Source organism: Miniopterus natalensis, chromosome 5 (assembly GCF_054644295.1).
Source record: "Miniopterus natalensis isolate mMinNat1 chromosome 5, mMinNat1.hap1, whole genome shotgun sequence".
NCBI classification, from domain to species: Eukaryota; Metazoa; Chordata; class Mammalia; order Chiroptera; family Miniopteridae; genus Miniopterus; species Miniopterus natalensis.
Genome location: NC_142085.1, coordinates 49,147,403 through 49,219,491, shown reverse-complemented (window position 1 = coordinate 49,219,491; position 72,089 = coordinate 49,147,403). Strand labels below are relative to the sequence as shown.

General features: G+C 40.4%; 1 protein-coding gene across 1 annotated transcript; it reads left to right on the top strand.

Moving 5' to 3' along the window:
* The first annotated feature begins 45,970 nt into the window (after nt 1–45,970).
* NDUFAF4 (NADH:ubiquinone oxidoreductase complex assembly factor 4) lies at nt 45,971–51,915 on the top strand. The gene is made up of 3 exons (XM_087817153.1): nt 45,971–46,183; nt 46,692–46,795; nt 49,861–51,915. Exons 1-3 carry the CDS (start codon nt 46,048–46,050, stop codon nt 50,146–50,148), a joined length of 528 nt encoding a protein of 175 aa, XP_087673279.1. The 5' UTR covers nt 45,971–46,047; the 3' UTR covers nt 50,149–51,915.
* The last annotated feature ends 20,174 nt before the right edge of the window (nt 51,916–72,089 follow it).

The following is a 72,089-nucleotide window of genomic DNA, read 5'->3' as shown; positions in this document are numbered from 1 at the left end:
TGGCTGTCAAACCCATCATATTCCATGTTTCACAATGACTGACGTAGAATCCTGCCTTTATCAATCCTAGTTTTCCCAATGCACAAAATCTAGAATCACAAATGTTGGTGTTTCTTTTTTACTGTATTTTCTAATGAAGATATTATTGCCCTTTGGTGATATCTTATCTAGATAGGATATATAATATATAGTGGTATACACTATTAGTGAGCACAATTACTTTATTTCATGAAGAAAGCATGCCAGAATTGTATCCCATGCTTTCAATAATTGTGTATCACAGAAAAATAGACTTGCCCACCTATGTCACAAAATTTTTCTTTATATTTGAGGAACTATCTAATGTCTTAGCTGAATATTTTTTATCCACATACCATTAAAAAATACTTTTGGTTCCTCTGGAGAAATTTCCACGAATGAAAGTTACAGTAATCTACCAAGCAGAAGATATGAACCCAACCTTAAGTCTGAGGAACAAGGTGAAGTAACTTTCCCAAGTTCACGGAGATAATACCCGGGATTAGAACCCAGGCAGGTCTGACTAGGTCACACTCTCACCACAGACTATGTTGCCTCCAGCATTAGCAACAAACAATAGTTGGACACCAGAGATTTTCCAGAAAGTAAAATCTCTTTCATAACTGCTCAGTAATTTCCAAGATGTCAGCTATAACAGTTAATTCTCTGGAAAAGAGGATAACTATTTCTCTTGTGGACCCACAAAAGTCTAGCCTTAGGTTCCAGAAAGGCATTAAACATGCGGACAAGAGAGCAAGCGTGGTAGTCAAACTGCCTGCTAACACTCCCAGCCCACTAGCAGCATGACCTTGGGCAAGTACTGAACCCCTCTGTGCCTCAGCTTCCTTATTCTATAAATGGTGCTGATAACACTACCCACGGGACAACGTAGTCATAAGGGCTTAATGAGTCAGTACAAGTAGAGGGCAAAGAATGGTGTTAGGAACATAAAATCCGCACAGTGTTAGCTGTCACCACTATTATGCTAGACTAAAAAGCCGGCCGACTTCAACCCTTCCTCGCCTCCCCGCCTGCACTCCTGAATCACCGCACCCTCATACCCGAGGCACTAGCTGAGCGAAAGCCGCAGAGAAGGTGGTGCGACACTCCGTAACCACACCGCGAGACACTGCTCCTTACATTCACTGCCTGACGTCCTTCTCAATGAGAATCTTAAGAGGGATTTCTTTCTGGTCCTCGTAGAAAGAGATGAACTGTATTGATGATCCTGAGCGATCGGTTTTGTTTCATTCACAAATGCCTTATATCAAGTGACTAATCAAGCTTCACATTTTACCACGACTGCCGAGAACAATTCGGATGAAGCCTGTTCCTACTCAGAGAATATCTAGAACCTAAGAGTATGCACTTTTCCTATTATTGTTCATGGCTCATTTTACGGCCATTCCCTTTCTTTTTCCTTTGTCAGCCACTTCTCATTGAAGTTAAACCTAACCTCATTAGGACCTACTTCCAGGCCTGAGGGAGCAGGGGTGGAATCTGCTTTTGAGCTAAAAGCCTAGGAAAGACAAAAAAGATAACATGAAAATCACAAATTCGGAAGTAGCTGCCACTACCATGCCCTCCCCCATACTTAAATCCACCCAAAGATCAATATCATAAAAGAATTCTCCAGGACCCTATTGTTCCCTGTCTATTCTTCACAAAACAGGACAGGACAGGACAGGACAGGACAGGACAGGACAGGACAGGACAGGACAGAACAGAACAGAACAGAACAGGTATAACAATTCCAAGTTCATAGGCAGTGAAATGAAAGATTCTTGACTTAATAACCAGTAACTATTTGCTGCCTGCCCACCACATTACGGAAGTTCTTCTAGGACTTGGGATACACTGGTGAGCAGAACAGACAAAATGTCTGTGCCTTTGAGTTTACCGTCTACATGAGAAGACAGATAACAATTAACACGGCAAACAAGTAAATTTTATAGTGCACCAGGAGGAAATAAGTGCTATGAAAAAGTCGAGCAAGGTAAACGAGATCTGGGTGAAGAATTCATGTAAGAGATAATAATTTTTTTAACCAGGAACTGAAAATAAATATTATATATAACTATGAATGATTAGATTGGTTAGAATGGTAACCAACAGAGTTTTAAAAATATTTTTTGTCTTAAATAAACTCACATTTTTAAATGTCTGAAAGTTTACTAATTCTGTTGATATTTCTTTGGTAAAGTGAATATTTTTTTCATAAATCAAAATATGTTACACCCTATCTTTTCTAGCCACTTCAATAAAAACTGGGATCTGAGAAACTGTTCTAAAATATTCCTTTTCTGCCCTTGAACCCACACCCATAACTGTGGAAACTCTAACTACACGGGGAAGACAAGCTCATCAGTTTCAGGGTTTGTCTCTTGGGCCCTCAAAAGCATAATCATCCTTTAGCCCCTATATTCATACTTGTCCACTCTGTGCAGCAATGCTCACTGCTGAATCTACTGAAATATGTACCAAAGGGGCACAGGTTCATGACAAAATCACTGACAATGGCAGGAAAGCCTGGGACATTCCCAGATGCCACAAAGCCAATTATTGGAAGGAGTCACTGCTCAAAAGTACCCTTTCCCACAGTGACCAAAAATTCTAAGTGCCAGCGCTGTCCCATTCACCAATGCCACCATACACTCAGGATGCCATAGGGGTGTCAGTCAAACAATGCTTTTTTATCTTCCTTGCTCTTTGTAAAGAATCCCCCTCTTTCTAGAACTTGGGCTTGAGTCCAGGTGGACTTGGGAGATGGGACAATCTGGGTGGAATCTGTCTTAATAATCACTGTGCTATACTTGGAATCAAGCTTTAGCTCTGACACTGGCCCCTTGAGCTAAAACTAAGCTAGTAGACTTTTATTCTCTCCACAAGATCTGTGATCTCCAGAAGGGCATGCCCCACAAGTCCTCCAGACATGCCCCAATCTTAGGAAATAGTCTGGGATTTCTGATCTAAAGGAGTTGGATGTGCGCTTCCAGCTCTTTGGAAGGAAAGCACAGTTATGGGTTGCGTGGTATCATGGCGAATGCTGGAAAGTGTCGGAGTTAGCCCGGCTATGCACTGCCCACAACTAGCACAAAGAGCTGGCCCAGAAACGTGCTGGGAGGAAGGGGTGACGATTGAAAACAGCAACAAATTAAAATGAAGTCGAGAAGCTATATCAAATTCCTCAAGGAAATGCCTGCTTTTCAAATAAAAATAAAAATATTTAGGGTGGTTCATAACAAGAGATCTACAAATCCAGTACAGAAATATTGGAACTATCTAATATAGGGCAGAAGTCATATCCTATATGTGAAAATGTTATCAAAGGGGTGTTATCTTCTTAGAATTAAAATTTTAAGAGCAAAGATGCTCATTCTTCCAATGAAGAAAATTCTCTATTAAAAGCACTTTTTCTTTCCTGTAACTATTTACTGTTCTGATGAAGAGTAGATCCAGAAGATCCCACCAAAGAAAATGTCTTACGTTTGGGGGAAAATACAGGAAGCATAGCAAGAGTACAATATAGAGTTTTCTACTACCTCTCAGATTTGGAAAGGGTTACGAAATCATGAACAAATCTTATGTTATAACCCAACCTCATGACTTATAATTCATGTAACTTGGGCAAATCACTTAGCCTTTCTCAGCCAACATTTACTTCTACATCAGATGGGGGTAAAAGCTACCTCTTCTGTGAAACTTCTGCTGAGGCTAAATGAAATGATAAGTTTGAAAGTACTTTTTTTTTTTTTTTTTTTTAATATATCTTTATTGATTTCAGAGAGAGGAAAGGAGAGGGGGAGAGAGAGCTAGAAACATCAATGATGAGAGTCATTGATCCGCTGCAGCCCGCAACCCGGGCATGTGCCTTGACCGGGAATCGAACCCTGATCGCCTGGATCCTAGGTCGATGCTTAACCGCTGAGCCACGCCCGGCCGGGCTGAAAGTACTTTCTAAAGCATGAGGTGCAACGTAAGTACACAGCTTCATCAAATTCGTTCTACTACTGTGGCAGATGGGGTATTTCTCTCCTAATAACCTGAGAAATCTAAGAAAACTGACTTGTTCCACCAAAAGAGCATTCCTCCAAATCCTACTACACAATTCTATTTCATAAAGAAGCTAAAAAAAAAGACAACTGATTAAAATTGAGGAAGTTGATTATTTCTACAGAGCATTTTTAGCCAAAACAGTGGAATAAAATAAGAATGAATGCACTGAATATGCCTTTTATTCCGCCACCTTGATCTATGCTTGCCTCTTAGGTAACATTTTCAATTATTTAAGTTCCAGTTAATATTGTTGGTGTTGGCATGACCGTAATTACTGTCTTAATAATCACAGGCATCTGATTCCAGCTGCTCCCACCTTTGATATAACCGTGAGCAACAGCCTGGAGGACAGGAACTGACAGGGAAAGAATACAGCCGGGAGTCAAATTAATGCGGGTGCTACACAAGCGTTCAGCAAGCCGCAGGAGTAGAGACACATGCTGAAAAGTGAGACCACAGACTGAGGAAGAACGGACGTCCTGAGAGTTGTATACAAAATGAAATATTTTCCGAACATGAGAATGGCTTTTGAATCTAGATCTGAAGAACTGGCTAAATAAATCATACCTTCCACAACCTTCTTTTTGAGTAATTATAAAAAGAATGCATCTGCATACTCATTTCTCTGACAGATACGCCTTTTCCCTTCCCCAGATGGCTGGGGTGAGTAAGTGTCTGTACATATGGCAAGGGAAAAACAGCAGGAAGCTCAAAGAACTTGACTGTAAAAAGCAGCAAAGGCTTATGAAACGTGGACAGTATAAGACAGCACAGGGGCTGTGGATCCAAAGAGGCCCAGCCAACAAAGGTGAGGCCTTGGGAGACCTGCATGACAGTCCAGCTCTGCCAGTCACCCTTAGGTAACATTTTCCTTCTCTAGGCATCCGCTTTCTCATGTGGAAAGTAGAGAGATCCAGCTAAATCACTAGTTTTTGTACAATTCTTTACAGCCTTGCGGAGAGCAGCACAAACAGGTAAAGCAGGTGTCAGCCTGTGTGCAGGTGGGAAATCTCCTTGGCAGAGTATGAAGGTTTTCTCCTCCTTTGAAACAGAAGTGAAAATCACACTGCTGCATGGATCCTGTGTGAGCAAGAGACCCAGCCCTTTAAGAACTGGAGGAATATGGACTATGCATTTACCATAAACTGAATCTATTCTGAGAAAAAGATTAATGGGCCCATCATAGTCCCTACCCCAGGATGAGGGAATGAGAATGTGTGTGAGTGGGCATGTGTAGCTCTGTGTGTGTGTGTGTGTGTGTGTGTGTGTGTGTGTGTAGGGGGGCATGGATAATCCATCTCATGTCTCTCTTTTCCCTTTTGGCCTAGTGTCCCTCCTCTAAATCTCTGGAACTGGGTGCTTAATTTAATTTTTAACCATGCAGCCACCACCAGCTGTAAAGTAGGAGAATGCTGGAATATAACATGTGGCTCAGGATGCTCCTTCAGGTCATGGTGCCTAGGAAAGGCTGCAGCAGAAGGTTCTAACCTGGGACCCATGAACAGGCTTCAAGTGTGCCCAAAGCCCCTGCCATAATATGCCACACTTTTTCTGCATCTATAAGCATACATGCATTTTGCACAGGAAAGAAGATACACACCATTTATTAAATTTGCAAAAAAGTCTGTGACAACCACTTGCCTCACCCCATCCTTACACCCCCCCAACACAGGAAACCTGAAATTGGTAGAAAAAAGTGTTGCAAACTTTCCTTGGGGTCTTCTCATTGTGCAGGTGGGGCAAATTGATAAAAGGTAAAAAGAGAAAGAGCAGCTAAGTGATCCTTGTCTAGCAGTGAACCCCGCAGAGGCCCCAGAGGGGAAGACTGAGAAGGTACTTTCCTGGGTTCACTTTCTCTGGAGGTGTTTGTAAAAGGAGACTTCATTGATTATAAAAAGTTGGCTACAACACCACCTAATTTTCTCCACCTAATTGTTTTGCGATTCTCACCTGATATCAACCCTTTCCTGCTTAATAAAATCAGTGTTTCTCAGAGCTTTTGTTTCATTCGATGACAATGTATCTAAGTCATTCAAGAAACTAACTTAAGGAATTAAAGCAAATTAAGTACGGTTAATTCTTTTATTTATTTATTTTAAATATGTTTTTATTGACTTTGAGAGAGAGAGAGAGAGAGAGAGAGAGAGAGAGAGAGAGAGAGAGAGAGAGAGAGAAACACTGATGGAAGAGCAACATCGACTGGTTGCCTTGCTGCCTCCTGTATGCACCCTTATGGGAACCAACCCCCACACAACCTGAGTAAGTGCCCTGACCTGGAATCGAGCCTGTGACCTGTTGGTGCACAGGATGATGCCCAACCAAGCCACAGCAACCAGGGCAAGTATGGCTAATTCTTAATGTGGATACCAACAGGCTTCCCCCTCCCCCCAAAATACTGACTTTTTAACTACTTCAGTTAAACTTAGTTTGTTATTGGAACATGTGAATTATAAAAGCTGTACCTTGAAAAGCATCTTCAGAGAAATTTATTTTTTGAAATTTCAACCTGGTAAGCAAACCTTTGAAAAAGACTTGAAAATTTTGTTTGCAAAAGTACAAAGGAAGAAATGACACCTAAGAGAGACTAATGAGCTATTAGTGGCACTCTAAATCCTAAGGTGTTAATTATCTCAGATTTCCACAAGGCTTCCTACCCCAGTTATGCTCAACTTCTGACTGTGCATTTCATGTTTCTCTTTGTGATTGTGCATTCCACAGCATCTATTATGCTTTCACTTCTTTAAATTCCAACAATATATGCCTGTGTTCGGGATGCTTACATTAGGCCCAGATGACAGTGATAAATGTATTATAGTTATATCTTACCTCTGCTGCTCCATGAGTGTATTCAGGACATGGAGCACCTCTCACCTAACTTCCATATAAATTATACAATAAAATATGCTGAATAAATGAAAGTAGGTAAAACCTTACTGCAACTCTGGTGTGCAAGAAAATTAAAAGCTCCTCTCCCTGTTTTCTCTAGCTCTATTCTACCAGTTGGAAGTTCTGCCTTCTTGCAGGGTTATGGCATGGTTCTGGAATTAACGTGGCAAAGTGATGAGGGCTGGGTTGCTAAGTGCCTCTGGTCTCCAAGTCATCCATGCATTCCTTAGATTGACTCTCATTAAGTCCAGTTGTCATTTCAGTGATGACTTATTAGATATTGGCTGCATTCAACATCGATACATGGTCTCTCCTTCCTGAATCATGTTATTTCCTTGGCTTCTGTTACTCCATTTACTCTGGTTTTCCTCCTTCCTCTCCGGTTACACATTTTTTTTACTCCTTTGTGCTTTTCCCTCTCTATCTAATCATCAAGTGCTCCATGAGATTCAATTTAATGATCTATCCCTAGGCAACTCCAACCCCAACCCAAAACTGCATCACGCCTGGGGGTGGGGCAAATGTGGGCTGGAGGGTATCAAGGGGGCGGGGGGGAGGGACATCTGTAATGCTTTCAACAATAAAGATAAAATAAAAAATTTTTAAAAATTGTATCACAGGCCCAGAGTCCTCTATGATGTCCAAACATACAATAACCTCCTATTAACATCTTCATTTGAACATCTTAAAGACAGTTCAAATTTAATATTGCCATCACCACACTGGTAATTGCTTTCACTCATCCCATCCCTCCCCCAAATTGTTCCTCTTCCAGAATTCCTTTCTCCAAGAAAAGTACCAACATACACACAGTTGCAAAGAATGTCTCCACCAAGCAGTTGTATGGATTAGTGCAAATGGCACTTCCACCCACACAAATGTAGGAGTCGCTAGGTTTCTCTTTCCCTCACTCTCAGTACCCAATCCATCAACAAGATCTGAAAAATTTACCCCTTAACCCTCCCTTAAATAGTCTTCTCTCTTTCTCTATCCCCACTGCCCTAGGCCAAGCTACTAGCATCATCTCTGACCTGACCTAGAGCAATGGGCTCAGTGCCTTCCTATACTGATGAGTGCTCTCTCTTCCAATCAGAAGCCACTGTTAGCCTTCCAGGTCCTGATATTCTTGATTAAAATCTATCCCCAGTGGCTTCTCACTGTTCTTAGGAAAAAGACCAGTATCTGTGTAGGCCCTGGTGTGATCCTGTCCCACCCACCCTTCAGCATCCTCTCCCCCACACGCTCACTGGCTCTCTGCACCCAAATATACCTTGTTGACACCTCACAACAGTGCACTGGACCTCTGCACATGGTTTTCTCCTTTCCTTGAAGCATTCCCCACCCTCTTGTTTTCACCTCATTAAGTTGTCACCTCTTTCAGTCTCCCAGCCCCACTTTCTCAGGGAAGACTACATGCCACTCCATCCTCCCTCCCAGACAGGTCAAAACCCATTTTTTTAACACTTTGGTAACCTCACAAGCCTCTTCGTCGCAGCATTTATTTCTACTGTCATTTTACCCTTACTTGTGGGATCATTTGATGAATACCTGTCACTTCTACTAGAGTGTCAGCTCCAAGAAGACAAGGATCTGATCTGTTTCCTTCACCATCAGACCACCAGCACCTGGCCCAGTGCCTGACATTAACGGACGCCCAGTAACTGTGCCAAATAAGCATTCTTTACAGAAAACAATATTAATGAGAAAACCAGCAATGCTTTTTGAGCAAAAGCACCCATCACAGCATATTTAAGAAGCAACAGCAGCACAGAATACCTCATGGCTTTCATTCTGAAATGAGAGCCTGAGGGGAGGTCACACAAGCAGACCAGGTGTGGCGTGTGAGTCACAGCTGTTCATTAGCACTAGGGACTGAGTGCTGGAAAACACAGGTGGTAGTCAGAATGACACTGTCTACATTTTCATTACCACCATACCCAGGGTGAGATGATAATGGGAAGAAAGGCTTGCTCTCCCCTGTGATAGGGGAGCGACGAGTAGCTCCCAGGGCCCTCCTGCCTCCACTTAATATTCATAACAGCGGACAGTACAAATTTACTGACTACCTACTTTGCAACGGACAAGGAAACTTACGTACATTATTCTACTTGATCCACATGGTTCTACTGCAAAGTGGGTATAACTGTCCCCAGAGTACAAGTGAGGATACTTAGGTTCAAAGACACGAATAAGTTTCCTGAAACCAAACAAGTAGTAAATGAAAGAACCAGGGTTCTGCCTTCCGAGCCATTCCACTGATAGACCCCACTGTTGCTGCTGCACAAAGAAAGATAGGCAGCTATAAGCAGCCAAAGCCTCCTGGCTATGGAGGAGGTGAGTGGCAGGTGAAAGGTGGAGTCCAAAGACAGCTTTAACATCACTGGTCATCAGGGAGGCCAGAGCAGCCAGAAGCAGCAACAGCAGCAGGGAGAAAGTTGGATGTGGTATGTGTTGCACATGCAAAGCACAGGAGAGGCTGGATCCTGGAAGACAACATCTCTGTTGGGGAACCCAGCCCTACCCCAGGACCTTGGGCAGGGAACAACAGTGAACTGAACAGAACTGAGGTCTGGTCTTGATGCTGGAGGGCCTTAGCCAGACATGTGTTGTTTTATTTCCACTATGGAATTAGTCCCATAACTTTCCTTCACTACCTTGGTGGTCAGAGAAACCCTTGATAACAAACAAACAAAAACCCTTGGTATAAAGCAAATTTGGAAGTATGTTGTTTTAAGAATATCCAACTTGGGAAAATATAATAGAGATACATTACTGGATTCCTTTCAATAGCCAGCTCCTAGAGGCTTTAAGACTTTTGTTTTTGTTTTTTAATAAATGGTTTCTTTGCTTGACAAAGAAACATACGAATCAGACATACAGAGCACTAGAGATCATATGTAAATTGGTATCTCCTAAAGGCATATTTACAGAGCCGGGGACAGGGAGATGGCTCACACTGGGAAGAGTAGGAAGGCAAGTGGGGAAATGCTTTTTGAAACTAATTAAGCCACAGGTCTTACAGGAATCACTGGTAGTTTTTACACAGGAGAGTGAAATTATTGAGGCCAACTTTCTAACAATATTACTATGACAGTAGAAAGTGGCCCAGAGATCAGTAGAGAGTCTGCAGTGCCGAGCACCTAAGTCAGAAGAGCCGCCACGAGATGGGAAAGGGAGACAAGGACATGGAAGATATTGGGAAGGAAAAACTGAGAGGCCCTGATGACTGAATACTGAGATACATCCTAGTTATCTGCAAATAAGGTCAGAAGCACATGAAATATGGTAATATTTTAACTTTATACAAATATACAGCTCCTTTAACCCACATTTGCCGAGCACTGTTAAACACTGGTGGTACAAAGTCAGAGAAGACCAATATTCAACTGTCTAGAAAAGGCAAATTTACTGATACAGAGGCAGATCAGAGGCTACCTAGGATGGAGTGGGAGTGGGGGATAACTGAAAATGGGCACAAGGGAACTTTTAGGGGTGACAGAAGTGTTCTAAAAGTGGATTGTGGAGATGGCTATGAGACTCTATATACATTTACCAAAATTACTAAAACTGTACTTCGATATAGTGGGTTAAGTTTATGGTATATCAATACCCCCCAGGAAAAAGTGGTAAGAGCTGTGTAAAACAGTAATACAGGGTAAAATGAAGTGAGAGGGAAGGGCTGAGGTGAGATGAAGTGAGAGGGTAGGCTGCAATTTTGAATTAGGTTAATCACAGTGGGCCTCACTGAGAAGGAGACATTGAAGCAAAAACCTGATGGAGGTGAGGGAGTGAGCCTGGGGACAGCCAGGAGGAGGAGCATTCCAGGCCGAGGGAACCAGGAACTATGGGCACAGGTTCTCAAGCAGAAAAGGAGGCCAGTGAGACCAGACAGGCGTGGACAAGGAACGAGCAGAAGAAGGTGAGGACAGGCGTGAGGGAGGACAGATGGTGTCGGGAGTGTTGATCTTGGCATGGAAGCTACTGCAGTTTTGAAGAAAAGCATAAGATGACCTAACTGGGGTTGGTTGGTTTGTTTTTTTTTGTTGTTTTAAAAATATATCTTTATTGATTTCAGAGAGAAGAAGGGAGAAGGAGGGAGAGAGATAGAAACATCAATGATGAGAGGGTCACTGATCGGCTGCCTCCTGCACGCCAACTGGGGATCAAGCCCACAACCCAGCCATGTGCCCTGGCCGGGAATCGAACCATGATCCCTTGGATCCCAGGTCAATGCTCGACCACTTAGCCATGCCCGGCCATGCTAACTCAGGTTTTAAAAGGATCGTTCTGGCTGCTGTATTGAGAAGGATCTACGGGAGGCAAAGGAGACCAGGTGGGGACCTGCTGCATGAATTTAAACAAGAGGGGATGCTGACAGGGACCGTGGTGGCAGCAAGAGGTGGGGAGAAGGGTCACATTCTGAGTATACTTGGAAGGTACATAATCTCCTGGCTGCTTGGATGTGAACTGTGAGAGAAAAGAAACCTGGATGACTCCAAGGTTTGGGGCCTGAGCAACTAAAGATCGGGAAGCTCTGGATGAGGTAGGTTTGAAGAAGGAAAAATTGAAAGGGATGTATCAGGGACTTGCAACTAAGCCGTATTCTATATGCCAAAATCACTTCTCAAAATGCTGGTAACTTTCTTTTAAAGGTCAACTTCACTAAAAGGTACGTTTCCTTCCAATACAGTCATTAGAAATGAACTGACCATGCAAAGTGTAAAAATGTTTATTTTAAAATCCAAATTCTTGGCCTTTATATCATTGGGGCTATTCAATAGCTCATATTCTTGTAACTTCTTAATGATTCTTCTACAACATTAGACTTAACCGGCCTGGAGAATTCCTGCTGGTGGTCCAATGAAAAGTACAGTGACACCAAATGGCAGTCATTCATCCCTGAGTGGTTCTCCTTAAAGGGACCAGCTGAGCTGGGAAAAGATCCAGTCCAATTAATAGATGTTGGGATACATTAATGAACTCCACCTCCTATAAAAATATCAATATCAATGCGAAATGTCAAAGCATGAAGCATTATTACAGAGCAGTATCAAAATTCAAGGTCAATCTCTCTTGTGTATTATTACTCCTTAGGAGAAAGCTACTATAAGGACATGAAGGTAGAAAAGGTTAAATTTCTATCTGGAGATTTAAATAATACCTACTCTCATTTCACAATGTAAAAATACAGATTTTCTTTCTTACACTTCTAAATTTATACATGTGTGTTTGGTTCTCTGTTCTGCACACTTGGCCACCTGACTTCTCTATGCGATCATTACCGTTAATAGACAAGTTAGAAATACAGATTAAACTCAGCAGCTGTAACCAAGGCCATTACTTCCTAAAATTTGGCACAGATGGCCAAAAAGATGATTTTGGCAGACTGGCCAAGTGCTCACCATCTAATTGAGGCTGCAACCTCAAAACCAGCTGATCCAGTTTTATAAATATCTTCACCCTCCTCCTATCTTTCTCTCTACATCTCTACTTATCTCTCTCCTGTCCCTGACATAAAAGGCAGGAGAGTACACCCTAACTCTGATTTAGCGAAGTTCTAACCACAGCATTTCACCTGATTTTCTAAGGAGGAAAAGGTAACTCAATAAAACAATTCCAGTTCTGAAACAGTCATTCTTTAGGTCAAAAGATTTTTTCAACTCAAAAATATTCCTAAGTATTAAAATAACAAAAGGTCCTCCAGCAGCCAGATCTTTCCTGCAAGAGATCAAGCTGGTTTGTACCTGGCACATTATCAGAGAAACCATCACAATAGTCATAATAATGATTAAATTACCAAGGACAAATAAATGTAAGTATGAGGTCTGCACTTCTCTCACACACACCTCAAAACGACTTCTCTTAAAGTTTCATTAGGCAACATCCTTTCCATGCATAACTCTGATGACTTCCTACATGTCTAAAATTAATTTATAATTTCACAAGCAAGGTTTCTTTTTCTCCTTACCTATATATTGGTGCTTAACATTTTTATATCTCCTCAAAATGCCTGATATTCAAATGTTTTGATGCTTTAAGATCATGACAGTTAAGAAGCTCATAAAATTCCCCTCAGATATAGGAGATGCGCGCGCACACACACACACACACACACACACACATCACACTCTGTTTCAGCCCATCTCTAAGGACAGAATTTGAAATTTAAAAGTCTATTAAAAACCTGCAAAGCCCATTGTGAACCCTCCCAAAAATAAAGAGTAAACAACAATTCAAAACTGTACCTTCTCTGCTCCCCAAACCTTGCCACAAAGATCTATACTATTCTGTGGCAGTTCACTACCGACCTGTTAACCAATGACTCATAACATTTCACCCACAGTAGAAACAGCATTCTCCAGTTGGCTTATATAACACCATACAATCACCAACAATGCCCTAAATCAAAAAAGGTATAAAATAAAAAGCATCTGATTTTATCTGGGGCAGAAATGCACATTTTTTAATCAACATACTTCAGTGTTGGACAATGCAATGAAGAGAGGGCACTTATAAAGATGCTCTCTATAACAACCCACCTGACAGTTGTACAAAAATTTGAGTGGAAAATCCTAACTTCTGTCTCGACAGTGAAGGTGTTAATCACACATCACAGCTTCTATCCACACAGGGCACCTGGTTAGTGCAGAACTAACTGCAATGTTTAAATGTCCGCTTTGTGTCTAGAGAGCTGTGTGACCTCAGAACTGAATTGAATTGCTATTTTTTGTTAAGTGTACATGACAAGAAAGCTGAGGCCCAGATTCAGGTGGCAGAGCTTGTCCTTGGGAAGCAGGAATAAGGAGCAGAGCGTGAGCAGGTCACTGTGCCCTGGACCCGCGGCTCCCAAATTAGAAGTATCATCAGAATCCCTTTGGGAAGGTTTTTTAATGCACAGTGGCTCGGCATCGGTGCAGATTCCAACACGGTAATTATAGAGGCTTCGAGAATCTGTATTTTTAAAAACCACTCCAGAGCATTCTGAGGGCTAGCCTGGCTGCAAACCTCGGGGCTGGGCTTCTTTGCAGAAGAGTGATAATACATGATTTTCTAAAGCAAGGTCCCAGAATACACAATTTTCTAAAGCAAGGTTGCAGAATGGCCACACAAAAGCAGTAACAGAACACTTTGAATATAAAGAGCATTTTAAAAATATGTCTTATTCTGTTCTCATGATTCTTAACGTAATCCCAATTTATAGAGAAGGAGGCTTAAGCACAGAGTTCTGAAATCAAGACACCGCCACCCCACCCGCGGGGCAGAGCTGAAAACTCAAGAAATCTGACTCCAAGTGCTCCTGCTCTCCCAAACAGCCTCGCTGTGCCCGTCCCCAGTCTCAACTTACCCCAGAGAAATACTACCAAGGACGCTCATTGCTCTGTGACCCCAGCAACCACAGGTGGAGCAGCCTTAAGAAAAGGCCTTATCAACTCTGGCACTGCCCTTAGGAAGCTGGAGGTTGGCCAGGGAGGAAAAGTAGCTGGCTCCTGTGAGATAATCCTTTCCTGGATTAGATACTGTTGGGTGCTGTGCTACCACATAGAAAGGTCCTGTCCTGAAATTCTCAGTGTGTTCCCACCCATGAGGTTAACTATGAGACTCTAGATAACAAGAAGAGAGGCACCTGATCCTAAAAAAGCTCTTGAGTCAGTGAGACCTGGGTTTCCTAAATATCTTGGTCAACAGTTGGTCCAACCCCTTAAGTGGGCCCTTTTAATGCTGACATGCAAGAGATCCTCTTACATCCTTGCCTCTGTCTCCTCATCAAAGAAAAGAACAGAGCACCAACAGCTGCTGACTGAAGCATTGCAAGTCTGCACATGAGCAAAGAATGACGGCAACAAAATTCAGAAGCAATCACAGGATATCGTTTTCCAAAAAGAGGTCAATATGCAGGATGCAGAAGAATCCCACGAATAATGTGACCATAAAGAAAAATACAGTAATTAAGGCACATACTTAGAGGATCTGAGAATTTCACGCCCGACTGGGTCCAGGGATAAAGTATGTCCTCATTTTAAACGGCAATGTGTAGGGCTGATGCTACTACATAGTTAAGCCATGTTACTAACCCCTGCTGTCCCAAGTCCATGCTCACCAAACACTCAGCCACAAGGAAAGAATACGCTAGTCAAAGAATTTCAGCCACATCTTCAAACCTGTTGACATCTAATATATTTGTACTCTGTTTTAAAGCAATGAATAAAATGTTATATACATTAATATGTTACATACATTAATAAAATGTAATGGCAATAAACTAACTGCAGGCTTCTGGTGATAAATATTGATAGAACAACATGAAATACAGAAATAAAGAACTGTTAACTTTGTGAAAGATTACAAGGTCATAGAAGGAAGCTCATCATAAAACCCGACAGAAGACACTAAGATTCACAAATTAGAATTTCAGTAAAAAGGCAAGTTAAGTGCTGTGTAGAAAGGCTTTGAGGCTGTGCATGAGTTTCTCAAATGACATTTGACCAATTAGGAAGACCTACCTGTAGGTGATATTCAAGACCTTTAAAAATGATAAATAGCTTTGTGACCCGAAGCTAAAGAAGATAAGCTGTGCCCAAATTAAATCTGATTGTAGGTAATTAATGTTTTCACAGAAGAAAAATCCAAAACTTCATTCCATATTTCTTTAGGCTTTGAGTTCTCAAAACACAAGTCAGCCATATCAGCTCAAGGTCATCAGTCTGGGAGAGACTAGTGAATCTTCACAGCAAAGGTTATTGGATTTTATCTACACTACTGCCTATCACAAAAACAGCATTTTTAAATCATCTCCTTTCAGGAAATGTCAAACAGAATGTACGAGGAAGCAAGTCGAAAAGAAACTCTACCAAAATAAATCTCTTCTATTCAGATACCTACCTCAATTATGAACCTAAATTTCTAAAATAATAACCATTGCTGTCACTTAAGTGGTTGAAAATATGCTCATATTTAAAGTGGGCTTTTTTCCCTTAGTCATATGATTTTGTAACTTTGCTGGTCTGTAAACTGGATACAAACACAAGACATGGCACTGATGTCCCCCTAGCTATCATATTTTTCATCTTACACCTCACTAGAATTCATATCCACTGCATACTGAATCTTTTTTTCCTCATTTTCCTATATTCTCTTCTGGATTCATAGAGGGTAAAGGATATTCTGACTCTGACACAGAATTACAAATTTAGCATTATCAATTCCCTAAGCCTTTCTTATTTTAGATATCTAAACTAATGTCACTCATTAACTACTAAAACGAGTGCATCTGAATTATTAAATTGCAATGCATTTAAAGAAACATTGAAATAAATACATATACATAAATGCATACATATTATATATACATAAATACATACATACCACGGCACATTTAGCACACAAGTAGTAGTATTTCCTGTAAGGGTGTGCTTTGTAATTTTTATGATGAATTACATAAAAACAGAACTTAGTTTGGTACACAGGTTCCTAAAATCCATGGCTCAGGCTACCTTCCTATAAACATTCTTTGTCATCACCATCACCAAAGTCACTAGTATGGTGGGCTGCTAGCAGTTCCCGCTGCTGTCTGGATTAACCCAAGCCTGAGAAAAGGGAGGCTGACTTTGAAAAAAGTCAAAACACACTAACTTTATCTGTACTCCTTATCATCAGAGAACCACATGGTATTTAAAAAGCCCCCAAATCACTCTGCTGCTTATGAGGGCAAGGGGTTGCTTGGCAGGGGTGGAGGAAGACCGTGGTACAGAGAAAGACGAAAAACTAGATTTCACTAAAAAAGTATTCTCTTCGGGAAGACTTTAATCCTATCTGACTTAAAAGTGAATTTGAGGAGTTTTTCCTTTGAGCATCATGAGTTCTTGACCTTTTCATAAAATCTACATAATTCAGCGTGAAGGGAGACCCCTAATTATCAAGAAAGATGTAGACAACTCGAACCTGACCTCATAGAAATGCTAGGATGTCTGTAGCTGCCATGTACTTGGTGCTGCTTTTATTAATCCACAAGGGACACAGGGGCAGCTCTGGGCTTCATACAGATGGGGACCCCCGAAGAGATCCTGTAATAGAGCCCCAGTGAGCTGCCTAGGCCGGAGGAAATTGACCCTCCCCCCTTTTCCTTGTGGCCAGGCTGGGGCTCCAGGAGCTGCAAATAAGAGGGAGGAAAGGCTTGCCAGAGCGGTGACACCAATAGCCCCAATCTATGCATCCCTCTCCCCAGGAGAGCCCGCTCAAGCAGCCCACTGCCCACTCAAGCTCTACTAGAGGAACAGGATAGCTCCTCTCTAAAGCTCACAGGCCAGATTAAGACATTTTATATGGTGCGCAAAATTTAAGTAACTTCTACACTCATTTTGAGAAAGGTGAATGTAGGAGAGGCAAAAAGGAGTTAATATTGAGATTTTACTGTGCACCAGACAATTGTCCTAGATGTTTTCTATGTATATCTTATTAAATCTCAGAATAGCCCTATAATCTAGGTAATAGAATTCCCATATTACAGATGAGGAAAATGAGACCTAGAGGGGATATGTAACTAGATTGTAAATAACAGAGCCAAAAAGTGTCAGATTTACTATTCAAATCCGGGTCCCAAGGCTCATGTTCTTTGGCTGTGCCAAACTACCTTACACATACAAGCAGAGAACTAAGATTCACAAATAACAAGGCTTCTAAGTAATGATTTAAGATGAGGGCCCAGAACATGTGTCATAATAAATTGCAAAATGTCTCCTCCACTGGCTTGGTGTGTGTTCCATTAGCATTGACTGTGTTGCCACTGAAACCATCAGCCAGGATCAAAGTACTTATTCCACCAATATCCTATATGCCAAACCGGTTGTACTGTGGGAGGGTGGAGGGAAGCCCTGCTTCAAACTGGAACTGGCTCATCTGGCATGAAACGTAGAATATATTATGCCTCAAATAAACATGTAGGAGAAAGTCAAGAGTCTATGAAAACTGCCAAAGATTTTCCTTCTTCATTTAAAAACCATCTTATCAGGTTGGCAATTTCAATCCTGCAAAACTATTTTAGACAAATTTACAGCTTGCAGTGCTTTTGCCATATGCAGAACTAATCTGAATCCAAGTCAAGTTTGCAAAACTGTTATTTTTTTTATACATAGTTCTTTTAAAAATCTCACCAAAATGTATAGTGTCATATGTCTAAATCAAGTTAAATTAAATGCAGTAATGCACTGCAATGTGCCTATGAAGCAATGCAAGAACAAGATAGGAAGAAAGCTGAGGGGCTCCTCTGCTTCTAAGAGTAAAGATCTGGGCCAGAAAGGTAAGGGATGAAGGACTCCATTAAAAATTACAGGGCCAGGGAAAACAAAATGAATTCCATCTATTAATTCCCAGTAAGAGGGAATGTAAGATGTTCTAGGATAAATTCTCAAATTCTACTCTCCAAGCTGGCAGAAATTCTGAAATAATATGAACCAGTGATATAAGGACAAGAAAGGGGAAATAAGGCACGGCCTGATGTGAGACATCGCCAGGTCCATCTCCACTGTCACCGCATAGCCCTGTTTAATAAGGGGGGCTCCTTACAGCGATTTTCCTAATGTTTTCCATTAGCTGCCCAGTATACCTGTGAAGAGCAAATCATCACTCTGGCTTACGCAGTAGTACCCCTTTATCCACAGAGGATATGTCCAAGGCCCCAGCGGATGCCTGAAACCTCGGGTAGGACCCAACCCTATATATACGCTGTACCATGTTTTCTCCTATACAAGCATACCTATGATAAAGTTTAATTTCTAAATTAGGAACAGTAAGAGATTAACAACTAATAATAAAATAGAACAGTTACAACAATATATTGTAGTAAAAATTATGTGAATGTGGTCTCTCTCTCAAAATACCTTATTGTACCGTACTCACCTTTTCACTTAAAGGAAGCACTTTAGAGCTCCTCTTTGGCATGTCCCCGCCAGCATCGCTACTCTTATGTTTTGGGATCAATATTAAGTGAAATAAGGGTTACCTGAACACAAGCACTAGGATACCTTGAAAGCCAATCGGACGGCAAAAACGGCTGCTATGTGACTAATAGACAAGTCGTGTATGTAGTGTATATAGTCTGGATTCACCGAACAAAGGATGCTCCACGTCCCAGGCGGAATGGAGTGGTTAAGTGCAAAGTTTTATCACACTACTCAGAATGGCCCATAATGTAAAAGTTATGAATTATTTATTTATGGAATTATCAATTTAATATTTTCAAACTGTGGTTGACTGGGGGTAACTGAAACCATGGAAAATGAAACAATGGATAATGGGGGAACTACTGCATTGTACTAATGGGAATTAAGATCCCTCCAACTTTAAACCAAATTCCTGTCATACCAAATGTCCTCAGCACTAGACTCTAGCTAGCTGTGACATGTTGTCTCCTTTATTTCATCCTGTGACTTGTGCCCATCATCCTAACAGGTGGCTCTCCCAGCCAGTCCTTGCAGATCTAGTACTTGAGTACAAGTCTAACTTCCATTTGCTTGTCACGCTTTTTCATATTTCCATTCAGGTAACAAAAATGTTGGCCCAATCAGGATCAAGAACAGAGTCATTTACCTGTTACCAACGACTTGCCTCTGGGTTTAAGTATAGATTTTCAAATAGCTAACACACAGCTTACATTTCTCCTCACTTGTCCCACAGATATGAGACATCATCAACAGTGTATCCAATGTTAAAATCTCTATGTGAAAGAACCTCCCTAACCTCCAAGTCTAGGGCCCTACAAAAGAAAATGTTTACATTGATATGCCATTCCTTTTTCATCTGATTTGCAGAATCTCTTTCCCCATTTTTGAAAATCCAGATATTTGTCCACTCCAATTGAATTCATGTAAAATATATATGTAGGCTTCCTTTCCACAGAAAAGTGATATCAAAAGAGGAAATTACATGCCAGATGTTAGATGTTAAAAATACAGACATACCATAATAGTTCATGGGTATTCACTGTATATCAGACTCTGTATAGAGAACATAATGCTTGGTTTGTCCCTTGCTATTTATTTTCAGTCTTTTACAAGAATCGGTACTATACTCTCCTGATTTTCCTCTGTGTCTACAGCTCCCCTCCTAGTCTCCTTCACCAACTTCTCTTCTACCCCTCCCACACATCCCCAGTTCCATCTCTTGCTGCACCCTATCTTCTCCCAGCCTGGTCATCCCTTCAGCTACAATGATGAGCTCATCAATATCAGACATCGTATCGTATCGTCTCAACTCACATTTCCAGCTGATTGTCCTGCAGTGCTTCCCCTCCTCCCATAGTCAAAGGGATCATTTAATATCATCAGACTCAGCCATCCAATTCCAACACTAATCTTCCTCCCACACAGGACTTACCTGATCTCCACAATCAGGATATTTTTAAAATTTTTTTCCTGTACTGTGCTTTATGGAGTATTGGATCTGTATTGTATCATTTAACAGACACCTGCCTCGAAATCATAATTCTACACACCTATAACCTCCTCTAGGTAATGGGCAAGAAGGATGGATGTGAAGTGAGGGGAGCTGCTAAGGTTTAAAGTGTTCTCTCATTGATCTAGTTTAACTTCACATAGTCTTGGGTTCTTCATCTGTAAAATAGAAATAAGATGCCCAGTGATAGAGATGTTGTGAAAGTGATATGGAAAGTAGCTTGCATGGCGAAGGGGCTAGAAAAGTGGAAGCTGCCAGGAGCAATATGTGTGTTCACTCTGGATCCTTGAGGGCAGAGATTTTACCTCTAAGCACTCAGCCAGGACTTTGTTATATTATTATTGACCAACATCTGCAGAGCTCTTTACTAGCGGTGCAACACATTTCATGAACTGGAAACCGAAATGCATTTATTTATTATTAAATCATCCTTTAGAGGGTGATTTTAGAGTAAGAGAACTATTAGAAGTCCCTGTCCAAATCTTGGCTCCCCCCCCCCTCCTTTTTTTTTAATGACACCCCTTTGGATCCACAAGAGAAACAACATAAATAAAGTACACTCCTTTCTTATTTAAAATTTTAAAAAAATTAATTGTTGACAGTATTACAGATGTCCCCTATTTATCCCTCCTTTCCCCCCCTCCCCCCCAGCCCACCCCAGGCCTTCCCCACACTATTGTCTGTGTCCGTGGACTATGCATATATGCATACATGTTCTTTGGTTAATCTCTTCCTGTCCCCTCCCTCCTTTCAGATCACTAGGTTTGCTTCAGAGAAATCTACTGATATCTCTACAGCTTTAATAAAGATATGAGAAAGGGGTAGCTTCTCAAAAGGTATTCACTTCGTTGCAAGATTATTTAAGAAGTAAACAGAATTTTCTCTGCCAGGGTATGTAATGAATGTCCCTTTGAGTTCCCATTTATGTTTTTGCTCCTTTGGAATGATGTAGTATTCTTGGTGTCTTTTAACTACCTAAAACCTTAATAGGAACTTTTCGTTCATTCAGAGGTTCAGGATGCTCCTTTTTCTGACCAACTTTTTATTCCACCTCTTCCTTCAACTAACATTTTCTATTCTTTTTAGTCCTATGCCCAGAACAAAAATTAAGCCAGGGACATAAGAAGTTTTAAACTATAAATGATTTTGTTTCACTAGATTCAAAAATTTCTATTTTGGATCACCTCATGCTCTTTTATTTTCTCTGAAATATAAGACAGAGGACCTAGGAACCCCTCAAAAACAAACTTGGACCTGTTTACTGAAGAAAAAACCTGGAACATTTTTTAGAGATTTTAATAACAAAATCAGAAAACTCCTAATCACTCTTATAATGATGGATATATTTATTTACATCAATATATATTTTTAAGTATATCTTTATTGATTTCAGAGAGAGAGAGAGGAGGAGAGAGAAAGAGAGAGAGAAAGAGAGATAGAAACATCAATGATGAGAGAGTTGTCATTGATCGGCTGCCTCCTGCACACCCCCAACCTGGGATCAAGCCCACAACCTGGGCATGTGCCTTGACCGGGAATCGAACTGGGATCTCCTGGATCCTAGGCTGATGCTCAACCACTGAGCCACGCCCGACCGGGCCGCATCAATATTTTATTAGAGAAAAACAGCTCAGAAATGAATGAGACCTCAGTAGTTATGGATTGCAAACTAGGAGGCCACAGGACACGTGTGGTCCTTACAGCTTTTAAAATTAAGGATATGTCACATAAAAGAAATCTGGAAACTTCAGTTTTCCTTGAAAAAGAATTTTTAGAATTGTGGCAACAATCAGCTATAGTAGGAGCTGCCCCCTTCATAGTGGTTTCCGATTTCCAGAAGCCACACTCCACATCCCCCTCCCTCCCATGTGTCTGCCACCAAGATGCTCCACTCCTTCATCTCACCTGTTAGACCCTTGCACACAATGGAAATGCAGATACAGGACAATTTTAAAGGCATAGAGCCTGGATCCAAAAAGGGCTCCCCCATTCACTAGCTCTGTGTCCTTCAGCAGACTCTGAGTGTCAGGCCCTTCGGCAGGCTCTGAGTTCCAGGCCCTTCAGCTTTAAAATGAAGATAATTCCTTGACCTCACAAATGAAGATAATTCCTTGAAGATAATTCCTTTTTATGGGGATTAAAAAGGAAGTATACAAAAAGTACTGTGTAAACTGTAATATCATATGTTGATCATAGTTCTTCATTTCCCAGCCCCCTTTCAGCTGCATAAATACCCTCTACATACCTCAGTTATAACTGGCTTCCTTGATCCTCACATTATTACACTCTGTATGGCACAGTTTAAAGTCTAAATAAAAAGAATTTTATATATATCCTTATATCATTTAAGAAAAGGTAGAAAAGATAAACAAATCTCAAAGGAAAACAAAATGAATTGCTGAATGCCACTGGATCTTTTCTAGGTCATTTCTGTTTGTGAGGAAGGTATGAAATTAGTGCAAAGTATAATTACCAGATTGCTGACCCTTTCAAATGCTGTGTCATAAGTTCAGCTGAGGCACCTGAGGCCTAAAGGTAAACTGACAGTCCAGCGATTAGGGGATATTCCTCCTTGGGCCTCTCTCAGTGCTCTGGTAAAGGACTCAATCCATCAGATAAAACCCAACAGGATCTATAAAGCTTTCTCTGAGCGTCCTTCCTCTCTATGTTTTAACGTGAGCTCCAAAAACTTAGAATCTGGAGTATTAAGCCATGGCATACATTTTATATCTATATCTATCCATATATAGATATATGTCAAATAATTAATAAGAGACTGGAAAGAAAACAATCTCAGAAATGGGAAGAGGTGCCAAAAACTGCACTACAATAAGAATGCAGTGGATATAGAAATGTTAGCAAAGATGTATGTTATGAATGCTATCTCCTTACATTAGGAATTTCACGTACATATTCCTGTTCTGGTCAGTTTACAACAGATCATCTCTGTGTGAGGAACCACAATGAACTCATCTTCCTTTTTCAATGTTAACATAATCACGTCTGAATGAACTGCAAAATACAACATGGAAACAGAGAGGAAGAAGGGATTTTAATTGGAATCAGCTTTCTTTATCACCAAAATGGGAGTAATTTACGATTCAAGACACATCCGTTGAAAAATTCATCTGACGAATCATTTTTAAAGCATATCATATAGTGCAATTACCGCTTTTCTTAAAGTTGAGTGAAATCGTCGCCTGAATACAGATTAACGAATGCCAAATTACCACATGGTGCTCAGTGCATACTTTTCATAAAAAAAAACAAAATAAATAACAGCACCATTGAAGAAACCAGTTATTTCAACAGACGTCCCAAGGCTGATGTTTAAGGAAGTCTCCTTGGCAACACGGAGCAGAGTGCACCTCGGGCAGGGGGCAGGGGAGAAGGGGGCAGCAACTCCAGGGGTGGCGGAGTAAGTCCCCGGGAGTGGAACCGGCTCCGGCTAAACGACGCTGGAAGAGACAGCCTGCCCCCGACATGTCGATCCACGCCGTTTCCCCCACCGGCCACCCCGCTGCCGCACCGGCAGCCCCCACCCTCTCCCTCGGGTCTGCAGGCGCCGACCCGGGCGGGCTGCGAGGAGAGAGGCTGACTTACCCGACGGGGCCGGGCGCGCTCCGCAGGGCTCTGCCCCCGAGGCGGCGGCGCAGGCTCCGGGCTTCCCCGAGGCGCAGAGGCTCCGCTTCGCCCCCGAGGCTGAGGTTCGGGGGAGTCGCAGCGGCTTCGCTCTGCCTGCTTGGGGATGCGGTAGTGAGGACGGAGCGCGCTGCGCGGCTGTGTGTGCGCGCGCGCGCAAGCGTGTGTGTCAATGGGCGAGTGTGCGCGCCTCCCCGCGCGCTCCCGACCCTGCCGCGGGGAAACTGGGTTTCCTAGGGAAGCAGCGGCGCAGCCAGCGCCGCAGGTGGCCCGGCCGGCTCGCTCCGCCGTAGCAGGCAGCGCAGCTCAGAGACGCTGCTAGGCCGACCCCGGGCGGGCTCCGCCCCGTCCCGCCTCGGGCCGCTGGAACGCACGCACCCCCGCGCCTCCAGCCGCCGAGCCCGCGCGCACGCTCCCCGCGCCCGCGCCGGCATCCGGGGAGGCGCGCACGCCGCGCACCCCCAGCGGGCGGCGACGGCGAGCCGGGGCGCGCCGCCCTCTCCGGAAGTCCCCCGCCCCTGCGCGCCCGGCTCTCCCGCACCTGCCGCGGACTCGGCCACGCGCGCGGCCGCAGCTTCTGGCCGTCTCCGACGCGGAGAAGCCAGCCGCCGGCTCGCAGACCCCTTGCCCAGGGCGGCTGGCAGCCCGCGGGAACGGACGGGTGGGCGCACCTCGGTGTGCCTGGGAGCGCCCGCCCGTGTCCCGCTGCCCACCCAGCTAGCTTGTGAGGTTCAGAATGCCCCGGCCGCCTTGCGGGAGCTGCAGAGCGGCCCTCCTTGGGGTAGTCGACTTCACGGACCGTGGAGAGCCCGTCACAGCAACTCGAAGGAATGACGGGCTCGCCAGAGGGGGATGGAAGCCTTGAACCTGAGGAATGGGGGGGTGCGGTTACAGCTAATTCGGCGTTAAAACGGCAAACAAGCACGAACCCCAAAACACCACCATTAAGTTCTGGGGCCTGGCTCAGTCTTGGCCGCCCTTGGGTCTTGTAGATCATTCCTGGGTAAAATATGCTTAGAAATGACCCTTAAGCAAAGTGGATCGTTTTCGTTTTAATAGGTAAAAATATACCATCTTCCACTTTTGAAATGAAAACCTTGGTCCTACGTGGAGTTAAACCGCCAATAGATAAAACTCTAGAGTAGACAGTATTTTCTAGAAGTTCAGTGTTGAAATTACTGCAAAGGTGGAATTTCACAGAATGTTAAGTCCTCTGTCTTGGAGGTTGATGTCCCTCCACATTTGGGCCAGGAACGGAACCCAGATCGATTTTGCGATGCCCTTAACATTTTCATTAGTTTCAGATCAGCAATTTCCCCACTTTTAGATCTACAGGCTTTCTGGGGCTGTTTGCACCCCACGCTCACCCCTTGGGCCTGTCTGGCTTCCAGGGCTTCATTCACAGGGTCTCGATATTTGGACTTTAGGATTCTGGGGACCTACTTTATCTGGCAGTCCTGGGCACCAAGACAGGAGCAGAGAGAAGAATAACAAACTGACAGCAAACGTTAGGTACAGGGCCATTCTCTAGAATTTTTCATAAGCAGCTGGATACTTTTCATTGGTTGCTATGTTATACCAGAAGACCAAATGTTAAAGTATATTTGCACCCAAAATATTCACAATGACTGGTGTCAATAAAACACTCCTTCAAGATTCATAAAGTATTTGCCACCAAGGTGACTGTTCTTAAAATCTAAAACCCATCTTTATTGACTGGATTATCTATTTGTTTAGAATAAATAGAAGCTATTCATTATTACATACAATTAAATAGAAAGAGCAAAGATGTAACTGTATTTACACAGAAAAATAATCTTTATTCCACCAACTCACCATCTGTGTGACTGTAGAACGGTCTCTTACTGCCCAAGCTGAGTCTGTTGGTTCATTATTGTTTTCCTGCGTGTTAGCACTATGTCTGTCACATTAGGGGCTCAAGAAATATTGCTGACTGGCACATAGATGTTGAGGATTAAGGAAGAAAATGTATGATAAATGTCTAGAAAAATGCCTAGTCCAGAGAGGGCAATTATGTCCTAAATGACTTCATAAGATTGATTTAAAGTACAGTTGTTGTTTTTTCAATTGAAAAAACTTTTACTTCTCTGTAGTACTTGACTCCATAGTTTGTTAACTAGCCATCAAAACTCAACACAGGTGTGTTTTCTGGTATACTCTGTTACTAGAGGAGCGAATAAATTTTAGGTACTATTTCTCTTTTGAGTATCGTTATATATAGTCTTTTCTTATTAAGGACACAGCCTAAGACAATGCTCCCCAAAAGCTCCACTTTGGAATACTAGTCATTTGTTCAACAAAAATTTTTCTGAGCTCTTAGGATGTGTTAGGCAGTGTTATAAGTACAGGGCTTCCGGTTGTCAATAAATAGACATTGTCCCTGTCTTGATCTAGTGCTATTGACAGGTAAGCTAAGGAAGAAAATGTGTGTGTCCTTTGGTTGCAAAGCAATAGAAAACTCCATCCAATTTAAGCAAAAGGGAACTTGATAGAAGAATAACAGGAACTCTGAGAATCGATGGGCAGCCTGCCGAGATAAGCAGGCGAGGAAGCTGGCAGGCGTGAGAGCAACTCCAGCAGTGACGGCAGGGGCAGAAATGCCATGATTGGAAGTCTCCCATGCTGGAATGGGGGGACCCCAACTATTGCTCTTTAATACTCCCAATTCAGAATCCAGATTTCAGTTGTCTTAACTTGGAGCACTACCTGGCCTCTTAGCTGGTGCCTGATCAGAACCCCACCAGATTTAAGAAAGAAAAGTGTATCCTGGATGGCTGGAAAGCAACATACTTTGACCATAGGAAAACAATGTGTTTTCACCAAAGGGGTTGGGAAACAATGAAAACTGGCTCCCAGTCACCTTGTTGTATGAAAGACCCTGAGATCTTGCAGTTAAGAAACTTTTTTCACTTTCTGAAACAACTATCCTGGAGTTTGGCTGAATATGAAACACTTTTTTTCAGCTTACCTCCTAAAACAATATGAGAAGCATTTTGGAACATGCTAGTACTTGTAGCATTTTGTTTCCCCATTTGTCATCAGCTCTTTCATGGACCAAGATGTGAAAGCATAGCGTAAATCCAATGTTATCAAAGCTTTAATAAAATTTGCATTTTTAACAGCTTTGTGACAGAGAGAGTTGAAATTGTTTCTAGATACATTGGATTTTTACCTAAAACTACAACATAAAAGAGAGCTGTATCAGCTCCTTCTTCGACCCCAGAATAAACACTTGTCATAGCTGTCTTGTCCCATAGCAGTTGAGGAGGTGCCATTCTTAATGCCAGAGTCATGGTTTTCTATCACAAACCACTAGTGACATTAAGGAGTCACTGAGCAGATTTCTAATTATTAATTAGAGAGAACAGATCATCATTAATTGTGCCAAAACTAAAATTACTTTTGGCTGATAATCTCCAATTTTCAAGTGCAAGATACAAAATAACTCTAGCTAACACCTCAATTTATTCAGTTACTCAAGGTACATCTTGTAGCTAATTCAATCTATTCATCAGGAGCCACTGCCACTCAAAACTAGCTCTGCCATGAGAAAATCTTTTCCTGTTTACATTTTTGATGTTTATATTTTCTGTCACACTCTATGGCATAGAACTCTGTTGTTATTTGTGTTGTTTTCAGTCTTTTTCAGTCTAATCAACTAAACACATAATAGATACTTAGTAAATATTTACTGTACTGAATAGAAAATAGTCCCCACCCTCAAGACTGAATATTTTACTTGCACTACTAAAAAGGTACAAACAAAATACAGAAGGGATTCTTAGTCATGAGGATAAGACAAATTTTAAAATAAATTCTATTTTTTCATGTAAGTTCTATTTATATTTCATATAAATTCTATTTTTTGCTTATCAGATAAGCAAAGATATAAAAGGATAATAACACCCAGTGTTAGAGAGAATATGAGTAAATAACTTATGAGATCAAGTGGATACAAACATTTTAGATGACAACTTGTCAAAATTTACTTTTGTTTTTGTTTAAATGCACATGCGTTTTGTTACAGCAATTCTCTGTCTAAGAATGTATCCTAGGGTTACCTCAAACAAACATGCAAAAGAGTGATATCCAAAAGAAAGAGAGGGAGAGAGTAATGGGAGGAAGGATGGGGAGGGGGAGACAAGTAGAGAGCTAGAGGGCATCGTTTGCGAACCAGTCAAATTATTAGGATACTAAGTGGACATTGAAAAATTAAATAGATCTTTACACAATAATGGCAAAGATATGCCACTAAGTGAAAAAAGGCAAGTTGAAGATCAATATGTATAATATGATATAGTTTGAATAAAAGTAGAGGAAAAGAGGGTGGGAAAGAGGGAGGTGTATGTGTAACAGTGTGTTTTTCCATTTTATTGGCTCAGAAGGAAAGGGGTGAATCTCAAGCTGGCTTCATTCAGTCCCACATACACACAGATGCTGGTACCTTCCCTGTCACACCATGACCATGGACCCCTCTGATCCAGCGGGTTGGCACATGTCGTAAGCCATCAATAGGGTCAGGATAGGCCACTCTTAGGACACAGATGAGATTCTCTCTTTTCTGGACGTTGGACGGTGGTGTGACACGAATGGAAAGGAAAACTAGCACACTCTAGCACAGGTGACAGTTGCAGTGGGCTCAGTTGAATGACGTCTGGGTGACAGGCAGTGCTCACAGTGGTGAAGGATGGTGCCTCTGGATGCCAGCTCTGCTCCTAAGGATTCTTCTTGACCAGTCCCCTTGTCAAGTCTTCACTGTGTTCTCATCATCCCAACTCAGGGAAGCCTAGCCAATCGCCCCAGCTAGGAAGCTTCACTCCTCATGTTCTTCCCCTAAACTTGCTGGGTACACAAGACCCTGCTTTTCCTCTGAGGCCTAGCCCATTGAAACTCATAAACTTAAGAAGCAAATCTGGTTGGTTTGTCTCCCAAGCAGTCGTCTCCAACATTATCCCTCCTCTAAGGTAAGCTTTATAAAATGCCTACCTGGTCGAATGGTGGTGAATAGACACAACTACTAAGAAACACCAGAAAGTAAAAGTGTGTCAATTCTATCTGAACATATCCTAGATAAAAAATGTTTATTCTCTTTGGGAAAGGGAGTGATATGAATCTTTCATCATTCACTTTATACCTTTACTGTTGGTAATTTTTTTATGAGGAACATGAATAAAATTTATAGTATTAAAATGCACTTGTAAATAAAAAGTATCACTTTTTAGAATTGACCTATAAAATGGGTATTATAATACTTTTAACTGCATTACTGAAAAATAGTAGGACCCATAGTCTGAAAAAATTTGAACATTTTGGGAGTCCTGAAATTAATCAGGTCACATTGGCAACTATACAACTGTAACTGTACCTGCATGTAAGCGTGGTGTGGGTGGGAAAAAATCAAACAAAAGAAAACACAAGTAGATGGGTCCCATGCTTCCAACACTTGGTCAACATAGATCTGAGATTTCTATCTTTCAGCTCTGATTCCATACTCTTTCCTGATCCCCTCCCTGTCTCTTTAGCCATAGTGACTGACTAGTTACAATATTGTGGTCAGAGTCTTCTTTATCAGTCACAGTTCTTTGGCTTCTGTTTTAAGCAGCAGAAATGGATTCTGGGTCACTTCAGCAAAAATTTAACTTATTGGAAGGATACTGGTGGTTCAGAGACTCAAAAGACTGCGAGGGAAAACCTGAATAGCCAAGCTTTGAGAAGGACTGGGAACCCAAATAATAACACTCCATCCAAGATTCAAATTTCCTGGAGTGTCTAACTGGCCCAGTGTAGGTCCTGAGCTTATGACTATGCTGGGGAGAGGAGGGGGAACAACAGGACCAAATGGGATGGAGTGAGAAAGGAGTATTTCCCAAAAGGAGCAGTGATATTCTCTTACCTCATTAAGGGGCAAGAGATGTGGTATAGGCCAAAACAATAGCTGTTCATTACCTCCATCTTTTGAAGGGAGATTTAACTGAAGAATTTTATTACTATTTCCATTTATTATCTCCCCTCCTGCCCTATTTACTGCTTCAAAACATATTTCTGGTGGGATCAAAATTATTTTATAACAAATAATGAAAGTTCTTTGCAACGATAAAAATTCTCTTAAAAAGCAATGAGTTACCCACTTAAATATAAAGATGACATCTCAGGGACCTCATTTAGAAAATTCTCTCTTTTACGCTTAGGCCACCTATCACAGAATTCAAATGGAACACTTGATGATACATCAGAATCTTAGTTACTAATCTTAGAACTCTGTGTGGGATCAATTTTCATAGAAAGTTCATCACTATTTTACAACAGCATAATGTAGATTAATATACCTAACGCTTCTAAAATTCTAATTCCACAGCAGTAATGTATGAATTTAACTATGCCATTAAGAAAAGAAAATGTTCACTTCATTCATTAAAATCATTTTTTCATTCAAACTTAACTAATGTTACCCAAGTCACATCAGTCTAAAGGTAAAATAGGTCATAATAACTGTCAAAAACAACAAAAATATTTCTTCACCTTTACCCACTTCAAGTTGTCTCAAAGGTGTTTTACCAAGGAGCTTTGTTGACTCACCCAGCACATCCTTGGAATACAGGAGATGGTCCTTGGGTTGAAGACACAGTAATTACTGCTTCCATTGGTGCCTTGGACATCAGCTCTTTTCCTTGTTACTTATCTTAAAAAAAAAAAAAAAAAAAAAATAGCTCCTTTCTTCCAGACTGATGGTTCTAAGGCAAAGCAGTCTTGCCCCGCAGGGGACACAATGTCTAGAGATCTTATTGTATTTCATGACTGAGATGATGATGCTACTGGCATCTAGAGGGTAGAGCCAGGGATGCAAACAGAACATTTTGTAATATACAGGACAGCCCGCCACACAACAAGGAATATCTGGTCCCAAATGTCAATAGTGGCATGTTTTGGGTGGCATGTTTTGGTCTCTTTTATAAGTAAACTTGGAATCATATATACACAGTACTTTTAAGATTACAGAGCATTATTAATGCTTAGTTTTTACTACTCACAATTCTATGAGTATTATCCTTCCCATTTTATTTCTTCATGAATGAATCAGAAATTCACCTAATTCACCACAAAATTAATTGCAGAATTAGGGTGTGGAACCCAGGTCTCCAGCTCCCAGGCTCAGTGCCTTTCCCTCTTCTAGGTGGAGGAAAGAATCACAAAGAAGATAAGCTAGGCTACTCTTTCCACTGAGCTCCCAGGGTACCTGGCATGTATCCTTGTCATCCATTGTCATATTTTACTGAACTTTTGTGTATAATGTCCTCCATTAGTTTGTGAGGTCTTCAATAGAACAGCCATTGTTTCACTCCTTTGGTCTTACTTTTTTGTACTTTTTACCGGGCCGAGCACTGGTATTAGAAAAGTACTTTGTAAATTTGTTAGCTGATGGATGGATAGATGGATGGATAGATGAATGGATGGATATGAGTTAAGAGGCAGTGAAATGCAAAACAGCTTTAGGCACCACTGTGATGGAATCGTACACTTCAGTCGAGTAATATTGAGATTTACCTTCAGAATTACCTTTAGTTGGCAAAATTGTGAATGCCAGCCCAAGGTGTTTGTACTTATTCAGGAGGCATAGGTGACCTTCATTCATAATGGTTTGGAGGAAGAGTTATTGTAATTGTCTAGGATTTAGGTGCTAGGAACATGGCAGACGGTGGGGGCTGAGGCAGTGGAAAGGAGAGGGACAGTGCTGGGACTATGACCAGTTCAATCTCCTTTTCCGTCAGCAGGGGTGTGATGCAGGGTGACCGGGCTGGGGACCTGCTAAGTAGGCAGTGGTGCAGGGAGTTAGTGAAAGCAGTCTGTGTGGGAAAGCCACATTTTAAATGGCAGCAAAACCAAGTACAGCCAGGTACAAAACCAAAGGGCCGGAGGTAGAATCACAGTTAAGGTTTCAGAGCCAAGGATTTGGAGCCCACTGGATAGGGAGCCAAAGGGGAGCAGGTCCTTAGCAAGTACAGAGGGACCTTGGTAGTGCTTAATAGTGACACCCCTTTGTATTAGTTTCTTATTGCTGCATAAAAAATTATCACAAATATAGAAGCTTAAAGCAGCACACATTTATTATATTATAGCCCTGTAGGTTGGAAGTCCAGCATGGGTCTCACTGGCTGAATCTAAAGATGCCAGCAGAGCTGAGTTCCCTTCCAGAGGCACTAGAAGAGAATCTGTCTCCTTGCCTCTCTGCCGGCTTCTAAACGCAGCCCACATTTTTTGCTCACAGGCCCTTCCACTATCTTCAAGTTTAGGAACATTAGTTCACATCTTTTTCATCTCTCTGGCTCATGCTCTCTGTCTCTCTCTTCTACTTTTAAAAACCCTTGTGATTACATTGAGTGCCCTCCCAGCCCCCCAACCCCCACCCCAGAAGCCCTGATAATGCAGAATATTCTCCTTATTTTAAGTCAGCTGATTGGCACCCTTAATTCCATCTGCACCCTTAACTCCTCTTTGCCACTTAAGGTAACCGATATTGCAGGGATTAGGACATGGATACCTTTAGGGGCCATTATGCGGCCTCCCACACCCTCCCCCAGGGGGCAGGGTTGGGCCTGGCCTGCGTAACAGCCCTAATGCTGAAGTGCACAGGCGCCAAGGGAAAGCCTAGAGATCACCCGAGCCAGGCCACTCACAGAATCACCGCTTTCTCTCAGAACGTTTTTCCAGTCATGAACAGTTAACTCTTATGTCCTTAAGGCGAACAATTATTCATGAATATAAAGTTCACATAAGTGCCCGTACACACCCATCCAGAATGTGCTGTACTGGAACCAGCTTGTACCACCTGCAAAAAGTTACTGCTACATTTTCAGGAAGTTTGCAACATCAGGTTTACATCAGCCATTGTAGAACTATTTACACCATGGGAGTGAGCAAACGCTAAAAATTAGAGTCCCCCCCCTCTTACCGGCTCCCCCCACACCGGGGAGATCTAGGTGTTATACCTTTGCTATACCACTGAGTTTGTGTAAATTTAAAAGTGAGCGTTAGCAACAGTCAGACTGGGACCCACATTACATTTCAAAGACAGTGACTAAGCTACTGCAATTAGTCTGAGTCTCCCAGACTGACTGCAATAGCTTAGTCAAGACAAATGCCAAGACCAAATGGATCCCAATTTAGTCTAATTAGCCTCTGCTGTACAGTTAGGATATTCAGGATTCAGTTTATTAGTTGCTGGGGTATTGCCAAGGCTAATAGGAATTATGATGTATCTAAATGGGGCAGGCATGTCAGAAAGACCACACTTCATTAACAATACTTCCTAATCTTAGCAAGATAATAGATAGCCACAAATTCACACTTGATGAGGGCTCAAGCTCTTCAGAGCTGGTCCGGGAAGTGGAGAATTGGCAGAAGCAGGTAGCAATAACACACTGACATCATGTTACAGCCATATTCTTTCGGTCAACAGACAATTTTGAGTTTTTGCTAAGAATACAGGATACCACAGTAGAAATGACAGTGTGGTTTCTTGTGTGTGCGTGCGTGTGCATGTGTGCACACACACGGGCGCACGTGTGTGTGTGTGTGTGTGTGCAGGTGGTGGAGAAAAGAAAAAAACAGACAAATGAATAGGCAATTACAATGCAGGGTGACTGGCTCCTGCTTTGGGAGAGAGCTAAAAATGGGGTGGGAAAAGAGGTTCATTTTTTTTTCTACCATAGATAAGGGGCAGAATCAGGCCCACTTTTGCCATAAGAAAGGAAATAGGACCTGATTTGAACAAATAAATCATTTAGTTAGACATGCACAAAAACTTCTTAACTATAATAATGTATGATGGGTTGAATCGTGCCCCCCACAAAAAAAATTCATATGTTGAATTCCTAGCTCCCAGTACCTCAGAATGTGACCTTATTTGGAAATAAGGCTGTTGCAGATGTAATTAATTAATCCAACATGACTGCTATTCTTATCAGAAGGGGGAATTTGGACATAGACCTGCACATGGGAGAAAGGCATATGAAGATGAAGGCAGAGATGGGGTGCTTCTAAGAGCCAAGGATACCGGAAATTGCCAGCAAACCACCAGAAACTATGCGAGAGGCCTAGTTTCTCCCAACCTCAGAAGGAAACAACCCTGCCAGCACTTTGACCTCAGACTTCCAGCCTCCAGAACTGTGAGACAGTAAATTTCTGTTCTTTAAGCCAGTTTGTGGCACTTCATTATAGCAGCCCTAGCAAACTAATTCAGAGTGTCAAAGCACTATCTATACAGTTTAAAGAATATATTTAAAATATAGTTGTGTTTTATTTTCTATTTATAGAATTAACTATATTCACTTTACAATACATACATAGAATTAATCAAATATAACATATAAATAACTGTAATTTTAGTAAATAGTATTTTAAGTAAAATAAGCAATTATTTATACAGGACAGCGCCTGCTTGAGAATCAAAGTTTGAGTCTCTTCTAGCTCTGTGTCTCCAATTTTATCAAAAACTGTGTGCCAAATCTAACTGCTGCGTGGTAATCCAGATTAAAATCATATGCCCATTAATATTAAGGATTTACCTAAAAGGCTTAAGGGATTACATGTGGAAATGCAGCAAAGATTGAGGAATAAATCAGTAACTTCCATTAGATTGATTTTTTAAATAAACAAAAATTACAAACTTGCATTCTGTCGTCAACAACAACATCTATTAAGCATGAACTGTTTGCAAATCACCATATGAAATACTGTAGGTATATGGAGGCAAGTGACCGCAGGACTGCCCCAGGGGTCTTACCACAGAGTTGGGGAAGCCAGGACAAAAGTCAAAACACTGAACAACACGAGTCAGCACAGTCACACCGAATGCTGTAGGTGCTGCTGCTTAAATACAGTGCCGTTCACATTTCCTCTCATAAACCAAGGAGCCAGTCTCCACGCTACTGTATAAATGCAGTCTTGTATATTATCCTTCAAGTAACTTTTCGGACTTAGACATGGAAAGAGGACAATTTTGTTTACTTTTTGCACTGTCTTCTATTGGAATGTTTCTTTTTCTTTCCCCCTGGGACCCCAGTTATTATAAACAGGGAGGTCCCAGGTTTGGGACTCCTCAGATGCCACTCCCTGGTTCCGAAGGAGGGAGACTCTATAGAAGGGATGTGTTGTGGATAGTGGAGAGGTGGGCTGTGGATACAGGAACCTGGTAAAGCTCCTCACTCATAAAGTGAGGGGCTGCTGTCGCTGGGTCTAGGGAAAGTGCCATCTCATAGTAGAGATGCAGTAAATGGTAACCTGGGTCCCCTCCAAAACTGGCTACAGGCGCCTTGTCTCTGACCCCCTCCCTCCCCCCAGTACATACCTCCAGTCCTGCTCCTGCAGATTGCCCTTCACCTGTCACATGCATGGAAAAGGGCAAAGGGCAAAGTCCTCTAAATCTTTCTATTCTCATCCATGTTCTTCATTATAAGATCCCAGCAGGACAACACTGTTGCCATTCTATTTCTAACTTTTAATGTGTCCAAAGCATAATCCCAGTCCTGCATAGAAAAGACACAGAACTTTCAATGTCTTCTGAATGTGCAGATGTCCTGGCAATATCTCTATTTTCTTTTTCTGGTTAACTCTCAAAAGCTGGACTGAAAGTGATTCCATGCAGTAAGAAAGAACACTGGATGGGGAATCAGATACTTGGATTCTAGTCCTGAACATGCCTCTAACCATCAGTAGGATTTCAAATAAGTCACCATCTCTCCTGATTTGGTTTCTTCTCAGCTTGTTCATTATGGAGCTAAGAGATGGGACTGCCTTAGCTAGAGTGACCCAGAACAGGGTAAGCAGTGGAGCAATAGGTTTGTTCTTTTTAAACTGAGAGATAAGCTGGTTTGCAAAGCATAGGCCAGAACCAGAATCAACACAAGGGTGTTTAATATTTCTATAAAGCACTATTACCATCTATCAATTTTTATACATATTTGTGTATTTGATTATTACCTTTACCAACCGGAATGTAAGCTCCATGAGGGCAGGGATGTTTATCTTTTTTTTATTTATCAGTACTAGATCTCTATTGGCTAATATAATGCCTGGCACATAGAAGACCCTCAATACATATTTATTAAATGAATTAATGAGTTCAAATACATAAGGCAGGGCTCTCCTTCCCTCTTTGAAGCTGTGAATTCTAAAGGCATATGACAAGGCTCAACCTCAAGTAGGCAGAATTCATTCCACCCAGACATTTGAGAATATACATCAGGCCCCCTTGCCCAGGATATATCCCATTAGTTTGTCTTACACACTGAAATTCCATTATGAGAAATGTATCCCTTGATTCAAAGTCTCCTGTTCATTGGGGATAGAGTTTTCACCACTAGCAGCTAAGGGTGAATAATCACATGATTACCTCCAGGACTGCCTCTGAGGACCAAGGCTCTGGGAAGATTTTAGCACCTGGAGAGCATGTAACACTTCTAGGTGGCGTGCCTGGCCAAGGTGTCAGTGACAGACCACACAGGGCGCTCAAACTTGAAGGTTGTACAGGCTGAGGCAGGGGAAGGAGTGGCCAGGACAGTCTGAGAGGGAAAGTGAAGCTTTGGGAGATTAGCCTGATCCTCATGATTTTCTTTCATCCTAGCTCTATAAAGGCTACTGTTTAGCAAAAGAATCTATAAGGTCAATTTGTAAGCATCAAGAAACTTCACAAGGTTAATGAGTAAAAATGCTTGGGAACTTTATAGCCAGGATATTAAAGACACTGTCCAGTCTCAAGCTGTTCCTAGAAGCTGGGAGAAGTGGAAAGAAGTTTGAACATAAACTCTGGGTCATAAACACTAGGCTGTTGTGGATGCCCTGTTTATTAATGTGCAATTATTATCTTTCCTTATTTGTGTGTCTTTTGTGAAAACTATATATCTCTCATCCTTGCTTTTCACAAGCAAGGCTTGAGGCTGCCTAGAAAGCATTAGAATAGTGGGGTGACAATTTTTTTCTTTAAAGTAGGAGTCAAAAGACATAGGATCTAGTGCAGCTGTACCTCAACTTGGTCACTGTCTTGGGCAGGACAGTGACTACCTCCTGGACTAGTTTCCTATGGTTGTTGTACCAAATTACAACAAACTTGGTGGCTTAAAACTACACAGATCTATTGTCTTACAGATCTGGAGGCCAGAAGTCTGAAATCAGGTTAACTGGGCCAAAATTAAGGTGTCTTCAGGGCCATGTTCCATCTGGAGTCTCTAGAGGAGAATCTGGTTTTTTTTTACTTTTCCCGCATTCCTTCACTGATGGCCTCTTCCTCATCTTTAAAGCCAGTAAGGTAGAATCTTGCTTTAGTGATCACATCACCTTTTTCTGTGTCAAACCTTCCTCTGCCTCCCTCATAAGGAAACTTGTGGCTGCAATCAGGGGCCACCAGGATAATCTTCTCGTCTCAAGAGCCTTAACTTATTCACACCTGCAAAGTCTCTTTTGCCATATAAGATACTTCCACAGACCTGGATGTGTTTGGAGCCATTACTCAGCCTACTACTTCTCTAGATCTAAGTTGTCTTATGTGTTAAATTTGGGGATTTTGCTGCATGATCTACTATTCATGAGTACACAAATCATCTTTCTGTTCTATCAATTCTGAGTTGGAAGATGAAAACTTAGTCACTTGCATGCAAAGTAGAGCTATTAGTTGTACATCTTGGGCACTAACCAAAACCCTTGATTTGGGGGGTAGAGGTGGGGGCTGGCAAAGGAGCAGGAATGGGATGTTATCATTCACATGAATCATATTTCACTTGTCATCTGGCTCAACCAACCAGTTAAAAACAAAAATGAACTTATAGCAGGAATTGATACAGAAATGAGCTGGGTGAGCTCAGTTTTGGCATCTGGAGATTACAGGGTCACTCTTCTGATGAACAGAAAACTCTCCAGCCTTTCAGAGGGAAAGCCGGTGAAAGGGGAGCCTGTGGGCAATGAAGTGTGCAGAGAGGACGAGACACCACTTCAAGAGCTCCTTGTGCATGAAGTGTTTAACTGCCATATTATGACTTCATCACTGAAGTTCACTGAAAACAAATAACGACAAATTACCAAATATAAACCTAGCCAAAATCTGTGACTTTTCTTATTCATGGCTATTTAAAAAAGACTACCATTATTTTATGGTTATATTTTAAAAATCAGTCTTGTCTTTACTACGATCCCTTAGAACAGTAAGATGTATGGGATTTACTGGGAGGTGGGAAAATGGGAAGGTAATTAGATTGGCCATGAATTGATAATTCCTGATACCAGGTGAAGGGAACTAGGTGATTCATTATACTAAACTCTGAACATTTAAATGTGTTTGAAATTTTCATAATCAAAAGTTATTTTAAAAAGGCCATCACTAGTTTTCTAGTAAAGCTGCAATACTAAAACACACACACGCACACACCACAAAACCGCAAAACCACATTCTCTTTTACTTGCATAAACATTTACAATTTGTTACAGAAAACATAGTCAAACTCCTTATCAAAATAAAGCTAGCTAGGTACATGAATTATTTATTTTTTGACAAAAATAGAAACCTCATATACAGGTTTACTAATTCACACTGTTGAGATCTGCCGACAGAACTGATATTTTTAGCTTTCTCTGGAAGTATGAGTGCTACCGAGCCTGCGGCCATGGGTTAGGAACAGGCAAGGCCACAGGATCACACTGAGACAGCTGTGAAATAATCACACTGAAAAAGCTCCAAAATAGATGAACTACACTGAGTCACATGAGAATATTAAAATAGACGACTACACGTCATGCTTCAGCCTCTGAATCCCAAATCCCACTGTCTGGGTTGTTATTTATTCATCCTGCTTAAGTGGAAGCTATATGTAAATAGTGTCCCTCCAGAGATCTCTTACTCAATAGATATCCCTAAGAAAATTGGACAGAAAAACTTACTTCCCAGATGGACAATAGTAACAGCTTCTTACCTGGCCTCTCTTTCTCTTCCAAACCATCCTTTATGTGGATGTCAATCATTTTCTAAAACAAGCCTATGATTCTCTTTCATTGAAGACACCTTCACACCTAGAGAATAAAGACCAAATTCTGTCTCTACATTTCATCATTTGAAGACCTCCTCCAGCTGACCTACAATGACTTCAACAAAGCTTCACCTCATTCTCCCTGCCTTTTCCTTCCTAACCATCTCTCTCCCTCCCCTCCTGTCCCCTCCTCTCCCCCTTCTCTTCTCCCTCCCTCCTCAAGAATTTCTGATAGCACGTTTTTTTTATCCTTTTAACTGGTTGTAAATCCTACTGCTTCCCTCATTTATTCATTTTCAGTTAAATAAAATCACTGGCATGTTTTTATATTTACGAGTCATGATTTTCTCCTTTTAGTGGCAAAATCTTTGTGTAACTTCATTTATGCTGGCCCCTACCATCTTGTGTTTTTTGTCCCTGGGATGTTCTTTCTGTTAATAGTGCCATGTGATAACACTGCATTACAGTATTGTCCCTCCTGGTCCCCAGGATTTGACCTTGCCTTTGTTCCTAGTGCTTCATACAGTGCTTTGGCATGTGGTCATGCACTTGATATTTTTGGTGAGATGCAAAGGGAGGAGCAGCCCTTGGGCTCTCCTTGGTTTGTGGGTACCGGATCAGGGGCACACCTTCCTCGGGCTTTATGATTGCCTGGATCCCCTGCCACCCACTTCATCCCCAACCTCACTCTCAGACTACCTGCTCTATTCATTTTCTACTGCTGCATAACTAGTCACCGAAAACTTAGAGGCTTCAAAAAATATCCATTTATTATTTCATATTTCTGTATGTCAGAAATCCAGGCAGGCGTGTCTGGGTCCTCTGCTTAGGGCCACAGGGGCCACAGAACTCTGTCTACCACACCTGCCTCCCTGACTTGGCTAAGAGTTGTCACATCCAACAGAAATGACACTCAGCAGGGGCTATGTGCACTAAAGTATAGGGGGAGGAGTGCAATTCCTAGAGCTAAAGGGAGGAGCTAGCAAAAGGAGAGACTATTGGGATAAAAGGGTAGAGTTGTGACTGCAGGGGCAGAGACTGACAATAATAAACTGTTCCCAAAAGTCCATGGGCAAGGGTATTTCACATACTTCCTAGAGTATCCACCACTTTAAAAACAATACCAGGCTGCTAAATGAATCTTCTGAAATATCTATACTATAAATAAAATACTAAAGAGTACTATAACAATGTATTAATGAATAACACATTGGGAAAATATTAATTTCTAAACTATATAGTGTTAACCAAACCTAGTTGTTACTATTAAAATATTTCACATTATATTAATATGTTGTTATGTATAAGAAAATAGCTAACAGTTTTGTATTTTACTATATGCCAAGTCCTATGCCTTTACATGGATTATGTCTCACAGCAACCCCGCCAGGTAGATAGATTGTTATTTCCCTTTTACAGATTAGGAAACGAAGTACCAGAAAATTTAAGGGGCTTGCCCCGTAATCATGCAGTCAGAAAGCTAGAACTAGATTCAGTGCAGGTCTGTCTGGTGCCCAGCCGGTTTGTACTCACTGTGCGATATCATGGCTGTTAAGAAAAGAATGAGGGGGACACAATTCACAATCAGGGAGAAAGGGCCAGACCTGGAGATGGACAGACAGAGGGAATGAACAGTCATGGACATTATCCCCAGAGTTATGAACTGGGCTCACCGGCTGAAGTCTACTGCTCTAGTTACAATTTGCTTTTCACAGCTTTTCTGGAGTCCTTCTGGAATTCTGTTTCCTATTCCCTGTTTTCATAATTTTTCAAATTAAAATTAGTTCTTGAGTATGTGCTCTTTCTTTATGACTTTTCACATTGTTTTTCTTGCAAAATTGTCAGGAATGCCTTCCACAGCTAGGGCCAAGATAAAGAATTATTGTCCTGATTAAATTACCATGGACAGAACAAAATGACCTCACTGGAATCAAATCAAAGCCGTGACAAAACGTTCCTCACTTCCACATAAAGCAAGACTGTGGGATGTGGAAGGGCAGATGCATTGTGAAAGCTGTGTGATGCAGGGAAAGTGGGGAGAGGAAAGGAGACAAGGAACCAAGTGGCAGAGGGGGTGGCAAGCAAGGGACATGGCAGACAGAGAAGTAAATGTCATTGGAAATCTGGCTCTCTGTTGAGGTGGGGTCCAGTTAGCTCCCTATGGCACAGACTGATTTTAAATGTCACTTTATACATAATTAAATCTGTCTCGTCACTATTATGTTTACTGGCTTATTTACCTGTTCTTTTGTCAATATTACACAGTAAGATTTTATATTGTGTTCTGATCTTATGTCCTCGATTATTGCTGTTTTTAAAAAATTGCTTATTTTTTCACATTTGCTCTCCCAGATGAAATTTAGTGCCAGTTTTCATGTTTTGCTTCACAATTTCAATCTTAAGCATATCAAATTCGTGGAAGAATTGACATTTTAAAACTTTTTGGACCTTCATCAAGAAACCTGGTATATCTGCCCTGCTGGATGTGGCTCAGATGAGCATCGACCCGGGATCCAGGAGATCGGGGTTTGATTCCTGGCCAGGGCACATGCCCGGGTTGTGGGCTCGATTCCCCAGCAGGGGGCGAGCAGGAGGCAGCCGATCAGTGATTCTCGCATCACTGATGTTTCTCTCTCTCTCTTCCTCTCCCTTCCTCTCTCTGAAACCAATAAAGATATATATTAAAAAGAAAAGAAAAGAAAAGAAAAGAAACCTGGTGTATCTAGCCATGTACTCCTTTTCGTATTTTCCTAAGTTTTGTGGTTTACTTAATTTGTGTTTTGCACAGCTTTGGAAGCTTATTCCAGGAGGCATAATCATTTTTGTGGTCATCATCAATGGGAATTTTTGGCCATATGTTTTCTAACTCATGTGTAGGACAGCTAGCTCATTGAATTCTTTTATAAGCTCTAATAGTTCTTTCAATGATTCTCTTGAGTTTTCTAGGAAGACAGGCATAATGACTTTGCAAAAGAGCACGTCATTCTTATTCCCTTTCTTTGTTCTTTGTTAGCGTGACTAGGGCCAACAGTAGAGAACACTGACTTGCCAGGGGTTGCTTCTAACAGATCACCATTTAATAGGATACTTTCTGGAATTTTTTATGTGTACTCTTTATTAAGTAAATAAAGTTTCATTCTATTCTTAGCTGGTTAAACTTATTATTAGTAATGGGTGCTGAATTTAAGCAAATATATTTAGTGAATAAATGGAAATGATTGTACAGCTTTGACTGCGTTGTGTTAATTTCTGGAGCTCAGGGGCCTCTTCCAGGCTCATGTGGTTCTTAGCAAAATTCAGTCTCTTGTGGTTGTAAGACTGAGATACCTGTTTCTTCCTGGCTCTTGAGATGGGGCGATTATTCTGGATTTATCCTTGTTAGGTCCATGTAATCACAAGAGTATTATAAGTGAAAGAGGGAGACAGAAGAGTCATAGAGAAGAAGCTATGACAATAAAATTATGCAATGACTGGCTGTCAAGAAATGTTGGAAGTCTCCAGAAGCCAAAAAACAAAACAAAACAAAAGCAAAAAAACCAAGAAACTTTCTTCTTGAGGAGAACTCCCAGGAGAACGACAACTCTGCTCACATTTTAATTTTAGCTTCCTAAGACCCATTTTGGGCTTTTGACCTTCAGAAACATAAAATAATGATGTTTTACTGTTGTAAGGTACTATTTTGTGGTAGTTTGTTAGCAATGGTAGGAAACTCACGCAATGACAACAGTCATGAGTGCAGTAGCCACAGAGCAGGCATCGGGTGTAACTGGTTGATAATTCTAATCTGTGATGCCCAGCGTTTCTCAGTATGAGTGCTCTATCTGCTCAAAACCCAGTTTGTTTTTGTTTGGGGTTTTGTTTTTTCCCCTTCAAATATTCAAGGCTTAATAACCTACAACACTGCATCCCTATACATCACTATGGAACTGCAGCTTGGGAACTTTGTAAATGACCTCGGTTGGACTCATTAATTCCCTGGTGCCTGAGTTAGAGTCCAGGCCCTGGGGAGGTTCTCTGCCAGGATGAGTCATTCTTCTGCAAATCTGCTGTGCTGCCCACTAGCGGTTTCAGTTCGGTCAGTGAAACCTCTGAAGGTTGTCTTGGACTCCTTGAGTCACCAGTCACCTGGGTTAGTGACTGCAATTCTTTAGAGAATACAGAATGCTGTTGAATTATAGTCAAAGGAGGAGGTGCACAAAAGTAACAGTCTAGGCAGAGAGAGAAAGACTGAGGAGTGGGGAGGGGAGCAAGGAGGGGTCTAGCTAGAGACTATTTCTGCTGCCAATGCCGGCAAAGAGAGGTGGCATTTTGTGCTCCTGAGCTAATGATTGCCACCCAAATTCCAACCTTAGTGAGCCCAGCGATGCAATGCCACCATATGTGCCGAGCACACAAATCAGTAAAAAAAAATCAAATTTAGTGTGCCAATTTTAAAAATTAAATTCTTGAAGAACATGGGTCTTACTTTACTTTCAGCTATTTAGTTATATTACCCCGTTTCTTCACCTATATACCAGGGCTTCAGAATATGTTCTTTGTCAAACTTCTACCTGCTTCTCTGGAAAATAAGAGCACTGCAAATATTGAACATCATATCCTGAACTGGGCACCGTACTAGACACTTTAAAATTTTAAACTGTGTAAAGCCCACCAGGAATTACCATCATCACAATTTTAAGGTGAGGAATGTAGGTTCAACCAGAGTTCATGACTTTCACAAGGACTCACTTTTGACAAGGGTCTGGTGTTCCTGCACAGAGAACCTGTCTAGGATCTGGATTCCAGCTCGGGGGCCTTTTTTGTCTTTGGGTTCATATGAGGTTTACTTGACATTTATTTAGTTCCTATTGTATACCAAGTACTGTTCAATGTGACGGATACAGCAGTAAACAAAAAGAACAAAAATTCCTTTTCTCATAGAATTTATATTCTAGCATGTTAGCAAGACTCTGGGTTTCTTTGTATCCTAAGGTATTCAGCAATACATAGCCATCATAACACTCCACTCAGAGAGGTGCTTAATTCTGAGCAGCATGCTAGTTGGGGACCTAACTTTGATGCTTAACATAAGCCCAGGGGGAGTTCTGAATTCAGACTTCCTGTTAATTTATATATTTTAACAAGAAGAACTGGAATTATGCTTTTGTGGTTCAAGTTTTAATTCCATGATGATTCCTAAGGGGTGTCAGGCAATTGTGCATTTCTGGTGGAATACTTCTGCCTTCTCTTCTGTTCTTTGTAGGCTTGAGCAGCACCAGGCCAAGTCCAGGCAAAGCAGCTGGCACGGACTGGATGTTCCATATATGTTGAATCCAAACTCTACCTAAATGCAGGAATTCCTTGAATTCTTTCATGCGGCAATCCCCACAGCAATCTACACTTCCTGTAACTTATATATAACGTTACTTTTTCATGCTGCCAGAAATGTGAAATTCCCATGAAAATAGTTTCTTACTTTTAATATATTTTAGCAGGCAATGAGTAGAATTGCTACTATAATTTTTGAAGCTCATGGACTTAATGGGGCAGATGAAAATTTCTTGGCAGCTGCGGATATATGAATATCTGAGCTAAAAAGCACTGAGAAGCATGCAAGTCTCCAAGATGGAAATCTTGGAGTAGCCTGCCACCTTCAGGATAACTTGCCAACTAACTCTTACACCAATCCTGGTAAAAACTCTTCATGGTAATCAATGGTGGAAGCGAGGGTCCTTGTAGTACTTTTGCTATGATTAAATATATTTAATAATTGCATTAGTTTTCTTTAAATAAAACTGCCCTTTATTTACTTTGATTCCTTTAAAAAATTATTACTTCAATTTGATTATCTTTACATGACCTCTTTTCCTGCTTTTAACTGATCAAAAAAGCAAAAAACCCCTTCATTTTGCTGAGCAGATCTGGGAACACCAAAAACAGATCTTTGCAGCCACAGTCTGAAAAATACCGTAGCTCTGAAAATCCTGATACTTCCTGGTAGGCTCTTTAATTACGATTAATGACAATATTTCTGAAAAACCCAAATAAAATCAGCGACAGTAATTCATTCAGAGTGAGGGGAGGGAGAGAAGAGACGGGAACAACACTGTGGTTTTTTCTAATGTCTTATTGACTGTTCCTTTTAAGTTATAAGGAGGTTTCTCTGGCTCCAAAAAAATGAGTAAGGCAAGGAAAATGGGAATGGCGCGGTGACTCAGCCCTTAATAGTATGGACCAATTAGTATCAAAAATAAAGAGAAGAGAAAAGGCTGCGTAAGTGAAATCGATAAAATTAAGTCAAATGAGTTACAGCAGCGGGATGTAAAAAATCAAGAAAAAGAGAGCACTGTGGCTCAGAAAAGCATCAGGCAAGGAGACAGGAAAAAAGGGGGCATTTAAATAAGAGTGACAAAGAGCAAACAGCCATCGCATATGAACACACGTTCACTCCGTTCCTGCCCCCAAAGCGGGAAAAGGCATTTTTCGAACCCCCCTTTATCGGGGTGCAGCTACTTCCATTTTCATTGGCTCCTCTTTCGGTGCATCGACCTGCGAAAGGACTTCAAGGTCAACTTCCCCACGACTTTCGCGACTCGGCCCGCGACTCTGGGGTCACGTGGGGAAGCGCGAGCCAATGCGGGGCCTCACTCCGAGGAACCGAATCCTGAAGCCCGCGCGGCCGGGGAGCGCGTGGAAGCTCCCGCGCGTCCCCCGGCGCCGGGAGACCCGCAGGCGGCGGGAGCGGGCAGCGGGCTCCGCCCCTCCTCCCGCCCAGCCCCGAGGTCGCCCCGCCCGTCGCCTCGCTCCGAGCGGCGGCGCGGCGTGCGCCCTCCCGGACGCTAGGGGGCAAACCTCTGGCCTTCCGCGCCCGCTTTCCGGCGCCCGCCCGGGTCGACCCCGCCCGCGCGCATGCCCGGTGCGTCCCCGAGGTCGCCCTCGCCGGCGTTTCCCCACGTGCGGCGTGAAGCCGAGGGCCCCGGCATGTGAGGGGATGGGGGCCGCGGTGGCTCGCGCGATCCGGAACTTCAACCTGGAGAACCGGGCGGCCCGGGAGATCAGCAAGAGGAAGCCGTCGCCCGCGCCCAGGCACCCCTCCACCCGGAGCCTGCTGCGGGAGCAGATAGGCAGTGAGTGGCGCGGGGCGCGGGCGGCGGCTCGCGGGCTCCCGGGGCGGCCGCGGGTGGACGCCGGTCCCGGGGCGGGGTGGCCGGAGTCGGCGCGGGGGCTGCGGGCGGCCGAGCGCGGGCGGCGGGGCCGCGGGGCGGGTGACATTGAGCCGGGCCCCGAGGCCGCTGTGGAGGCGGCGGCTGCGCTTGCTTCGCAGTCCCCGAGGTGGCGACCAGCGAGCGCCCCGCCGGCGCGGCCCGCCCGGCCTTTCGTCTCACCGCGGTCGCTGGGTGCCGGGTGTCAGAGTCGGAAGGAGTCCCGGGCGGCGGACGTCTCCTCGAGGTGTCTGCGCCGAACCATGGGCGCGGAGCCTGACCTAGCCAGCATGTCGGTTTAAAATATTTTTCATGCTGTCCAAGGGATGTTTCTTAACACACAGAAAAGGGAGTGTGGCGTGTTAAGTGTTTAGGATCTCAGAGGGAGCTCTTCTTTGGTTTTAATATTGTGACATTATTTTTCTTTCCTTAGGCCATCCAGATATTAAGGGAGAAATTGCCAGAAAAGATGACAAACTGCTGTCATTACTGAAAGATGTGTATGTTGATTCCAGAGATCCTGTGTCTTCTGTGCAGGTAATGTGTCTTTTAATTAAGTAAATAACCGTTCTGGACTCCAGGAAAATGATCAGAAAAGTGTGGCAAATAGTAAAAGAGAGCGAGGTGCTCTGCAGGTGTGACGTGTCAGCCTGGTCCTGGCCAGAATACAGTGCACTGGCGAAGTCTAGCCCAGCGGTCTAAGCGAGACCCGCAGGCCTATTGGATATGTACTGAAATTCTAAGTGACTTGTGAAAGTATTGATTGAATGCAGCTGTGTGAATTATATTATTTCAGAATTTGTAATATTTGGTAAGGTACTTGTAGTGGTTGTCATTTGAATGACCGAAGGAGAGAGCTTTAATACTATTTTCTTACCCTTCAGTGTATTGGGATACATTCTAATCTCAGGGATTCCTTTAGTGTTGTATTGGCGGTATTTGTTTATTGCTTGTTTTTTAAGAATGTATTCAGATAGGATATGTAAAAGAATACATTAAGAATGAAAACCTACATGTAAATCCATATATAAATGCCAGGCATAAGTGCTTTGTATATAGTGATGAGCAAAGTAGAACTCGTCCTTGTTCTCACAGTGCTTATGGTATTGTGAGGGACACAGGCATTAAACAGATGAGCAACCACAGTACATAATTACTGATATGTCTGTGAAGGAGAAATATAGACACTGTGAGTATATCAGGAGGACCTGTTTAAGATTGGAGGATCAAGGAAGGTTTCTGAGGAAGTGACATTTAGGCTGGGGCCTGAAGGACGAGTGGGAGTTAACCAGATGAGTTTGTGGGGGCAGGAAGGTTCTAAGTAAGGGGAAGAGTGGTAAAAGGAGGGGCAAGTGCCAGTGCAACTTCCAGAATTTTTCCTTTCTAAAATTCTCTTGTTTTGTCTCTCTCTGGGTAGGTAATAGACTGGCACAGATTCAGTTATTAGTATAGCTTCCAATAGAGAAGAGAAATAAAACTCATATGTAAAATAACGTTTGTAAATTCTTACATGTAATAGCAATTAGTGGGTTCAGTTATCACCAAGTGCTCACATGAAAAAGATGATAGGAGTTGATGTTCTTTGCTGTTTTTAGGCAGGTGCTGAATAATACTTCCACAAGTGTTGTTTCTCTCATGTTGCACTAAATCATGCATTTGAAAATTGACTCTTGGGGAGCAAAAAAATAAAATGCTTTTTACATATACAACATATAGATATAATACTTAAAGAGATATACAGTGGTATTAAAATTTAAAGGGGTTATTAGGAAAGTCTAAAAAGGTTCATGGGAGAGTGATAAAAAGAAAAAGGTTGCAGTACCTATTTATGTTCTTTGTCCCTTTTTCTTTTTGGCAGTTGATTTTTGATGTCTCTAGACATCAGTGATACTGTGCCTATTATATATCAAACATTTTTTTAAAAACTTATTTTATTTTTTATTTGATTTTTAGAGAGAGAGGAAAGAAGAGGGAGAGAGAGAAACATTGATGTGAGAGGGAGACATCAATGGGCTGCCTCTTGCACACTCCTTACCAGGTATCGAACCCGCCACCTTTTGGTGTCCTGGACAGTGCTCCAACCAGTTTTGCCATACCAGTCAGAGGCTTAATAAGGACAGTTTTGAGAGTGGGCTGGGAAAGAACAAAATGTGTTTTTTCCAATTAGAGGAGACCAGTTAGGCTTTTGCAATTGTTCCTGATATTGGCTTAGACTAAGGTGATTTAATAGCTGAGAGAGACGTGAATGGCTTCAAGAGGGACTTAGGCAGTATTAACAGGATTTGGTCACTGAATGGATATTATGAGTGAGGGAAAGGGAGGTGTCAAATATAACATGACATAAGAGAAGCTTTGAGTTTTGGAATGGGATATGGGAGGTAGGTGGTGGTAGTGAGTGAGATAGGGAATATGGGGATAAATTGGGTTTTCAGAGGAAAGGAATAAGTTCAGTTTTAGCCATGTTGATTTTGAGTTGCTTGTTGGTTATCTAAGTAGAGATGCCCATTAGGCATTTGGCAATTTGGGTCTGGAAGTAAGGAGAAAAGTCTAGGTTTGAGATCATATTTGAAAATAATTAACATGTAGGCTGTAATGAAACTGCAGGTGGTATGTGGGATTACTTAGGAAGAGTAATAGAGTATAGGGTGAAAAGAGGGCCCGGGCCAGAATTTGGGGTACACTAACACTTAAGGGGCAGCTGAAGGGAAAGAGTCCACAAAGAAAACAAAGAATGAAACACAGGAGAGACAGATGGAAAACCAAGAGAAGGGTGGCATTGAAACCAAGCATCAGATGCTATAGTGAGTTCAAATAAGCCTGAAAAGTGTCTTCTGGATTAGATATCACAAAAATCATTATCTTGTAAAGCTTAGCTATAAAGAAGGAAACTGATCATAAAGGACGTGTTGGTTTTGGGTTTGTGGGTGTTTTTAAAAGGTGATTATAGCATTTTTATATTTTGATCAAACAGCAGCATTAGGCAGGGTGCAGGTGAAAGGAAAAGGAAGAGAGAAAGAATGATTGGCATAACTAGGTAGCAGAATGAAATGCAGGGCACAAATTCAAGGATTAAACTTGGATGGTACAGAGGTGGAAAGATGGGTGTGCATAAAATGTTTCATTTATATTTGTTGGAGTATTAGAAGCATTAGTTTATTTTCTCTTAAGAGGCAAAATCTCTAGCAATATTTAAATTCTTTCACAGTGTTTGGAGGCATTGAATATGAAATGCAAAACTAGGAAATAGACTGGAGATTATCAAGTAAATTTAGGCCAGTGTCAGAGTCCTACCCTTTCAAAGCAGTCTTAATCTAATGCATTTGTTCTTTTAATGTGAAATAAAGTGAGTAGATGGTATACATTAGAGTTTTATAGAATTACCTGAATTTCTTCATGGTGATTGGGCTATAGTGATTAAATGGTGATGTGGTCAAAATGCCATTGAACTGTGGCTCATTATAATGAGAAAACATAGTTTGGAGAAGCATGTGTAGTATTTTTTTGAAGAAGAATAATGGAGATTTGAGGAGCATGACTGTAGATGTCAAGTGTTTTCTCTCATCTTGAAAGCCTTTTTGTTTGTTTTTGTCTTTTGATACTAGGTCAAAGATGCTGGAACATCTCAAGAGCCAAAGGAGTTCAGATTGCCAAAAGGCAATCACTTTGACATGAATATTGAGAACATTCCCAAAGGCAAAATTTCCATTGTAGAGGCATTGACACTTCTCAATAATCATAAACTTTATCCAGATACATGGACTACTGAGAAAATAGCAGAAGAATACCATCTGGAACAGAAAGATGTAAATTCCCTTCTCAAATATTTTGTTACTTTTGAAGTCAAAATATTTCCTCCTTCTGAAGATAAGAAAGCAATACAATCAAAATGAAGGAACTCTTGGAGTTACTTTTCCTATATGTGCTCCCTCCCTCCATGCCATGTTTATTTTCCTATTTTTAGCATATTAAATTATATAAATTACTGAATGTTTAAAGCTCCCTCATTGTGAGAGCATCCTATTTATTGAGTTCTGCTGAATTTTCAGTACTGCTGAGAAAATAAGTTATATTTTCAACTTGAATTTGGTTTAGGCATGTATTCATATGTAATATCAGCATGACTAAATAGCACATGTATAAATTTATTACAAATAAAAGAGTTAATGTGTTATTTTAAGCACATATCAGCTTTTAAATTGGTCATATGGCCTCTTAGGAAATGTCCTGAATCCCTCATTTAACATTTAAAGTTTCACCTTCCAATTCAGCTAGTTTATTCTTCCTATGGAATAGCTAAAGTAAGAATTTTACTGACTCTTAAGACTGACATTTTCTTGTTAGGGAAAGGGAGGCTTGACTGTGAGGTAGAATAACAGTATTTCCCAACCAAAGGCAGTATATCCCAAATAAAGGATACAAAATAATAGAAAATAATTTTTTACTACTATAGGGAATAAGAATTTGTAGGGCCTTTCTTTTGTTACTTTGAAATGAAATTATAAAAAAAGTAGTTTTAAAAATTTTAGCAAATCTCTACTTGGACAAACAGGTAAGTCCAAAAGCTTTCAGAGAGGCAGGCAATGGTGGGAGCTATCTTAAAAATTAACCTTCTCTGGACTTAATGTAGAAATACAAGAAAATTTTAAAAAATGGTTAAATCAAAGAATCATGATAAATGGAATTTAGTGGCCAAATATATTTTCTAATTTAAATGCTGGTTGAAAGAAGAGAAAAAATAGCAAGTAGAAGCATAAAATGTGATCATTGGAAGGGACTTAAGAAATTGTTTCATTTAACAAATGTATGAGTACAATATATACGAATACTAGGGTTTTGAGCAAAATTGTGTAAATTCAACTCTGTCATGTTACTACCTGTGAGATCTTGGCTGGGTTTTATAACCTCTTAGATTGAATTTCCTCCATAAATGAGTATTATGCTGCCTTACTTGACTCTAAGGGTTACTGTAAAGATAAAATAATAAAGAACAATAAATATGACTTTCTTTTGCACTTGAAAATAGAGGCCTAAGGAAGTTTCATGACCTATTTAAGATTATTCTGTAGTTTATGACATAAGTAGGCTTAGAATTTAGGTTGTCACAATCTTAGTCTTGTGTTTTTTCTGCTGTGCCAATAAAAAGCATATCTCAAGAGCAGAAGTTGTGGATTGTAGGAATATTGAGAAAATATTCGTGGTAAGAAAGATTCCAGGTTACCACTGTCTTTGTGATGGAAGATGGACTTTCATTACTGTCCAGGAAGTCCCCTGGAAATGGCATAGAAGACTCAGGCCTTCAACATGACGGGATTAGGCATTTTTACTACTGAGAAGAACAAAATTGACTGAAATGGGAATTTTAAGCTTGTTTTCAAATGCAGTTTAATTATGGGAATATACCTAGTTTATATTTAGTTAAAAACAGTTCTTTTTAAGAAAATGGACTCTGTATAAAATTACATTTTAAAACTGTTAAATCAATCATCAAAACTGCTATCTTTTATCAAATAAAGATCAATACTTGAATCACTAATACTGCTATTTCTGAGCCATTCAAATCTGAGCTATTTCCCTATTCAAATCTGTACGTGGTTGGGCAGCTGTAAATGTGGCTGTTTTATGGTGTCATATGATAAAATAAAGTACTTCCCATATCATTCATTGGCCTATTACTGTTTTTTATTATATCTAGGAGAGTGTTTGGGTAGTTACTGGTGTCACAGAAAGCATGTAGTTAGACTCAGAAAAACCGCTTGTAGATCTCAGCATCACCGCTAGCCGTGTGATCTTGGAAATGTCCTTCACTGTAAAACAGGTAATAATTGCTAACATCTTAAAAGCAATTACTGTAATAGGCACTGATCTAGGTACTTTACATGTATTAGCTTGCTTAAGTACCACAGGTCAGGGTAAGTACTTTTAACCACACTTTTCAGGGAAAATTGAAGCATGGAAATCTAAAGTAACTTCGAAGCTACCAGTAAGTGTTGCAACCTGGATTTAAACCCTAGTACAGCGATTTTCAACCCTTCTCATGGCACACATAAACTACTAAAATTCTGTGGCAAACCAAAAAATACATTTTTTTTCTGATCTGACAAGAAAAATAGGTATAATTTTGATTGATTTACAAAAAAAAGAATAATAGTAATTGCCTACCCTTTTTGCTCCAAAGTGACTTTAAAAAATCAGGTGCCTATACTTTATATAAGAATTTCTGATACTAAGAATTAACCAATCAGATGCAACCTTATTATGCAAGGTGACCAATAAGATGCAGTTCTATTATATGAGCTATATGTTTATGATTCAAGACGGGGCATTCGCACAGAGTGGCTATTGTGTTGGCTGTTGTCACATTTTTATTTGACAATGTAAGGAAAAAGAGATCAGCGCCCCAGACTACATAGCCAGGTATTGCATGTTTTTAAAATTCTTGCAGCATACTGGTTGAAAAATTTCTGCCCTAGTAGGTTATTTTTTGAACCTTGTGCTCCTAACCACTACACTATATTGCCTCTCTGGGATTATAAGGATTAAGTGAGATGGCATGCAATGTGCCTGGTACATATGGAGCCAGAACTACACAATGATCCCTGTGCGAATCACCTGTGGAGCTCTGGAAAAATACATGTTTGAGCCTTGACAGCTATGATAGGCTGGTTTAGTAAGTCTGAGAGATTTTTGTTGCTGGGCTCTGGATCAGGGATGGTTTTAGAATATTTAATTACGATGGCACCAGACTGTCCAAACTGCATGCTAACCATCTATGCAGGTTGCATGTCAGTATTGTCTGAGCCTGAAGTTTACTTACTGCATCATGAAGAGAAGAAGAAAATAATTCCTGGAGATGAAAAGATTTGGGGTTAGCAGGGTCAGGAGAGGAGGAAGGGAGCTTAATCATAAAGTAGGCAGGAGAACAGGGATTCAGGGAGCTGACAAAAGAAAAGCTGGGCGGATTTGGCAAAGTTCCTTCATAAACAGGACCACCATATAATTTATTGCCCAAACTGGGACACAAGAGTCATAAGGGCACCAATTATATTAGGACAACAGGGACAACAGGCACAAACTTGAGTGCCTTGGACAAACTAGGCATCCTAATCACAAAAGTCAATGATGGAGGCCTTGAAGGCCACTCGGGATCTGGATGCAACCCTCTTATCTCCACTTCAACACTGAACACTCAGAAATGATCCCTGTCTGACCCAGAGCGCTTTGCTTGGCTCCAACTAACATTTGTGTATGGACATCCCCTCCTCCATATTTCTCCATTCCCTTAAACACCAAGAAAAGGGTGGTGAGGCCCTGGGCAGTTGGTGGTGTGATGGGAAAGCTTCTGTACTCATACCTGGAGGGTTTGAACTGAAGCGTCTCAAGGCATCCTGAATTGGGGCTATACTTAGAGACAGCTTGTTGTGTACAAGTCGAAAATATATAGGAAATGAGCATGTATAAAGGATTAAAATGATTTGATGCATCTGAAATAGCTATCACTTATTGCTTGATGGCTACTCTTTTCTTATTTGTCCTACAAAGAGCAATCCATTAAATATTTTGAGAGAAATAATGTGTATCCATTTGTTTATTTGGATACTCCATTTCTGCTTTGAGAATAACGGGTTTGAATTACTTGTTAGGAGAAATGATGAAATATCAGATTTCATATAAATCCCTATATAAAAACCAAAGATTTACATTCAGAGCTTTTGGGTCACTAATTCCATGGCCTTTCTTTGTCTGCCATTGTCACTGCTCTAACAATAAGACGATGTCTTGGGAGCACATATGAGTAGACTTGTAGAAGAGAGGCCCACCAGTTAAAAGAACAGGATCCTGAGCAGAGATGAAGTTCTGTAATTTTTAATATACTGATGTTGGTAAGTCTTACAGTAGGTAACACCAAAATTGCTTCCTGTGAGGTAAAAGGCAACAAGTTGGTCATTATAAAGATGAATAATTTTGGGACAAGAATTTAGTCAAGATAGATTAAGTAGTACTTGGGGGTTGAGAAGCAATCCCTGAGATGAAAGGAAATAGATAACAGTACAGTCTTGATGAGCAGGAACATTTCTTGGTTGCATGAGAGACTATAACCCTTGGAAAGGTGGTCTAATTTGAAAGAGGAAAGTCACAACAATGCCACTTGACTGACGATGAACTCCACTTGTGGCTTTGAAGCAAGTAAAATAACAAAAGGATTTATGTGTGGGATTGATTACTGACATTCACATCTGGAAATGAGGGGGCCACTGAGGAAAAGTATAAATATTCCTAAAATAAAAACCTCATGTCTTTTTCTTATTCCAGAAGGGTAATTATTGATAAAATTTAATGTATTATATTTGGTTGTAACAATTCCATTTAGAGATAATGATTTTGAGCAATTTTTCTATTTTAGTGTATTTTGTAGCACCTATATATGGGAAATATCATAGCCAGAATTTTAAAAAATGTCTTCCTGCATTTCAAGGTAAACATAATACAAATTATCCAATAATTTAACAACTATATAATGGAGATTATTACTTTTATTTTAGAATTACCTATAATTTTCCTTCATTTTTCAGTGATGCTTATTGCACAACAGTATGTTTTTGTGTAACATTTAAATTTTATTTTTCTTTTAAGTTTACTTTTTAAAAAATATATGGCATGATTTCACATATGTTTATATGGTTTGGTGAGTATATAAACAGATGCTGCTTTTTAATTACCCAAATAAGAAATTGTACAAATGGGCTCTTATTTATTATTTAGATTACTATTAGTGTAGGGGAACTTTTGCATAGATTATGCAACTCTTTATTAACTCCATGGCACCTTAGGCCATTATCCATTTATTATTCAACAATTTCTATATAAGCCTTCCCGCTCCTACTTCTGGTCCACAACTGATGCTGTTGTTTCAGATAAGGAACTTGGAAATAGAAAACCACTTAAAATTTGCCTTGTAGAAGGAAACATTGAGAGAGAATGAGACTGAGGCAGAGACAGACTGAGACAGAGAAAGAATGGCAGGGAGGAAGGAAGAAAAGAAAGAAATGATTTTTTGCTTTACAAACATCCCAGAAATACCACAACATCACCAAAGCAAATGAACACTTTTTCTCCACTTATGTTGTTCTTTTTCCTTTTGTTGCTGACCCTGGTGAGGAATAGCAAAAGGTAAAAGATTCCACATGGTCCAGATTTAAGAGATTCTAAAGCCTCAGAATGACATCCTTAAAAGGCCTTTAAATATTTAGGTTGCCACATTCTATTTTTTAAGAGACCCACTTTTAGGTAGGTCAAATGCGTGACCCACTTCCTAATGTAGATATAAGATTAATATCATGATTTTGTAAAACTTTCTATACTTACTCAAGTAATTTATTAAGCAAGCAAAAAGAATGCAAACATTTAAACTTTGCTCAATAGTTTTTAAAAGAGAAGTGGCTTTTCAAATGTTTCCTCAAGTTGATAATATTATTTATTTATTTATTTATTTATTTATTTATTTATTTATTCATTCATTCACCACAATTTCTCACTGATCTACTTATAGCTATAATAGTGTTCCAGACACTATTCTAGAAGTTGGGGATACAGCAAGGAAAGTAACAAAGTCTCATCTCATGGAGCTTACAGTTGTACAATGTTAGCTGCTGTTTCAGTTATCTTTTGCTCCATAACAAACCATCTCAAAACCTAGGAACTTAAAACAACAATTAATTATTACTTCTCATGGTTTTGCAGATTGTTGGAGCTCAGCTGGACGGTTTTCCTTTGGGCTCTCTCATATAGTTGCAACTGGAGTTGGTGTCATCTGAAGGCTAAACTGGGCTGCACATCCAAGAAGGCCCACTCCTATGGCAGGCAGCTGATGCTGGCTGTTGGCTGAGAGTTCAGCTAAGACTGGATGAGAGGATTTATAGGCAAGTTTTCTATGTGACATGAGCTTCTCATAGCATGGTGCCTGGCTGCATTCCAAAAGCAAATGTTGCAGGACAAATAAAGTAGAATAGTCAGAAACTGTCAGAGCATTCCATTTGTCAGAGCAGTCACAGAGCTTACCTTGATTCAAGGGTAGGGGACATAGGCCGCACCTCCCTATGGGAAAAGTATCAAATAATTTGTTGTCATCTTCGCTTTTTGCAGTGCACCATTTCAAGAAATGCATGATGTGAATTTGTCTCATTTTCATGATGTTAATTTTTTAATATGTTTTTATTGATTTCAGAGAGAAGAAGGGAGAGGGAGAGAGAAATAGAAACATCAATGATTAGAGTCATTGATCGGCTGTCTCCTGCATGCCCCCTACTGGGGATAGAGCCCAAAACCTGGGCATGTGCCCTGACTGGGAATCAAACCGTGACCTCTTGGTTCATAGGTCAATACTCAACCACTGAGCTGTGCCGGCTGGGTTCATGATGTTAATTTGGTGGCATGGTGAAGGTGGTTTTTGCCATATTTTCTCTGTAAAATTACATTTTTTTCTCTTGTAATTCATATGTTACTGATTAGGAAGGTGCATAAGAGGTACTGGAAGTGTTCTGTCTCGATCTGAGTGGACATTGTATTAGTACACACATACATGCAAATACATCATGTTAATTTCAAAATAAAGCATTTTATACACATTAGTATATTATACCTAATACCTCAATAAAATATATATTTTTAAAATCCAAGTTGCCAATCATGGATGGACCTAAAGAGTATCATGTTAAGTGAAATAAGTCAGAGAGAGACAAATACCATATTATTTCACTTATATGTGGAATCTAACAATATAAATGAACAAACAAAACAGACTCATGGACACAGAGAACAAACTGATGGCTACCAGAGGAAAGGGGCTGGGGGACTGCATGAAAAAGGTGAAGGAATTGAGAAGTACAGATTGGTAGTTACAAAATAGTCGCTGGGATGTAAAGTACAGCATAGGGAATGTAGTCAATAATATTGTAATAAGTATGCATGGTGACAATTAGATACTGCAAATATCAGGGGGAACACTATAAGGTACATGATTATCTAAAAACTATGCTGTACACCTGAAACTAATATCAACTAATATGAATGTAAACTGTAATTGAAAAACAAAATTTTTAATAAAAAAAATAAAAAGTAAAAAAAAAAAGCACATCCAAGTTGCCATCTTCACCCTCATACCTTGCCTTGTACTTTGGGTGGTTGGTTTGACAATAATTCCAGCAGTCTCCCCATTACAAAGACCACAAAACTCAGATACCACTGACTGTTCTTAACTCAGCCCACCCTCAGCTTCTGGCCTCAGTCATAATTCATTTTTCAACTTGCACCCAGACTAATTTTTCTTTAAATAATTGCAAACATAAAATGGTTGCTTCCCTATTTAAATTCATATCATCACTCCTACAATAACATTCAAGTTCCATGCCTGCTTAATCTCTCTAAACTTCTCTCTCATGACTTCTTCAATGTGAGCTCTAGCCTTCCTAACTGAGGTATATATTTACCTATAACCTAAAATGCAAAATTAAAAAGCTGTGGTTTATTGAATAGCAATTTAGTTCAGTACTGTTTACTGAATTTTACTGAGTATTTATTGAGTACAAGTCGCTGAGCTAGATTCAGAGGTAAGTTATGAAAAAGATAACATAATTCTTGCTTCCTGTTGGGATAAAAGAAGTGTACAAATTACCCCCATTGCAGGGTGGAATTTAAGTGCCATAAGAAGTATAAACAATGCAATGGGAACTCAGAGGAGGGAGAGATGAGAGCCCTCCTGAAAAGTGTTTATTTGCCTTAGTTAATGCTGCTGTCCCAAGGAGAATGAAGCTTCCATTTACAGGGGGAAATCATATAAAAGTAATTAGCTTATCAAAGAATTAATGTTCCAGAGAGTCCACTCCCTTCATGTGGTTGGTGCATTTGGTGACTGACACAGAAGGTCTTCTACTCCCTGTGAACACACTTCAACGTTTCTTGAGAGGCTATTGAAAGCCCTCGCCTTCTGTTGGCTTTGATTCTCTCATGCGGGTAGATACCGTTTCCATCTCTATTTTCTCCTTGCAGGGCACTGCTGCGCTGGTGCGCACAGGCTGAGACTCTCACTGGGACACTCACTTCGGGGCTTCGGTGCAGTGTGCTATCCAGAGGGAGCTCTCTTTAATGTTAATGGAGGAGGTGTGACCTCTGACAAAGTCTCAGATCTTCACATTTTATTAGATACCAAATGTCCTTTTCACGCCTAGTATTTCTATTTATATACATTAGTCTCCTCTGATTATATAACTGCTATAGAAGAGCAAACTGAATTAATTTGCTAAGGCTGCCATGACAAGGTAACACAGGCTTGGTGGCTTAAACAACAGAAATTTATTTTCTCATAGTTGTGGAGTCTAGAAGTCTGAGATGGAGGTGTCAACAGGGCTATTTCTCTGAGGCTTCTCTCCTTGGCTGGAAGATAGCTGTCTTCTCCCTGTCTCTTCACAGGGTTTTTCCTCTGTGCCAGTCCATGTCCTAATCACCTTTTCTTATAAGGACACCAGGCATATTGGGTTAGAGCCCACCCTAATCATCTCACTTAACTTTTATCACCTCTATAAAGGCTCTATTTATCTCCAAATGCAGTCACATTCTGAGGTACTGGGGGTTAGGACTTCAACTTATGAATTTTGAGGGAAAACAGTTCAATCCATAATACCAACCTATGTCAAATTTTAGCTGCATATAATTATTTTTTAAGGACATAATTTGATCTTGGTGCTCTTTGCATTGCATAAAGTTCAGGTTGGTTTATGCTGCAATTTAGACTGAACATTTCTATTAATGATAATTGGGACCTCTGCCCATTGAAGCATTCTATAGCATTGGATGGTATCTTAGGATCAGGTCAAGCTCCTTCATTTTGCAGGTTCAGTTATGGTGACTAAAGTCAACTAATTAAAAGCAGAGTCTAGAACTCAAGGTTCTGATTTCTGATTCAACATGCAATGTTACACCTACCTTATAACACCACTTAATTTGCTAAAGATGACCTGGAAATGCAGCAAAATTTTAGTCTCTTTTGTCATCAGAAATAAAATTAATAGTAGTGTAGGTTTAGGTTTAAGGCTTCTAGTTGTACTCTAGTGCTTTGAAAATATTTGCAACCCATATGCAATACTTATGATAATTTTCCCCAAGTGAATTGGAGGTTATAGAGCATATAAGCAAGGCACACCTGCATTCAAATACCAGCTTCCCCCACCTATTGGGAAGTTACTGAAACATTCTCAGCTTCATTCCTCCACCAATGAAGCTCCCCTACTATTTATTTAGCTATGAGAATATACCAAAATAACAAGAAATAACTGTCTGATTTTCACGAACCTCAGAGTAAAACAAAAAACCGTATCATAGCAATGTATCATTTTTATACCTTTCCTAACATAGCTGTGATAATAATTAAAAAATTGGTTTCTGGGCCTAATGAAATTTTTTTTTCTATTTTCTCTTTGGAGTTGTAAATTTAAATCCTGTCATATTTAAAAATTTATTACAATTTTGAATTTTTTTCAGAATTTATAGTACAGTTTATGAGTATAAAATAAAGTAGTTTCACTATCTGAGAGTTCAATAAAAAGGAAAGAGAAGTCTATAAAAAAATCCTAATTTAAGAGGAGTGTCAAACTTGATTGATGAGAGGTAGTATGAGATATAAAATATTGGAGAGAAGATTTATTCTTAATTATTTAACTTGATACATAATGTAATATAGTCAGACTTCATCACTTGGGATTTTATTATTTGACAGTGCTTGATAGAAGACCACTTAAATAAAGGTAATCTCTAAGAAAAGAGTAGCAAACTTTTAGTTTGAGACAAGTAGTGGGAATACATTTAACTTGTTCTGGAGAATAAATTGCTTTCAAACCCCCAAATTACATCAAAGATTTAGTATATTGCCATGTATTTGAGGAGATTTTGCTAATTACAAATGCGTGATTACCTATTCTTTTCCCAACTGAACTTCCGTTTAAAACAATGCGTATGTTTATGCATCTTTGCTTATCCTGTGACTTTGCAAAGGATTAAACTGCCATTAAAAATATTGCCATTAGTGCAGTTTCCACTTTTGTTAGCTTGATTTGGGAGATTTCAAACTCCAACAATGGTAAATTTTTACAAAATAAATAATCTGTGGGAAACCCCAGAGTCAAACCTTTTACTTCTTTGCAGAGTATTATAAATACATAAACCATTGAGTTTATAATGATAATGGTGATAACGATGATTTTGTCAAGGCATATACTTACAGTGTTTATTATTTACTAGGTATATGGCAAGCACTTTACATTCCTTATTTCATTTTATCTTCACAATTACCCTTACTTATATGGAAACTTCTTTTACTATCCCCAACTTACAGGTGAGAAAACTGAACATTTAAGTGCTAACTACTTGTTTGACCTGTCGAGTTGCAAGTCAGTGAGGGAGGGACTATTCCAGGGACACTTTTTCTCTGAAGCCCAGGTCTGACCACAGTGGTTGTGGGCTACTTACCATCGCCCACACTTGTGGTCTACTTGTAAGGCTCAGTGCCTGGCAAGCAAGATTCTCAGGCTAGAAACACATGTGACCATTGCCTGCATCAAAGATTGCCAGAAAAATAAATTTCAAAGGGCAGTGATATGCCACAGTGAATTTTACAGGGGAAGTGGTTACTGGGCTGGACATAAAAGGAGAGATGAGTTCACCATGGAGAAAAGTTTTATATAGAGAGAGGGAACAAGTTTTGTCAAGGCTTAGAGGTGCGAGAGAATGTGGAAATGGTCAGTTTTACTCAGATCTGGGTTAATAGTTTGCCTTGCATTCTTTTATCCCACATCCATCTGCCCCCTACCAAGGATTATGCCTTTGGTTTCTTTGCTTTCACAGGTTTGGGGGACCTAGGCTATCTTGTATTGCTAGAGCCTGTCTTATATCACAGTCTGTCTTGAGACTCTATGCAGTCTTGCTGTTTGCCTCATCTTTGATGAATCAGTGCTGGCTTTGAGGTGCACAGTTATGGTTCTGCATAGTATCCTAGATGATGGGATGCTGATAGAGGCTTTCAGATGCTGATTAATTAGACCTACACACCTCAGGCATTTCAAGGGCCCAGAGGAGAGGCACTAAATGAGACTCCCAAAGACAAGCACCAAAAGCTTTCTCTTTTTTGGACAATATCTTATTATGTCTATTATGGCATGTTAGTTGGTTGTTCTGGTGATAGTAAGGGAGAGACGGCTGAGCACGTAAGGCGTGGTGAAAGGTTTTGCTTTGAGGGAAGGGTTGTAGACTCTAGTATCTTTTGCCAAATTTCACTCATTAAATGGTCTTGGCGATCATGTCACCTACACCTGTGATGCTGGTATTTTTCCATAGATAATAAATAAATCTAAGAATCCTCAAAAAGTAATAAAAGGACTGTGATATTTGTGGGGTTTTTTCTTCCCCATCTTACTAGCTTTGGCCAACACTTAAAGCTCTTGGCTTATATTTTTTGCCATGCCCTGAAAGCAGTGTTGGCACCTTAATCGTCTTCCATTCTTTGTCAACAGCCTTTAAAGCCTTCAAAGTATTTTTCTACTTCTATCACTTATGCATCTGATTTTTAAAATTATAATTAAAACACAATCAAATAAATATTTGACCCTCACCACTCTTCAAGGCTCAGGCATTGACTTTTACTTGAGGCAGAATCAATGAATCCTATTGGTTGAGTCTCATACAGAGACCTAATATTCCAGCAAATATGCCCCTCCTTCCCCGTATCTAACTAGAGGGCTTTCAGGGGCCAGACGTCATAATGGGCATTTCCTGGGCTTCTCTCTTCCCAGCTGATGGGGATAGATGTCTTTTTAAACAGATGCCCTATCAGTCACACCTTGGAGGCTGTATAGTGCCCTCCAACAATTACGGGTATGAAATGCGGAGAATAGTCTCCCTGCACACTGTCTGCGATATTAATTTAGGATTTGGGAGGTGAGGTTTGGCCTAGATTTTGTTCTGGCCTACTTGAAACATCAAAGAATGAGACAAGGCAACAGGACAACCTTTCTGAAGGTGGAGCAGCAAACTGAATTTCTCTTTATCTCTTGAACATGTTCCTTCCCTATTTTCAATTGGGAGAGAAGAAGTCAGGTTGTCTTTTTAAAAAGGGAAACAGGAAAAGTTGGCAAGAATTTGAAGATGGTTTCGATTGTTTTTTTCTCCCTGGATTTTCAAGAATAGTACTTGCACATGTAAAAGAGAAAGAGGAAAATGATAATTTTTGAAGAGGTTGCTGGCAAGCTAGAGACAAGAGTGCAACTATGAAGGTTCTAATCTGCCCTAGGACTCAAACTCCTTTCTTTCCCAGAAGCCTGTTTCTTTTTTTTTTCCTTTACTTTTTTTTTTGTTTGTTTGCAAAATCCCAAGTTTATTTTTTCAGCGTAGTGTACAATTTAACATATCATTTATCTTCATTCATTATGTTGTATACTTAGGACTTCATAAACATCTTGTTCTCAGAAGGATTCCAGAAGAAACCGCAGTCACCCAGCCTGATTCCCCACTTTACCCCAGAGCAACACAATATTATCTAGGTAATTCTATTTTTACCCTATAATGAGGGCACTCAATCTAAAATTGTTACATTTCTGGTTCATGTTAACCTGAATTAGGGCTTCAGATTCTCCTGAAATCAGATGCATACAGCGTCTGTTTCAGGGCAGCCTGTGGCTACTTCTGGTCAGAATTCAATGTTTATTTCTCATTATCATGAAAAAAGCCCTCGGGCTATCCACCCAGATGTAATTTTTCACCAGCTCTGAATAAACATTTCAACCCATAATGAGTCATTGTTGGATTTGATGAAGAACATGGAATTAGAGACAGAGTAATTTACATCTATGCTGGCCACCCATTAAAGTTTTTCAACAAATGCCCGTGAGGCAAAAAGATGGCTGTGGTTTTCACAATGTGCAGAAACAGCTGAAAAAGCTTGTTGTTCCCCTGATGTACTGCTCTGTGAAAGAAACAGGAGAAACGGTTGTCCTTGTTGGTGTGGCTGACTGGTGTGCAGACCTGCTCTGCGGCAAGAAAACCTTCCATGGAGGTAAAGTTGGATCCCCAAGAGCAAGGCCTTAAATTCCCACCACAGGAGCTGCCCCCACAGGATTCGTCACTCTAGGCCTTGCGTTGCTGGAGATGGGAGTTTGGTCTGGAAGGAGGGCGATCTGAGGTAGACGGTTCGGGTGTCACAGCTGCCTGGGTCAGCCTCCTCTCCAACCTGTGCGGCTCCCCAAGGCCCTGGAACTGTTGCCCTCCTGGGTGAGTCAGAATATTTGGGGCAGAGAGTCCTTGGAGGCCACCAGCAGATTCAGGACTTTCACAGGTGTTTTAAGGAATTCCCTGTATCCAACCTATACTGCCCCGAAAATTGCTTGGGGATAGCCTGCCTGAGACTCCCGGAATTCCCTTTTACCCTCTTACACCACCGGATGCATTTTTCTCAAATACGGTAGTAAAGTGAACATTCAACATATTAGCCCAAAAGAGTCAACTTGTACATCTTTAGCTTTTGAGCTTTCTATGCTTTCAAAGCTCTGGCCTCCGTGCCATAAAATGTTCTTCTTAGTATGAAATTGTACATTTGACTTATAGTAGAATTTTCGGAAAGATCAAGGAGACTCAGAATGATCAATAATGGCCTAGATAAGTGAACTGCCTCAACGAGGGGGAAAAGGAAAGCTTGAGAACCCAGTTAGTAAACATGGGCTGCAGAGTGCAAAAGCTCCTGAGCATTCAGCATTCCTCCATGGAGCAAGGCACCAAGCACCGTCTGAGTTGCCAGTCTCCCTGCAGCCTCCCTGTGCTCTCAGAGAAGTGACAATTGTGCTTAATTTTGTATTCACTGGTTGAATTTCTTTAAACCACTCTAAATATCAGAGAAGCATTCTTACTATAAACAGAAATGTTGTTCTGAACTGATTATTTAAATGAGTTTGTCACTTTCATATACTGGAAATCTTTTAGAGGATTTTGTGTCCAAAAGAACTTTAGAAAATACTAGCAAAGATCTTTTATTAAAGTGAGACAAGTGGTAAAGAAATGAATCTTTCTAAAATTACAGATTATGAATCACCGGAAAAACTGATGGCTTATGCATATCAAATCTGTGCTTGAAAACATCATGTTGCCAGAAGGCTGTGCCTGGGATGTAGAGTAGAAAAAAAGATGCAAAACGTCACTGGCGAATGTGTAAAAATGATCAGCCAGATGATTTTTTTAAAAAATGAACAGAAAAGCAAACTTGCTAACTGTAACCTTTTTGCTTCCCTAGTAGACAACATTACCCACCTTAAATGCTAATAAAAGCTCCTTGTGTGGTGGTTCCTAGCAAAAGAAAAATCAGATTACAGTATTTTAAGATACCGACATTTATATAAGAGGTTGTTTTTGCTTATGATGGCATTTTCTTGCTTTTAAATAATGACGTTGGGCTCTTGAAAATGATTGATTCTTGTATCTGAAGCCATGATGATTATAAAATCTGAGATAATGAGAGGAGGGAAAATATCTATCCTCAAAGGCCCCATGGGTGAGACCAACAGATCAACCGTTGCAAGTTTTTGCTTTATTTATTTATTTATTTATTTATTTATTTATTTATTTATTTAACGTTTTATAAAGGAAGAGAATTCCCTCCAACATCCCACTTAATGCATCTTCTTTGGGAAATTATGTGCTTGCCCCTGTAGGGAAGAAGGATTTTATGAAGTTTATATATGTGTGTGTGTGTGTGTGTGTGTGTGTGTGTGTGTGTATATATATATATAATGTATGTATGCATGTGTATGTATATGAGCTTTAGATGTTGGTCTTTCCTTCTTTGAAAGTAGAGTGGTCTTTTATATTTCTGCATTTCCTCTCATATGGAATGACTAAAATGAACAATAAATGGTTTTTGAATGAATGAAGGAAGGAACACATTCAGACTAGAGCAGATTTCCATGTAGACAGACACCAGCACGTATCATATTTAGATCTGATGTAACACATTTTTAAAAAAAAATCAACTCAAATTTCTCCTTTTAAAAAAAGTTTCAAAGGAAATGTAAGCTAAGAATTGTTGTTCTCTCACGTGTCTTCATAGTACCACATCCACTTAGTGGATGTTGCCCTTTCTGGAGTAATGATTGTGGAGGGCTTTATAAGCCATGCTGAAGAGCTCACACTTGATGCCTTAGCCCTGGGGAGCCACTGCAGGATTCAGAACATCAAAGGAGCATACTGAGAACAGTTGTGCACAGAACAGTTGGGTCTGGGGAGCAGGTATACTAGATAGGATTCTATTGTAACTTGTTCAGGTTTTGCAGGAAAGCGAACTGGTCTTATATGGTATCAGTAGAAATGGAATAGAGATGGATATAAGAGGTGTTTTGAAACATTATAAACTCTTTGAAAGCCGGGATTTTGTTTCACTTATCTTTGTTCCTGATTCATCACCCCAGTGTAAGGGACACTAGGATCCAATAGACATGTTAGAGTAGACTGAACCATGTGACAGGATATAACAAACAAAATACAAAGTGAAAAAGCCTGCAATGCCTATGGTGGGGTGTTTGGGAAGGATATTCAATTATATTTCTTAAAATGATCCTAATATATCAGTAAATAAGAAAGTGGTGATATTTCTGAGAGAGGCTTCCCTGGGGTAAGGGCCATAATCAAACACCAGTTCCATACTTGCTTATGGTGCCCTTGAGCTTTCCCCAGAAAGAATTCATTGATTGCTCCTCTAAGATCCATGGACACTCTGTTCACTAAGAATATTGTTGCTTTTATCACATTGTATTACTATTAGTTCCCTCCTATTATAACTTCTTAAAGGTAGAGCCCTAATCGTATTCATTTTTTTTTTTAAAAATTGAGGTATAATTGTCATATGCTAAGGTGCACACACCTGTAAATGTACAGCTCAGATACTTTCTACATATGTATACAGTCATGTAGCCCCTACCTAGATCAAGATGTAGAATATTTCAATCATCTCAGAAAGTTCCCTTCTGCTCCTTCTCAGTCAATAGTCAATAAATGTCTCTGCTCCTGCCCCAGGTAACCACTATCCTGACTTCTATTGCATAGATTAGTTTTGCCTGTTCTTGAACTTCATATAAATGGAACCATTCAGTGTGTACTCTTTCTCCCCAACAGAATATTTTTGAGATTCATTTGTGTTGTTTCATCAGTTGGTTGTTCCTATTGTTATTTAGTATTCCATTCTATGAATATATTCTTTTCCTGTTGATGAATATTTGAAATGGTTCCCGTTTGATCTATTATGAATAAAGCTGATCTTAATAATCTCCTACTTGTCTTTTTGGGGACACATGCACTTCTTCCTGTTGGGTATGTACCTAGGATGGAATTTCTGGGTCATAGGGTGGGCATACGTTTTGCTTTATTAGAAACTGCCTAATCATTTTCCAAAGTGGTCAAGCATTTTACTTTCCCATCATTAATGAGCCTAGCAGTTGCTTCACATGCTCACCAAGACTTGGTATTGCCAGCCGTCTAATTTTAGCCATGTGGGTGGATATATAATACAGGTTTAATTTATATTTCTCTGATGAGTAATGATGTTGAACACCTAGTCATTTGCATATTGGCCATTTGGAAATCTTTTACAAAGTGTCTCTTCAAGTGTTCTGCACATTTTAAAAATTGTGTTACCTGTCTTTTCTTATTAATCATGTTACATTTTGAATTCCCAATATTCATCATAGTGACTGATAATTAACACATATTTTAAAAGGTTTGTTGAATAAGGCAATAAAGTAAATAAAACTGACTTTATTTGCAAATTTTTCTTGTTACTGGCTGCAGGAAAAGAGTTTTGAAAGCAATTAGCTTCTATGGTGCATTTAACTTTGTTGGTTTTTTAAAATTTCAAGACATAAATTCCAAACACAGCTGGTTTTATTTGTGATAGAAGCACTTGTGATTTTACGTTAAATTTTGGTTCATTCATGCATTTAAAGCACTCATCATCAGTGTCTGGAAGCCCTGAAAGATTTCAGTCTAGAATACAAATTGTAACATTACTTTCTGTTCTTCTTTCATTGTGTTAATAAGATAGATTAGACATGGTCTCCAAAATGCAGGATTTATTCCACTAGTTACATTTTTCACTTAATTTCTAGAATAGAAATGTGCTTTTAAATTTCTTGAATATAAATGAACATGAAAAAAATAAGAAAAAATTAAAGTCCAGGTTTAAGTTTACTTTATATTTTAATAACTATTTTTCTAATTCTAAGTAAAAGCCTCTCAATTTTGAATATTTACAAAATATGGCAATGTAAAGAGAAAGGCAATTTTAATTTGACCAAACTTAGATTCCCACTCTGAATATCTGACCTTTTTTCTGTGTTTTGTACAAATGTGTGTGTGTGTGTGTGTGTGTATACATACACTTAGCTATATGTGTGGTCTATGTGACTATGTGTTTATTTTTGCAGTTCCACTCAGCTTTCTTCTATGATAGACCAGAAGACTATATATTTGTATAAAATGTATATAACAAGAAATTGGTTGTTTTATGTCTCTGGTATCTTTTGTATAGCTTTTTTTGCTTCATGTAGCAAACCTGAAAATAGGTTTTTATTAATTTCCCCCCGCTATCTGTGCTTCTCCAGGATGAGAACTGTGTCCGTCTTTGCCGCCCTCCAGCACCTAACATTATGCCTTGTGCAGGTAGCCGTTGCTCAGCAAGTGCTAGTTTATTAACAGGCCTTTAGGGAGCTGCTGGCTTTAGTAGAGATGTCCCCGTTGTGAAGAGGAGGCCAGGTTCTGAGCGAGAATTGGCTGCTCTATGTGATTCCCAGTAGAAGTGAGAAATTCATGGCTTGCTTCTAATCCTGAGCTTTTATAAAGTCAGGAGTTCAAAAGGGTCCTTCACAATCTTCTCATTCAATTCTATGCATCCAGGCAAATGAATTGCTGAACTCTAGGACAGCTGTGAATTCTCTTGAAGCTTTTTAAAGATGGAGACTTCTGATATATTTTATCAAATGCAGTGCCCTCCAAACATTATACAGGGTAAAGGGATTCCACTTTTCCTTTCTGGGCCCCTGTCCTTTCTATAAGGGTTTCATTTCTTAATAGGAAGAATTAAGCTTCTGAGTTTGATCAGAGGGTATCAATTGTATTTTTTGCAACTGATTTTTGGTTAGTAAGTGGGCAAATATTTTATCAGTACTCAATGTACTGAAATCCTGCTATGAAAGCTGTTTGTAAACCTAGTCCTTACATCTGAAATATCAATATAACTGAGCCTAAGAAAAACCAAAGATTGGATAAGGTTAATGACTTTAAATTCCTTGAGCAGTTCCATATCAAATCACTTAGCGGGGCTAAAATAATTTCAAACAATCTATATTACAGCTTATTTCATATTAAGTATAAGATATTAAAATATAGTTTGTGCTTTTTGTGAGCAAAAGGATAGAATCTTTATGTGGTTTACTCTTTTAAATGCATCCCTTTAAAAGTATAATAAAATAGACACATTCTGCTATTAATTCCCAATGTTTCCCTTCCCATGAGACACCAGGTCTGTTGATCACTGCTCAGGAGACCTTGTTGGCTCCACGTGTCTTTAAAATTGCCAATCAGTAGCCCTGTCCAGATGTACCTTGTTACCAGCCACAAAAAAGTGGTATTATTTAAAAACAAACAACTTGTTTCTCCCATGATTGGGCTTAAAATATGTAAGAAAGGCTATCTGAAACAATGGATGACTTCATTCAAACCCCGAGAACCATCACTGCAAATCTGACTGTATGCTTCAGCACCTCTCCTCTGAGTATGAGCACCCTGGGGACTGGAGACGTTGTTTTGCTTCACTCAACGCAAACTGCTTTGAGACTCTCTGGCATCATTAAGTCAAATTTTAGCTCAGACATTTTGTTCAGAACTAAATTCTAAATGACACTTGTTCAGTTGATTAAGAGGGAAGTGCAATATCTGGGAACTGCCCATAATGTGATACAAAAGCTGAAGGGTTCCACTTGGGCTGATACACACAAATATTTTAGCTCACAATGTTTTATATTCTGCTGTGAAGGTTCTGCTCAGCCTGGTTAATAATGTCTCAGGTCTGGGACATATTTTTTTGAGAAGCATGTGTATTCTTTTCCTCCCACATGTTCCCTCCTACTTCAACTTTCCACCTTCTATCTTTTATCTCCAAAGAAGCATTTGCCTTTCCATGTGTAACCTTTCATGTCTTATGCCTTTAATACTGTGATTTGGGGTATGAACCTATATAAAAGAGTTGCCACCTAAAGAAAATAATACTGAGTTTATTACAGGTATAAGTTTATAAAAGGTATATAAATCTAGATAATCCATTTAAAATAATTGTATACTTAATCCTGTGGAAATAAGACCTACCCACTGCCTTTGAGTATAATAGTAGAAATAATATCAATAATAACAATGTTAACATTTATTGCAATCTTATTTCATGGCAGACAGTGTAAGGTACTTTAAGTCATAACCTTCAAAGATAAATTCAATCCCCATATTTCAAATGAAGACACTGAAGGCCAGAGAAGTTAAGTAACTAGCCTAACATCATATAAGTCAAATGCAACCCAGGTAGGACAGAGATTTGGACTGAACCTGTCTCACTCAAAGATGACATACATGCACAACTCACTTTGATGATCATGCTAAACATCAACAACACATGCTGCAGCAGGCTCGCTAGAGCTGAGTCCAAGAAGAGCTCATTAGGATATTTAGGGTACATTTAAATTCCAGACCTCAAAGCAAATTTCAGGTTCAGAGGTGATTGTGCCAAAGAAACAGAGAGGTTGGGAACATAGTAGTTGAATGTGAAGAAAAATAATCCTTTCTAGGATTTTGCATAGAGCCCCCTGGGCTATTGCCTCCTGCCCCATGTGTCTTCCTCCTCCTCACTTGGCTACAGCTAGGAGGGAGGAGGCTTGCTTTTGATGGGGACTTGGCTTTCCTTTGATTCAGCTGTTTGGAAACCTTGAACTAAATCAGAGGTGCCACTCAAAGCTATCCTCTATCCTATCTAGTTAGGACCATTTAATTTCTTTATGCCCTTTAATAATGGCGAAAAAAAATAATGGTGAAGTAAGTCACCTCTATTTAAGCCCTGTGGAGTTGACGTGAGCAATCCAATATTGTTTGCTTAAAGCTCAGTTCGGGTTGAAGAAGCAATCCAAACCTACTGCTGCTGCATTTAAGAGTTTGGATTTTGTTTGTTTTTATTTTTATTTTCAAAATCTTAACAAGAAAAAAAAATGGAACAGATTATTTAAGATTCCAAATTTGGACTCTACTTGGTTTTATAAGCCAAATGCTTCTGAATAATGTGAAAATTGAGCAAGAATCTTAAAATATATAATCAATTAGAGTCTGCTAGTGAAGACTCCAGTAACAAGAACAGCAAAAAAGGGCAAGTTTTCTTTCCTGTAAATAAAGGCTGCTCTATGGATGCAAAAGAGAAAAACCCAGGCTTTATCAAGACAGGGGAAGTCAGCAGACACACTGACAATGCTGAGAAGAGAATACCAGAGATTCAGGAGTGCTTGCTGATTCTTGGCTTCTGTCCTGCCCTACAGGTGGTTTCTGTTACTTGCAGCTAAAATTGTCTTCACGAATATTGTAAATAATATGAAAAGCTAGAAAGTCTTAAAAATGTAATTGATGACATACCTTTTGCAGAAAGGAGTGTATTGGAAACACTCAAATGCTGAGATTTGTTTGCCTTTCAGGGTTAACAGTGAATGTCTTCATCGGTGTGGCAGGATGGTAAGAATCTAGGAAAATTCCTGGGCAAATGGAATGGAGAAACTGAGACATGAAAATTAAACAAGGCCAAACAGTTTGGACAACTTGCAGCCAGCTTGTGAACTGCAAGACCTGATTTCCCCCAACCAAGGAGACTTGAGAGCAAATGGTTTATACCTCTTCTCCCTAATCAGAGAATACAAAGCTTTAATAACCCTAGCCTGGGAAAATAGAGAACAAAGACTCAATTAATGCCATTTGTGCCAGCTAAACCCAAGGACAGATGAAGTCTGGGGGACAAATAACAAAAACCCCAAAAGCGTTTGGATGGTATCACTTGAGGTGGAATGTTATGCATAATAGATAGCTACTAGGGCAGGAGGAAGGGGGGGGAAGGGAGAGTATATCTTACCCACTAAGCAAAGAAGTCAGTAGTCTTGGGGCTTGCCAAGATAAAATCACCAGATGTCCTAATAAATTCTGGGAAAAGCCACAGCAATGTAAAAAGAAGGACTTGAAATCTAGTCTATCTGGCAGAGGAACCTTGAAACCTATGGAGGAGGGGGGAGTATAAAACCTTTGAACCCCCACCAGGCAGGGCATTCAAACTAGCTGAGTTGCCCACTTGTGCTCTATACCAAGTTTATTCTTAATAAATTTGCTTGCTTTGCTTCCTTAATAAATGTACTTGCTTTGCTTCCTTAATAAATGTACTTGCTTTGCTTCCTTAATAAATTTGCTTGCTTTGCTTCAACACTGCCTTCTGTCACTCATCTGAATTCTTTCTCCTGAGCATGAAAAACACTGAAGGGGAGAGCCCCCTCTGACTCCAGGGGCTTTCTGGTAACATAGGGATGGAAAAGCAGCTACTACAGGATTTCTCAGATGAGACCTCCATGTCCAGAGAGGAAGGAAAGTAATCTAAAGTAAGAAGTGGTCACAGAGCTACTATAGGGAGGCAAAATCCCATCAAGGTAAGAGAAAGTGAATACTTCTCTTAGCCTGTTGTTGCCTTTGACTC

Bases quoted from the DNA above. Each gene is read 5' to 3' on its own strand.
- NDUFAF4 (XM_087817153.1), top strand. From the start codon at position 46,048: ATGGGGGCCGCGGTGGCTCGCGCGATCCGGAACTTCAACCTGGAGAAC. The intron at 46,184-46,691 runs GTGAGTGGCGCG...TTCTTTCCTTAG, and splicing joins GCTGCGGGAGCAGATAGGCA to GCCATCCAGATATTAAGGGA. The intron at 46,796-49,860 runs GTAATGTGTCTT...TTTTGATACTAG, and splicing joins ATCCTGTGTCTTCTGTGCAG to GTCAAAGATGCTGGAACATC.